We start from the raw sequence: 72,089 nt of genomic DNA, 5'->3' as shown, positions 1-72,089 counted from the left end.
TCAACACCTTGTGATTGTTTCTCTGTTGATATAATAGAAAAATGGTAACCTTGGCTTCAGATCATAAAGGCTTCTGAAGTTCCAAAAAGTAAAGCTGTGAATTCCACCCTCTCCAAAGCTATTACTGGTGATTTCATAATTTTCTGCTCCATTTTCAGCAGTGTTGGTCTCACAGTAACAAAGGCATTTTCTTTTAGGTTATTGAAAAAGAGCTGTGAGGGCACCACAGATCTTTCCTGTCCTCTGTATGCTCTTTAAAAGACCAGTATACACATACGGACATCTCCAACTCTCCCCCAAAATCACAGCTCAATATGAGGATTTTTAGGTAATTTTTTGTGTTCTTTCATGGTAGAGCTGGCTTTCCCTAAAGATGCTGAATGGTTAGCAATGCTGATAAGATGAATTCACAGTCACAGCACTTTCATGACAGCATCTTCTCTTTTGCAACTCCCAAACCTCTGAGGATTAATGAGCTGAACCACAGTCACTCCTGGGCACCTCTGTGATGCCAGTCAAGCTCATGGGTTTCCACTACTCCACCTGTGACATGGCCCTGTGGCATCCTGGAAACAGAACTGCCCTTAGCTGGGCACGCCTCTGCGTCTCCCTCCTGCTCTGTGCTGGTTCGAATTATCAGGCGTGTGATTCAGAATGACCTGCTTGCTCTTCTTGCAGTGCTCACGTGGCAGTGGAGAGCAGGCTCTGTGCATTGTTGTGACACAAAGAAAAGGGAAAGTGAGGCAGAGGTGAAAAGATATAATGAAGGAAAGCTGCTGTGGTACATGCACCAGCAAGTGAGATCCGTGAATTGGGAGGATTATGAAGCCCTTTCAAAGATGCACCATCTAATAGGAAAAAAATAAAGGGACGGTTTCTAACCTCTTCTGTGCTTTAATCAAATGGAAACTGAGAATCATTTCCTCAATCAACTGAGAATCATTTCCTCAATCAACTCCTCACAGGAGGAATGCCAAGCAAAGTGCAAAACCTGTGCATGCACAAGAGAGTGATAGAAAATTTCTGTCTGGTGCATGGTAAATGAATCAATATCTTGTGAAGAATGTTTTTTGAAGTGAGACAATAAGGAAGCAAAAATGAGAAACTTTTTGTGTCCATGATATTTTCCTGGAAGCAAGCTAAACTCCACTTGCAAGTGAAAACCTGCTCTCTGTTGTTTTTTTTCCCCCTCGGGTAATATAAACAGCTTAACTTGTCAGCAGTGACATCAGTTGTACACAGAAGTGCTTGTGTGGGTTTTGTGTAAAGCACATTTCTTTATTTGGAGTTATTTCAGCAAAACATTTCCCCCTTTCTCTATGTCACCAAAGGATGTTTTGAGACTACAGTGTTTTCTAATCAATTATATTTTCTAACCTGCTGTTCTTCTCTTTACCAATCCATGCAAGTGATTTTAGATGGGGAAGTTCAAGCTGGCCTGCCTGCTATGGGGCTTTTGCACATTGCAATAACCTGCAATGAACACAGCAGCAAACAGAAACACGGTGTAATATGGTCAGGGGGGAAAACTGCTGAAGGTCAGGGCTGCAGCAGCCTGTGGGGAGGGAGAGTGAGCTAAAATAGTGCCACAGGAAAAGTTATGGGGATGATCTCCTAGGGGCTTGAGGAGGGGTGAGGTCGCTCTTGGTCTATCTCAAAAGCTGGTGTTCTGTAATACCTTTTTTCTTCCTTTTTCTTTTTCTGCCTTGTGGGAATTTTCACTGCTTTAATTTATTATTCCCTCTTGATTCAGAACAAAAGGTTAGGTCTAAAAATAAACTGTGGACTGGAAACAGGAAAAAAGAAACCACCAGCCTACACACACGCACACACACACACACACACACACACACACACACACACTCTCACAAATTTCAAAGGAAGGGAGTTAAGTATTAAAGTAAAATTACAAATGGTTTTAAAACAAAGAAAATTATAAAGCTCGTCTTTTCTTGACAGTTTATGGGGACCATTGTGTTTACGGGCACAAAAAGGAGCTTTTGCAACCAGCTGCAGGCTGATGACCGTTTTGGGTTGTATTTATCCTTCTCTGGGACCCATTGTTCATTCCTGCACTTGTGTTTGTTTAACTGATCCCAAGGGACTTGCTCTGTAGTACTTATCCTTTGGGTAGTTGATGCAATTGTCCATTCATCTGCAACTGGTCTTCCTTGAGACTTTCACCAATTGGGAATTGAATCAGGATTTGAAGATATTGTCCCCACCCTCATCACCGGCAATGATTTGTTTTTTAGTTTTTCACTGAATTTTATGTTTTGGGTGGTTCTGCCTTTTGCCATGTGTGTGTGCAGATTGGGAAGGTACTGCCTTCTTTCTCAGCCGCCTCTTCCATGCTGTCTTGGGAACACACAACCTGTTTTATTTTCATTCATTTGCTTTTCATATCCAGGTTTGTTTTCTTAGAGAGCTTCCAGCCTCACCAAGACTCTTCTCATTTCTCACCACACAGACACAGTGGTGACTCCCAAAGGAGAATTTCAGTGGTGTTGGGATACTATAGTAGGAGTCTTAGTAAAATATCTGTATCGTATATTGAATATCTGTATATAGACCTTGCCCTGATAAGCCCTGGTTGTTTTTGCTAGGCTGCAGCTGCGATGTCCTTAATTGGGCTGCAGCTGTAGCTAGTGAAGATAACTAGGATAAAAGGGGCTGGGCTTGGCCAGTCGAGTTGAGCTGACAAGGAGCCCTGACAAAGAAGGAGCGACAAGCAGGAGAAGAAGTCAGAGCTGTGAAGAACTGCCCCCAAGAAGTATCACCGAGAAGGTTCAAGACTTTAGAATGGGACTTTAGAAATGCAACAACAAGATTACAAGAGGGTACCACGGTGAGCCAGAGTAAGTTGCACAGGAGAGGCGCATGGCCCTTTCTGTGGGGATTTCCAGGCTGTCTCCTGCCAACCGGCATCAAGCCTCCTCCTCTGCAGCTCACACCACAACAAAGCATTGTCTCCAGGAAGCTCTTTTTGATGCTGAAAGCTTTTCACTGTCATTAGCAGAGGCCCAGGACAATAAGTTTTCTCTGCAGTGCCCCCTCAAGTGGGCAGACGGCCCCGAGGTACAGTGCTTTGACAGAGCATTACACTCAGTTATGTGGTCCCTGTTTCCATATCTAGATTGTTGAGTGACCTTGCACTGGTGAGACAATTCCTGCCTCTATCAGCAAACTCTGTCCCTCTTGGCTCAACCCTTTTACAGCCAAGAACAAAGTGCAAGTGGTTCTTCCTGACCCCAAAATGTACATTCCTCTCTCACCTTTTTTTGAAACATTTTATCTGTTAGATGTAGCTGAAAGAAGACAGCACCTGTGAATACCTCCTCAGTCTTTCATCATGTATTACATACAAAAGAACATGAAGAGTTTGTACAAGGAATCTTAAAGGGTTGTCAGAGTTCTCCACAGGGAATTAATTATGAATTATTCTGGTAATATTTTATTCAGAGCCTCCAGGAATTTAGGGGTTAAAGGGAAGTTAGAACATGTGTAAAATTGTCCATTCTCATTCAACTCAAGTTCTGGAGCTTGGTACTTGGCAGAGAATATATGAAGGAGAATTTTCACAGCACCCCAGCAGGTCAAATTTTATGCAGGAGCAGAGTAAACAATATGGAATTTTCTAAATCCATTTTCTATGTGCTTGGTAAGAAATGTTACTTTTGTTTTGTAGTTTCTCTGTTAAAAAGCATTTGGAAAAAAATCTGTACCACCACAAATAGAACACTTTGATTCCTATAAGAAAGGGAACGGAAAATGGTGTTTTGTCTGCTTGTCCACACGTTGTTTTCTGAAATTCAGTAGTCTCAGCTGACTCCTTCTAGATGAGATTTGCTATAAACTGGAGGCTGCAACATTTTATGGACAGTCAGGGAAGATTTTGGCAAATTAGAGTACCTTAGTAAACATAATTTTACTGTCTGCTGCTTGTTATAGTATGTACCACAGCATTTAGTGTGCTTTAATGCTGATGTGTGTCTCTCAGTACTAGCTAATATTTAAACTTTGATTACCTCTTATGCAATCTAATTTATATTGCAGCAAAACTTCTGTCAGTGCTTGTGCTCATAACTCAACAGTTTGAAAGATGTAGCCCATTAATTTCCAAATAAAATGTAACAAATCTTGTCAGAATCAACACAGCTAACTAAAATGGTCATGAAGAGAGCATCTTCACAATGTGTAACATTTGCTCACTCTGGAAACTAAAGGAAGAAAATAATTACAAGTTACTAATGGCTTGGTATACTCTGTTCAAAGCCCTGCCCAGGTGTCTGTGTTTGTGCACTGTTATGAAGGATTCTGTTGTAAAAAGGAAAGTATTTTCTTTTTGAAAATGAAATTTTGACAGTCTGGAAGAAGCGATTTCTTTGTCTTCCTCCAGTTCAGTCTCCTGTGTTTGTGTGCCAAGTATCTTAGACAGCATTTGGTAGGTGTGGATAAGAGATGGAGTTGAGCTTGAATTCATAATAAGTTTGAATCTGAAAATAGATTTTTGAAGGGAACTGAATTTTTTTTCTAATCCAGAAATATGCCAAGGAAGAGTTGCTGGAAATTGTCAAGGCTTGCAGCAATAAAATGAGTGAAGATCAAAGTCTAAATCTATAATAGAAAATATTTTTTTAAGCAGTCAAATCTCTGAGAAAGGACAGTTCTAGTGTGGTACACAGTATGTAACCAGTATTTGCACCTCTAGCTCTCCTCCCCGTTGAGCAAAGTGGGTCCCAGTTCCTTACCTCTACAAATTAGTGCGGTCTTGTGAAGAACAGATTACCTTCTCAAAGTCGGACCCACCAGGTCCTCTGCTGATTACCAGGCTCAGCCTGCTAGTGAGTTTCTGCATGGCCTTTTGCACGGAGAAGCTGCAGGCGTGGATCCACACATCTACAAGTGCCTTGTGGAACAGGGCTCAAGCAGCCTCCAGGCTGCTGCAAAGGCCTGGCTTCTGCTTTGGGACAGAAATACACATATTTGTAATTCAACAGTTTAGAGTGCCTTGGTAAACAGAAGTACACAGTCCATTGCTTGGTCTATGAATATATTAAAACATTTCTCCTAAGGAAGATAACCTGATTCTGTTGTGAGGAGGAGCACCTCTCCAAGCAGAAAAATGCATTTTGCAGAATCAAGCAAACTGGGGGCAGGGGAGGAAGTATTCTCTGAGTTTTGCTGCATAGAAAGGAAGTTAAAAAACAGGTTCTACAACAACAGCAAAGTACAAAACTTTCCCTTGCTTCAACCAAGTCTTCAGTTTATCAGAGATTAAAGTGTATGTCGCTGCCGAGTACTCTGTCCTTGAATTTTTTTGCCCTCAGGCCAGTCTGACCTGTTCCCAGGAACGGCACAGACATCTTCAGGGGGTCGGGGAGCTGTGCTCATACATAAATAAGCTGATCTTTCCGATGTGAATCTCACAGCGACTACTGATTTCCTTTTATCTGCAAGTACACTGGAGAGAAAAAATAAAAACTTTTTCTTGTGGATTTGTTCTTCATTGGACTTTTATTATGTGTGAAGACACAGTTTCTATTTCAAAGGCATTAGAAGAGAATTTTTATTTAACCCAGCAGTCTCTGGAGTGCAAAGCCTTCTCTTTATTTCCTTTCTGAAGATTTCTGAGGCCAAATTTGAGGCAGTGAATAAGAAAATTGTAGATGTGTTGATTTAATAAAAGTCTTTATCATCTAATGATGCACTTCCAGATTTTTTAACTCTGGATTTAACAAAGCAATTCAAGGAAGTGTTCTGGATAAAAGTTCCTAACAGGAATAGAAACAGCAATTTTTAAAGGCTATCCTTCATTAGCTGGCATAAGCATTAGCATTCATAGCTGAGGTCTCATGGAGCCCTAAGTCCTCAGCTTTTCCCGTGTAAGCTCTGACCTTCCAGGGTATCCTATGGACCACAGGATCCACAGCCAGAGAGAGATGGAAGTGAAGGAGCAACTCAGACCTCAGTGTTTTCTTATTGTGTTGTCATTATTGAAGCCAATGTATGAAGACAGTGTATGAATAGCTACAGCTTAGCAAACTTTCTGTTCAGTCAATTGCACACTGTGAGAAGTATATTAATTATGTGAATTTCCTTTTTATGGTCCCGTTAGTGATCTCAGATTGGTTGAAAATATATAGGACAACTAAAAAGCTTGCATTTGAAACATGCTAAAAAGTGATATAGCTTGTATGGAAGCGGAATTTAGAAGCAGCTGTGAGCAGATTTCTTACCTCAGACCACCTTGGGAATGAAATGCGTCAGAAGATTTCAGCCCAAATAAATGTGAGACATTTAAAAATTCCAGTGAAAACAGCATGTGGTACTAGTAATTGAAATGTGGCATTGCCCCATCCCAAGTCCTGTGGCTAAATGCAAAGCAACTTGAATAACTCAAATTAAACAAATAACTCAAATTGACCAGTCCAGCAGGAGGGCTAGACTGCATGAACTCTTGCATTCACCTGTAACCATGCTTTTAAAGACCGTGAAGGGTTTAGTAGCCTCTTGTGTTATTTGTGCCGCAGAAAAATTTCCATAAATAGGACGCTTGCTAACAAGTAGGTAACTACTTGAAAGTAGAGCAGTGCCAAGGTCAGATTTGGAACTGTAGTTACTCAGTCCTTTGGGGGCTTTAAATCTTCACAAGTCTAGTAAGTCTGGGTTAAAAAGGTTATAATCCATGCTGATGAAGGAAGGCATCAAGTGTGAGCACAGCTGATTTTTTTCTAGAAGATGTGGTGGGGCATTTTTTGAGCTGCCACAACTCAGAAAATGTATGAAATCTTGCAGGAGGGAGATACAGGCTCAAATACAACTACCTCAATAGAACTAACTAGGCAATGTAGAGGATATTAAAACTTATTCAATCTATGCAAATAGAAAATAAAATCCTGCACCAATGTCCATCTAATGCTTAGGTTGACAGGAGTTCTATCTCTCATGAGGAGCCAAAATGCTACCAGGAAGAAGCTCAGGGTTTTGTCTCAGAGAATTTGCACTGACTATGCAGTAAGGAAATACAGACCTGCCCAGCAGATTTGCTTTTCTGACTGTTTTAACACCTGTGAAGTATTTTAAAGATAAAAGTCACAAATATTTGTTTTAGTTGTCATTTGTTGCCATGTCCAGCGCAACTAAAATTTCACAGTTGTGTTTTCTACCAGATGTGTCCGACCATGGGCAGAGGGTTTTGTAGTCTGCTGTAAGTCTTTGTTTTATTTCTGAATGATTTTTAGATTTTCTAGCACTTCTGAGCATTACATGTTTGCAAAAACTTTCTTCCAGTACACAGGGGAAGAGCAGAATTCAAAGGATTTAAAAGACCTACTGGCACTTAGATGTTGGTGGAGGCTGAGCGGGGTTGGCATGTGCTGTCATGGTACTTCTAACTCAGCAGATGGCAGTGCTGGGGACCGTATTTGTGCCTCCTAATGTCAGGCAGGACTCAATTGTTTCTCTGAGAGGTTATGTGCAGGTGTTGATGGGTGAGGCTAGCTGCTGCCTGAGGGGGGAGGACAAGGCACACATCTGGTTCGTCTCTGGTTTGCTTGAGAATGCAATGATGGCTCTGTAAAGGCAAGTTTGTCCTGAGCCACAGAAGATTAACAACTGCACCTGCAAGGCAAGGATGGAAGAACTTGGTAGTTGCTGGCTTTTACAATTTAGGGCATCAGATGTGCCTTCCTCAAAGCTGAGGCAGAGGAGTTAAAAACCACAGAGTTTAAAATCAGGTTTGTGCTTTCCTTATTCACAGTTTCCTCCAGGAGAAGCTGTGAGTGACACATATAGGTGACTCCCACCATTCTTTTTCAGTAGACTGAATGAGTGTGTATGTGTGCATTTGGGTTTTTTTAGCCATGCTGTCACAAGTGTTTCCTATGGTCCAGTCCCCTGCAATCACACCGTGGGTCCTGCGCTCAAACCCTGGCCAGACTCTCCCTGTGGGATCAGTACTGGTCGTGGTGGTGGGAAGGCTAAAAATGGTTACAAAACCAGTGAAAATTGTGGAGAAGGTTTTCATCTCTCTTTCAAGGCCAGGGAGGCTGAACAGGGCACTCACATTTCTTTGCATCCCTGAAAGCTAGAAAGGGAACTTTTCCCCAGCGGAAAGGATTTTGGTAGAATTTAATGTTCACTGGAGGTGTAGATTAACGTGCATGAGTCATAGATATTTTTGGCTCTGGATGCAAGCAGAAGTACTATACTCAAGTATACATCCATCTCTCTGTACAGTGCAGCAGCAAAATTAAGCACAGAGAAGACACTGAACTTCAAACATCTTGGCAAAATCACTTGTATTTTCTTGATTTTACCTTAAAGACTGTCTGCAATTTACAGTAGAGCCCTTTTCTATTCTAGACTGCAGCAGCAGGACTGATTTCTGGGTGTGAAAAGCGACAGTTTTTCTGAGTACCACTGTTGCAGAATGAGGAATATGTCGAACTTATCTTAAGTTGGGATGTTCTTTAAATACTTTAGCTTGGCTAATTAAGACTTTCTTATATCAGCAAGAAAGGGCTCCTAATCAGTGGAACAAACAGTTAGCATTCCTTAGTGAAGGGTATCTGGGAACCAAGCTGTAAGAATATAATAAATGAAGACGTTGTATGTCTATGAATGTTACTGAATAAACCTGGCAAATGCATCAAGGACCATGTATCCCTTAGAGGAGCTGCCTGTATTGTAACCCTGAAAGTCATGCCTCAAAGTCAGAATGGCACAAGCCTTCCCTTTGCGTAGAAATTAGGATTACCTTGTTTAAATGGAAACTACTAACCAAGCATAATGAGTGGGCTGTACTTGGGAAGTTACTAACTTTGAACTTTGTGTATAAATAAAGCTGCAGGTCCTAGCGATGTGCTTTTTTTGTGGAAAACCTCCCCACACACAGCACAGATCTGAAAAAAGTAATCAATGTCTCTGTCAATTTGCAATTAGTGGCTTGTTGCACACCAGGTAGCAAATCCAATTTTGTGGGCAATACCACCATGCTTTTCCCTCTGCTCAGAAGGGCTCATGCAGTGGTGGAGAATTAATTTCACAGTGGTGTGAAACAGGTGGTTCCAGCAAAATAGGGAAGCTCTTCAGGGACATCTTCTGTTGTTCATCTCTCACAATGCATGTTTTTGAAAACTGTTGAGAAATTATACAAGACTTAGAAATAATGAAACCATTTTCCTAGAATATTTTGAATCTTCTAGGAAAGCATGACATCTGCACGTGCTTCAGGCCTTTCACTATATAATGTTACTTAAAATGTAGGGAAACAGCTGGAAAACACTTTTATGAAATGCTGATGTGACATTAACAGAACTTTAGCAATACTGATTTTGCTACAATTTTTAAGCTGCGAATTTGTTGGGGAATTTAATGCTTCTAAAGGCCATTTACTATTTTTAAACACCATTAGTCACACTATTTTACCAGTAAAAGCCTTCCTTGCAGCTGATGATAATGTACTTTCTCTTCCCAACTTTAATGAGGGAAGGGTGAAGGGATCAGAGATAGGAGGCTGAACCATTATGTAATTCCTCTCCACAGCCTTGGCTATTGTACCTTGTGTGCACAGATGGGAAGATGAGCTATGCTTGTTTTGTCTGGAGTGGCATCAAGAGTACCAGAATGCTGACAAATTTCAGAGGTGAGCTGGTTAAAGCTGCAATTTCTCTCCTATAGGGAAATTGTGACATTTTCACATATTTTTCACACCTATGAAAAGGGGAAATGACACATTTCTCTTGCAGCTTATGAATTCACTTTTGAGTCAAGTTTCTCCTAGTTTCCAGCAGCCTGCCTGAAGAAAGCCCCAGAGCCCCCACCTGTCAGGCAGTTAGCTGAAAGGCTGTCTGGATGACTGGCATGTTCTCCCTAGCACCTGAAGGACCAGTTTTTCCTTGGAAAACTTGGGCTAAACCCTACCCTACACACTCAGAATTGGACACCATGGCCCAAAGGCTGTAAGGGAGTTCTGGAGTAACTGGCCCCATTGTCTCAAGCAGCCACAACACCAACTGAGCTGTTGGTGAGATGTTTGATGTGGGTGCCAAGCAGCTTTTTGCAATGAAGTTAAGGGCAGCAGTTCCTCAAAGAAAGCTTCAGACAGGGATTTCTGCTTCCCTCTTCTTATCGGGCTCAGACACCTCTTGCCACGATGGGAAGGAGGGCAGAGAGCTGGCATTTATAGGTCTTCTTTAAGAACCCTTTCATTGTACTGATTTGCTGCCCAGGAAAATGTGAAAATGCAGAGATTTTTGACATTTCTGTTGATGTTTCAGGGATGTAGTCACAGGCTGTCACTTAAAATGTGAGGTGTTGTTCCCAAGTTGCATCTTGTTTCTTTGATGCCCTTTCTGGGGCCAGACACTGATGTAGATTTGGGCAGAGCTTAACTGCTGTCCCTGGCATGGGAAACTCTGATAGAAACAGCCCATCCTTTTCCAGCCTCACTTTCACCAGTCCTGGCCCAACTGAAAAGAACTTGAATGTCTGCAGGCAGTAGCCAGAATCACTGAGAAATGCCATCCCTGCTGTTGCTTGTTGTACAGTCTTGTATTAGAGCTGTCTGTGACATTTATTTTGTTTACGGAGCAAAGACTCCTACACCCACTCCTGTTTTTGTTTGTTCATGTAAATTACAGCACTTTGCAACTTAATTGCTATGGGCTTTATGAAACTGCATTAAGGACCATGCTAATTGTGGGCTTGCTCCATTCCTATTTCTGAATAGATTTTGAAATTCTGTAATTGGATGCATTTAATTTTTTGTAACTTTATATAATGAAATTGTGGATTAATATGAAAGAAGCAGAAAAAATCTGGCTCTGCATCAATGCAGAGCTGTTTCTAGCAAAAGGTTTTGTGTTCTGGGAGTTTAGGCTGTTTTTCAGAACAGTGATTCTGGAAAATACTTAGGGGATTGGGATTTGATAATTGGAGAGAAGGGTTCTACAGAAATACTTGAACTAACCCTCCCATAGGTAGGAGCTCTGGAACCTAACGAACCTTCCCACCTGTCAGAACGACAGGTCAGGGGAAGTGGTTTTGCCATGAGGTACAAGAATTCGTGGGACATGAGCCATTTGGAAACATGAAGATTCAGATGGTGGGTCTGGATCACTGCAGGACAACATCCTAGGTAATGGGCAGCAGAGGGCTGAATCTTAAGTTAGGAAATATTCTTTCAGAAAACTTATGCCTCTGCATTGGGGGGAGATGGATGGATGGACACTTGGGATGGAGAACATCCATCAGTGATTGTTTTCTGTTTGTCTTTATGAGCCCAGATACTCATACAAAAACGATTAACAAATTTGGTGAAGACAGTCTTTCCACAGCTAGCTGGCCAAAGCTCCAGGCTGTGGATTTGACATTTATATCTCAGTTACCTATCAGGCCGCTTCACCCATTCTCTCACTGGCTCTATGAAGCTATGAAAATTGTATCATATTCAGCAGTTCAGTGAACCACTCCTGCTTTTTGCTGATCCAGTCTTTCATGGTGCAGTTAAATCCATGAACATGAAGAGCAGCAGATGGGCCCGACAATTTGCAAAATACTCCTTTTGTGTGGTAAAATGTCTTTGTTATTTTTAACCCCATTTCATAGTTTCTCTTCTTCTTTCTATTTTATCTAATTCACCGTGTAAATGAAATGCTGTATTTGGTTTTCAGTGCCAGGTTTTAGTAGAGAGGAGGGTAGAGGAGGCAGCTGCAGGGGTGGTTGCTGTAAGAAGCTGCTGGAAGCTTCTCCCATATTTGTCAGAGCTAATGCCAGATGGCTCCAAAACAGACCCACCACTGGCCAAGTGTGAGTCGATCAGAGATGGCAGTAATGACTCTGTGATAACATCTTTAAGAAGGGAAGAACTGGTGAAGACTGTGGTGGAGCATCTGTCCCCCCATAGCACATGGAGGTGCCTGGAGGTGCAGAGATACACCCTCAGCTGTGGCCAGGCCCCACGCTGCAGCAGCTGAATGCCTGAGAGGAGGCTGTGACCCCCTGCAAAGGAGGAGCCCATGCTGGAGCAGATTTTCTGGCAGGATTTGTGACCTTCTCTGGAGCAGTTAACAAAGAACTGTTGCCCATGGGAAGGACTCAGGCTGAAGAATTTAACGGAGAACTGTCTCCTGTGGAAGGGACTCCATGCTGGAGCAGGGGAAGGATTAGTCTCCCTGAGCAGCGGCAGGAACAGTGTGTGCTGAACTGACCATACCCCCCATTCCCATCTCCCTGTGAAGGCAGAGATGGGAAGAAGGGAGGGGTTGGGGCAGGTTTTGATATTAGATATTTCTTTTACTTCTCATTATCTTGCTCTCATTTTGATTGATAATAAATTCAATTAATTTCCTCAATTAAGTCAAGTCTGTTTTGCTGTGACTGGATTTGGAGAGTGATCTCTCCCTGTGCTTATCTCAACTCATGAACCTTTCATTCATTGTCCTTCCTCTCCCCTGTCCTGTGATAGAGTGGCTTTAGTGGGTGTCTGGCATCTGGCCAGGGTCAAACCACCACAAACACATGATCACAATAAACAACAAATCTAACCTATACAAGAAATCAAACTTACATCGTCCCCACTTGCCCCCCAGACAAAGAGAACTGGATGTTTGACTTAGAAAACAGGATTTTTATGTATATAAATTAAGCTCTATAAACTGAACATCAAAATGTTAGGTAAAGGCTTGTCAGCTAGGCTTTTACCTTAAAGCAAAAAAGATTTCCACCTTCCAAATGTTTGCAGGATTATCTGCATGACTCACATTACAGCAGCATTATCAGCTCACCATACTCCAACTAACATGTGTGGGATATAAGGGTCCCTGGTTTGTAGTGATATCTAGCTAAAGGCTATTCAGCAATAGAGACAAATTTAAGAGGTAAAAAAAGTAATAAGCAGATATATACACAAGCTTTAATAAGCTGACCAGAGCTGTTAGGTCAGGTCTTTGCAGGAACTAAGTGTAGCCTCAGAGATGTTTAACTGGAAATATTTCCAGTTAATGAAAAAGGGGAAAAAAGATTGTCTTGGGTCTCCTGGGAATAAGTAAATTTATTAGGAGATATTTGAATGGGCTTGTACAACTGCAGAAACTCTCCATGGGATTTCTTAAGGGGATGATGGAAATGTGTGGGAATTCTCCTCAACTTTTTCTCCAGGCATGTGGTCTTGTTACTCTTTTTTGGATGCATCACTGTCAGCGAGACAAAACCTCAGCATGCTCTGGGGTTTTCTACTGGCCTGTTATGCATTTGCAGATGTGTGAGGGACAGATGTGTGGTCCAGGTTGTGTCAGATCAGTAACAAATTATTCCTGCCTGACCAAAAGGATAAACCTGTTCATGGTATTACATTATCAGAGTGGTGAGCTGAATAAGTTTCTGTGTTCTTGTGGTTACAGATGACAACAGCTGACTGCTTAAGTATTTTTTCTTTGTAAGGTCATCTATGTTTTGAGGTTTGCCTCTGGCATTGGGACAACTGGTCTTCTTTTTCCAAGAATGGATATTTGCCCAGTGATGAATATAAACACAGGCAATGTTCTGTACTTCGCTCTAAAAGGATTTCATTTTGACTAGTTTGGTTTCCCCTGATTGTGAGGAAAGTTTCGTTCTTCCTTGATCATCAAGAACTGAGAACTTCTGAAAATTTGCTTTGATCTGATGTTGGAATTCATTCTTTTCCTAGTTTAGAATGGAAAGTCAGTTGGAAATTATGATTATGAGCCCGCTGTAAGCTGTGCATCAGCATGAGGTGAGATCTCTGTGTGTCTCATCCTTCTTCTCCTGTACTCAATTCTTAGGTGAAGTGGCTGTAAAACAACTGGCTTTTCTTTTGCTTTTGGAGGAGCACAGGTTTACCTGCCCACTGGATTGGTCCTGTGAACTTCAGTGAGAATGAGCCTAGAAGAAAATCACTCAGAATATTTTCTCAAGGTTTCCTGTTCTTTAGAAATGGATTTTAGTTTGGTTCAGTTGTGCACGCCTTTCCTGTGAGTCTCTTTTTGAGTTCTTATCTCTGACAATGCACATCACTAGTATATCCTTGCATCAGTGAAGGCCCACCCTCTGGTGGGCTGCATCACTGAAGCATAAGCTGCTGAATTTAATGTGCAACTGCAGGAGAAAAGATTCTAGCTATATCACTATTCAAAGGATTTTCTCTTCACCCTTCAGGACATGGATTTTGCAGCCAAATTGAGAACCCATTAAGAGATTTTTAAGCATGGCTTGAGATATTTCTGCCTGTCTGCAGTGGTCAGTTACTTTCAGCTTTCTGTCTAGATTGACTCTGAGAATTTCTCTTCTCTGCCTACCTTTACACCTTCCCTCAGTGTTCACTGCAGAGATGTGGACACAGATAAGCTCAGATTTGCAACCTAGCTGGCTGCATTAGTTCTGTGAGGGAAGAACAAAAATTAGTCTGAGTGATGAAGAAGTGTGGTTAGAAATGCTTTTGTGATGAAGTTTGAAAGCACAAGCAAAGGCCTTCATGGCAGGAGTAAGTCTGGTCACTGCAGGAGTCTTTAAAAAATTCAAATCTGAATTGTTATCTTTCCTAAATTTCAGTGGAGGTGTGTCCATAAGCCACGATCTATCTCCTGCTTAGAAGAACCAGGTTGTATCACTGGTAGTCAAAGAAGATGAGGAAATTCCTGAGCAACAGTCAAGCAGCAATAATGGAGTATTTTCCCAGTGAGTTCAATCCACAGTGTAAGTGCTCTCTCTCTCTTGAGGATAACTAATGTAAAAACTGAGCACTCTTCATAGGGAAGCTGCCCCTTTTTGGGTAAAGTCCTTTGTGGATGCTAAGACTGTATTCCAAGAGACAGGGAGTAAGTGTCGCTGTGGGACAAGGAGCTTTTGCAAAGCATGAGTAACGCTCCCAGATGAACAGGAGAGCAGGTCCATGAAGAGAAAACCTGCTCCACACACCGAGGGAGAAGTACTTGCCTCGGTGCACCGTGGTGAAGCTGGAGGGTTGCTGGGCTCTGGCAACACAAATGCACGCAGTGCCTGTTGTGTATCTAGCCTTGCTCCTGCCTGTGTCCTGGAGGCACAGAGAGCTGTGATGCTCTCAGCAAGCACTGGCCAGAGCAGGGCACTGAAGGCTCAGACACGCCTCAGTTAGTTCAGCCTGCTGTGCCCACCTGACTGTCCGGCTGACTGGCTCTGCAGTGGCAGTGGGTTTTAGTTTGCAAGAGTTAGTGACTGCACACTCTTCCTGAATGCTGTGTCTCTTTCTCAAGAAAGTTATTTTGCATTTGCCTCCGGATAGTTTTGTAGTAAGATCTAAACAGTAACTCTGGGTCTCTCCAGGATATAACCCTGTAGTTCTAATCAGTTTCAGACCACATGTCATGTCTCCCGTGATCATTGTGGTCTCCTTACTGCATAGGATGTTTTCCTCATACACAATTCCTGACTTTTGCAATTGCATGTAGCTAGGGCAATACCACTGCAGAACTGTGAAGGACAAATTGGGCAGGAAAAGGGAAAAGAGACAGTGACAAACTTTATTCCTGCATGTTAATTAAGTGTTGATACAGTTGTTGACTCATGTTAATAAAGTCAACAGTCTCATGTTAATAAAATAAGTAATTTAATATTTATGAAGTCAAGGGTAAGTTCCAAGAACAAGTAGTGTGTAAGACCTCTGGAAAAGCTGTACATTTGTAAAGAAGAAGGAAGGATTTGTTTTCACTTTACTGCCTGGTTGACTGACATATCCAAATCATCTTGTTATTAGCAAGGGCTGCCTGATTTGTTGAACTGAGACCTGAGGAGAAGCAGTTTATAAATAAAACAGTGGAAATGCACACCAGAAAATAAGACAGGACTGTAAATCTCTTGTCATTAAGTGAGATGAAAAATACGTTGGATTTGGAGGAATTTGCATACATATCTATTGTTGAAATAGATATTTGATCCAAATTACAGTATGACCTGCGGAAACCTCTGCACCAAATGACAGATCTACAGATGTAGCTCTTGGTTATGGCTATTTTGCATTCAGTGCCTGGACTCTGTTCACAGATAATGTGTTATTCTTGGCATTTCACCAGTTTTCTGACTTTATATTGCATTAGTTAGGCAACCTTAACAGTTATACAATATAATCAAGCACTAAAATTTAGCAGTTGAGTAATAATTTTAATATGAGGAACCCACCCTAATTTCTTATAGCTTTATTTTATTTGAATTCCTTTGAATAATAAAGAGATGAAACACAGGTCTCTAGGCTAGCTTTTTGATTTGAGAAGCCAGTCTGATAAATGACAGTGCATATTTAATTCTCACAATAATTTATTTTCAAATGCCTTTAAATAATTTTTGTTCTAGTGTTTGGAGGATTCTCTGTTTTGTTCACTGAGTCCGATTCTCAGTAAGAAAACAATTGTTTTGAATGGAAAAGCATCCAGAAAACTGGATTTCATTTATATAGTGAAAAAAACCCAAAAAAACCCCAGTGAATTAACTTCCTTTCATATTCCCACTCTTAGCCATCTGAGTGCCACAAAGTGATTGTTTTGCTTGTTCTTCTGTCAAAGTTCACATACAGGGGATGACTAGTGGTCGTCAGCAGCAGCTTCTCTCTAAAAGGTTTGGGGCTGCCAACAGAGATTTTTGAACTCAGTAAGACTTCTGGAGGACCTAAAAACCAGGGTTTGTCTGCGGTGGGCAAAAGTATCCCAGTGAGAAACCACAACCAGGCTTCAGAGGGACAGGCAGTTTTAAACAGAACACCCCGGGGGTGTCCATTCATAGTCTAGGCAAGGTGATACCTGTCAGAAAAAAACTGTGTCCCCAAGGTTTGTATGAGTTTTATTTCTAAGAGGTCAGAAAACATAACAATGCTAAGAGATGATGCTTGGGCTGATGCTGGAGAATAGATCTTTGCCACTTTCTGAACACCTTCAGACCAACATTGTTTGGCTGGGTGCTCTTGCCTACTGAGTCATTCTTATTTCCCCTTTGAGTACTTGTAATTTACATTTGCTGCTGCAGCCCTGTAACTTGGGAACGTTAGGAGTAATTTCAAGCCTGTCAGTATACCCAGGGCAATTTAGGTGACCTTAGTAAAATGTTTCTCGATCCAAAACAGTTATCCCTGATCAGGTACAGCAGCCTGTGGGAGAAAACTCTTCTAAAACCCAAGATGTTTTTTGTGCATGGTTGGAAACTCTTCTGCTTGACTCATTTAAATTACTCTAGTGCAGACAATCTGATTATCCAAGGATGAGGCCTGATCAGAATTTTATTAGCTTTACTTGCCCATATTAATTTTGATATCTGCATCTCACCCACGTCCAGACCCCTCCCTTCCAGCATTACAAATTTTACTTCTTCAGAAACAAATGAGATGGTAAAAAAGGTGAACTCAGGGAAGTTATTGAAGGGAGAGATGAGATAAGAATCAGATTATGCTTCCTTTGTTTAATTCAGTATTCTGAAAAATCTATTTATTTTTATTTAAATGCAGATTCCATTGAGCAGTTCTGCTACTGCAAGTATTTAGTCATATTTCCCCTTTGCTGTCTTCAGGTTGACCATGCAGTGAAACAAAGAGCACTCATCAGACTCTAAGGAGGACATTGTAAATCAGAAATCCACTATGACAGAAAATATAACAAGACTAATAACCCTTGGGCTGATTGTTTCCTTTCCTGAAATAAATGGTAGATTTTTTTCAGGGAGCTGTATGTGGGTTTAATAATGATGTGGATATTATGCTGAACTGGAAGTGAGACTGTGAAGTGGTCCTGACTGCAAACAAGTATGCAGAAATAAAGGCTCTGGAGGAACCATGAAAAAGAGAATACAGAGGAAAATGTGACTGCAGGTGAAAATCTCTCAATACTTTCAAGACACTGATGGGAAAACAAGAAAAACTTTAAAAAATGCAGAGCAACTCTGTACACTGTGAATCAAAATGAAGGTGGTCTGCATTAAACTACTGAGTGTGTGCAGCTGGACTCTGCACCCGCTTTGCACATTCATAATGAGCAAGGAGAGAGAGGGGCTGGGAATCAATTCTCATATGACCTCTTCTGAATTAGTGCTGACTTGGGCAACCCCTTTCTCTTAATGTAACTATTCCTTATCCTACACTTGGAGAAAATGGGGAATTTAACATTAGACAACTTGGGATGTGTGTGGGGGGTTCAGTCTCCTCAGGAAGATGACAGGCATGAGCACCTACTGAATAAGTCATGCAATAGACTGCTAATGGCAAGTGATAATTTTATACCTAGAGCACAAGGAATTTCAAAGCCTTGAACATGACTGGGCCCTGCTTTGGGTAGGAAAGAGAAGCCATAATATTGAACAGAGGAGATAAGCAAGAGCTGGGGAAGAGATAAATTTTGCCCTTTTATCTGAAATTAGTTTTGAGTCAGAAGAAAGCTCAGGGCTGAACTGAGTTGTGCTGTATTTGCATGTCAAGATTTTGGCAGTGTAGAGACGACACTGTGAGCAGATGCTGGAAGTTTCCTCCATGTCCAACAGAGTCAATGCCAGATGGCTCCAGGACAGACCTGCTGCTGGCCAGGGCCAAGCCAATCACAGATGGTAGCAATGACCTGGTAACATATTTTAGAAGGGGAAAAATATTGCGCAGATGTAATTGTGCTCAGAGAAGTGAGGAGTGCAAAGTGAGGGGAAGAGCTGTGCAGACCAAGGTCAGTGGAGAATGGCAGGGTGGGGGGAATGTACTCCAAGTGCCTGGGAAGACATTCTCCTTCTGCCTATTGTGAGGACCATGGTGAAGCATCTCTGCCCCGGCTTCCTGTGGAGATCCCTGGGGGATGCAGAGCTCCACCTGCAACCCATGGAACAACTCCACACTGGAGCAGGTGGATGCCCAAAAGGAGACTCTGACCCTGTGGGAAGCTCCTGGAGCAGGCTCCTGTCAGGGACCTGCAGACCCACCGAGAGAGGTGACCATGCTGAAGCAGTTTTCCTGGTCAGACTTGTGATCCTGTTGGGGAACTGTCCTGCTGTCAGCCAGGACTGAGTTAACTTTTTTGCAGTGTGTGTGGAGGGGCAAAGCCAGAAGCCATGTGGGCATGTGCTGATTGTTATGCTACACCACTTCAAGTCACAGCCAGAGGCAGAGGTGAGGGACTTTTGGGAAGGAGGGCGTGGCTTGCAATCCAAAAACCCAAAAAGGGTGGGAGGGTAGGGAACCTGGCTGCTGTTGCTTTTGAGTGTCTCATGCTTGGTGAGTATTTTTAATGTGTATCAGCTTCTATCTGTACAATATTAATAACTTTTGTTATTAATATTGTTACTGGTCCTATTTTTTTTCTTACCTCATTGCTGTTTCTAGGGAATTGTTTTTATCTCAACCAGTGACCTTTGCCTTTTGTACCTCCAATTCTCCTCCTCAGCCGCCCACATTGGGGGCAGAAGAAAGGGGAGGGGGAGTCAGTGGGCAGTTGTGTGGTTTGGAAAGTCTCAGTGGGAGACCTGAATTGGGGAGTACCACCCCTAAGCCACGACAGGCACCCCCACTGGAGCAGGCTGTGCCTGGAGGATTTCGCCTTGTGGAAAGGAACACAAGTTGGAGCAGTTAATGAAGAACCATTTCTCATGGTATGGATTGACCTTGGAGAAGTTCATGGGGAATGGTCTCCCGTGGGAGGGACCCTATGCTGGAGCGGGTGAATGGCTCCTCTTCCTGCCCAGCAAAATGTGTGATGGCCTGACCACAACCCCCATTCCCTGTCTCCCTGTGCCACTGGGAGAGGAAGCAGGGAAAAGGGAGGGGTAGGGGAGAGATGATTTTAAAGATTTGTTTTACTCATTATCCTGTTCTGATTTCATTGGTAATAAATTCAACTAATATCCCCAAGTTCAGTCTGTTTTGCCCATGGTAGTATTCAGTAGTGATCTCTCCCTGCCCTTATCTAAACTCATGAACCTTTCATTTTACTTTCTCTCCCCAGGCCACTAGGGGAAAGGAGTGATAGAGCGGCTTTGGTGATACCTGACATCCAACCAGGGTAAACCACCACATGAGTAATGGAAAACCTGCTCTAAAATTTAGCTTTTTTGCTCTCAGAATAAAGAACTGTCTCACTCTGTCCAAGCAGTGAATTTAATTCTCCAGGAGGACCTCTGCAAGTGGACTCCCTACTGACAGAAAGAAGGAAGCAGAGAGAATCTAGCGCAAGATTTTGCAGAGAGCGCTGCCTTAGCTGTGTGCTACCTGCACAATCTCTTTTTATCTCTTTCTTGGATCAACAGCATTTTTCAGTCAGGCCCATTTTGCAGTACATAGTTATATCATTGGTAGTTATAACAGGTACTTTCAGAGAACTGTTTGCTGGGCTGGCCGTTGAAAATCACGTCCACCAACACCCATGTATTCTGCTCCTACCTCTCCAGTCTTGGTATGAGTGCCCCCCTTCTACCTTCTCAGCTTTAGACTTGCAAATTTCTGCTTTGCACACCAATAGCAGATAATTCCACCACTTTTCCACCTGTCCCCAGTTCTTTTTCTTAGGCAGCCCACCTTGAGCATTGTGGCCCATTTGTACCCTCCAGCATGGCAGCTGTGTGGCTGGAGGGAGGTTGGCCTCTGACTGATTGCACTTCATTTCTCTTGAGAGAGTGAAACAACTTTACTTGTCCCAAGTATCATCCTTCCATAAAGAAGCTACAACATCTTTGCAGGGACTGAGATTTTTGCTGCTGCAGATCAGTACAAATTAAAAACATGCATGTTTGCGTTACTGACCTCCTTGGCAAGACAGTAATCTTGTCCTAATTGTAAGGTTTCATGCCTGTGAGCATGGCTGCAGGAAATAAAGTATCATTGTATGTTCTAAAACAAAAGTACCCTGGTAAACTTAGTCTGGAGAAAACACAAGACACTAGTTTATAATTAGCAGGTAAAATAAATATGGAAAATATGTCTGTTACACTGCAAAGGTTTGTGAAGACAAACATTTGAGTACCAGAAAGTTGATGTTTGGACTTGCTTTGCTTTTAGAGAATCAATCTGTAAATTACAGACTACAAACTGACCCCTAGTGTTCTGAGAGGCTTCACTCAGAGGGAGGTGCTGGGCACAGATCATTGTGGTCCAGATCCAAGGGTCTCACCTAGGATCACTATTTGTGGGGAAGCAAGAGAGTGGGCTTGAGTCAAAGTAATTTTCCTTCCTGTCTGAAATTCAGATTGATAGCTTTCTTTGAAATTTTGATGATGACGAAATTATTATTCCACTTTGGTTGTTATTCAAGCAGGAGATGAAAGTTTCCAATGGTATTTGTTAAAAAACAGGTGTTCATTAAATAGCATCAGTTCCTGGGGGCAGACTGGGCTTCTGATAAGCTCAAGAGGAGCTGAGTCCAGGTGCTGTTCATCAAGGCTGGGGCCTTACCAGCATTTCTGAGATCGCAGTGTGACTCCAGTTTGAGATGGGGAGAGAGGATGCATCACCACGACTATAAAACTGCTTGAGGCTGAGTAGAGGAGCATCTGGCTCTTCTGTTTCACTTGACAAATATACGTATCACCTTCTTACAGCCTGAGTAAAATGCAGAAAGTTTCCTTGCTGCAGTGACTGCTTCTCTGTCTGCATTCATGTGCAGTGTGCTTTTGGCGCTTGCTCTGCTGGGTGGGCAGGCAGAGGATTGCTCCTGTTGCTGGCTGACAAGCCTGAATGGTCATGAACTGTAAGTGAGCTAAAATGTTTGCTTACAACAGATCTGTGAACCTGTGCCCAGCAAGAGAGATATATTCTGTTTCTTGGCATAGTGAATGGGAGTTTCTGTGAATGGTGTTTTAGCAGATGTCCATTGTTGTGGCACTTGCTGTTCAGAGTTATTTCAGTGCTGATTCAGTACTATCAGGGTCCCAGTTTAGATGCTGAAAATTACTTTAAAATGCTAAATGTAGCTCTGACTACCACAACAACTTCTCTGACCCACTGTTGTAACATAATTAATGTCCTCTTGATGTGACAGCAACTGAGTCACTACTTCCCAGGTGGAACTTTGATTATTTTGGCTATTGCTAATACACCCTAGGCAATCCCCACAAGTTCAAGTGTCTTGCTTCGTGTAGCATGTGCATGCTGTTGAGCGCATGCCGTGTTTCTGCTGTGGTTGTACAGCCTGAGAGTGAACTTACTGCCTAGGCAGGAGCGACATATGGGAGGTGGCATTGGGATGAGTGAAGTGCCAAGGGAAGGAATAAAGCAGGCAGACTTGGAGAAGAAATAACCAGGAGGAGGAGGGCAGAGCAGCAGAGGCAGTTGGAGTAGCTGGGAGATTTGGTACAAAAGAGTTCCTTCCTCCCTTCTCCCTGAGAAAAGGAAGGGGTTGATGGAGCCTTCCTGAAAACTGCTTGGAGGCAAAGCCAGACTCTGTAAGGGTACTGGAGGGCAAGCCAAGTTGTGGAGAAGCCTGATATTCAGAAAATGTGTATAAATAGCTTGGGGATAGTCCTGTGGAACACAGTAGAACTGTCTTTAGGACTTGAGAACAGACCTGAATGCCAAAGCAGGAAGAGAAGTGTATTTCTTATGCAGTCAGTGGAAGAAGAAATGAAGGCAGAGTGAGAGAATAGGGGTCCTACATCAAGAAAGGTCAAGAGAGAGAGAGCAAGACCTGTGCGAAGCGTGTGGACAACGTTGCCCTGCCCTTGGGAAGCACTGGCTGAAGATCAAAGAAAGCTGGTGAGGTTGCAGAAGGACAGGGACTGGTGAGGAATCCTTGTGTGAAGTAACAAGTCTGAAGATCCTGAAGGCAAATCTCTGGTGAAAGGGGCTAACACGGTCCTACCTATCTAAGAGTACTTGCAACAATCTTGAAAAGGAAATGTGTCACCAAACACTGTGACTTGTACCAAAGTTTGCCATTAGCCCTGTGAGCTGGGCTGCCGTCATGAAGGACAGGCAAAGGGTGCTGTGTCCATAATGGCTCTGCTGTGTTTTGATGAAGCATCAGATACTTGAGGGATGTCCTTTTGGATGACATGATGACAAATCTGCTCTGCAGCAATTCCCCAGATAATTCCTGGAGAGCAGGCCAGGGGCCTCAAGAGGACTTCAAGAGGTAACAAAGGGTTACTGCCACCTGATTCCTTTCATTTTGCTTATGCTTTGAAGAATGGCCCTGGTAACTGTTGACAACACAAGCAAAGGCTGCTCTAGCTGATTCCTGGCCAGGCCATTCAGCTTACATGGATGTGTGAGCCACAGCAGTGCAGGACTTATGGCTCCAAGTGCCAGGGGAAAGTGTCAGGTGAGGAATCACTCCAGGGCAGCATACCTGTCCAACCAAAATGCTGAGGGTGAGTCCAGGCAAGATGGAAAATCAATATTGAGTGGAAGGAAAAAAGCTCATCTGTTTTCATTTTCAGATTTTTTGTGCAAGAGGGGCCTTATGGTACATCTGAGTTTTTATTTAGTAAGTTGTGTTTAGTAGGTCATGAAAGCTACCACAGAGATGATAGGGGGTCCAAGTGCTTATAATAACACAAAATTGAAAATTTGAATCTGGGTTTTTTCCCCCCTATTTGTGTCTCCTTGTCAGTTTAAAGAATAATTCATTAAGCTCTGGATTGTTCTTCCTCTAAAGAGAAAATGACCTAAATTTTGGCTGTTGCAAAAAAAGTTAGTTACAGCTTTGGAAGCAAAATAAAAAATAAAACCAAAAAACTTCAACACTACATATACATAAAATCTGTCATGGTTTAACCCCAGGTGGCAACTAAGCACCACATGGCCACTGGCTCACTGTCACCACAGTGGGGATGGGGAAAATAATCGAAAGAGTGGAAGTAAGAAAACTCCTGGGTTGAGATAAAGACAGTTTAATAGGGAAAGCAAAAGCCACACACACACAAGAAAACCAAAAGAATGAATTCATTCACCACTTCCCACCGTCAGGCAGGTGTTCAACCATCTCCAAGAAAGCAGGTCTCTATCATGTGCAATGGTTATTTGGGAAGAAAAATGCCATCACTTTGAATGCCCCCTCTTCTCCCAGCTTTATATGTTGAGCATGATGTTCCATGGTATGGAATACCACTTTGGTAAGTTCAGATCAGGTGTCCTGGCTGTCTTCCCTCCCAGCCTCTTGTGCACCTGCTCACTTTTGGGAGAGCACAGGAGGGAAGTGTCCTTGACTTAGAGTAAGCCCTACTTACTGACTTACTGCTAAGGTATCTGTGCGTTATCAACATTGTTCTCATAGAAAACCCAAAATACAGCACTGTACCAGCTACTGAGAAAACCAACTCTATCCCAGTTGAAATAATGTCTAAATTTTTCTTAAGGTGCAAAATAAGTATAGTAGTGAAGTTCAAACCCCACCAAAGCTCATTTTGTAGGGAGGACTAAGCATTACTTGTTAGTTACACACCCCCAAGAAAATTTTATTTGTCCACAAAAGAACTGGATCTTTTTTTCTGAGATGCAGGAATGTGGCAATTTTCAAGTGAACCACGCATTTCTTTTTCCTGTCTGTTTTTCATACCACTTCTGATATCCCAGAGATGGTGTTAACACTTCCCAGTTCAATGCTTCTGTGAATTTAAATAGCACACAGCTGACCCTGATCTTCTAGCTCATTAATAAAATGCTAGAAGATACCTGACCTACAATCTAGTTCTTTTGAGAAATATTACTGCTTGACTTAATTCACTGCTGTTCAACACTGCCCTTTGTACGCTAAATCCCTTCATGCTGCTGAAATTTATGCAACAGCATTGACAGCTGAGAGGATCTGAGTTAACATTCTTGGGTAAGAGTGTTACAGTTTTTGTTTTCAAAACCAGGAAGAAGCTTCATCACTGAAGTCCATCTATAGAGAGAATACATGAGAACTGATGTAGTAGCTGTATAGCTGTTACTGGATTACCTGTTTGTATTGAACTATAGAGGTCCTACACTGTAAGTTATAGCTAACTGTTAGCAAAAGAGTGATCAGCATCATTGTTTCTTAAAAATTTCTGCGTGTTTGCAAGTCATTAAAAAAAATCCATCTGACTTATGTGAGCTTGGTGTTGGATTCTTTGCAGTTCAGGCCTCTTGTACTGTGTTTGCACAATTAATGGTTGTGGTGGTCTGTGATTGTTTCCCAGCGAGGCCCTAAATACCATGTAAGTAATCAATACAAGCCCATAAGTGTTCATGTATCTTTTGCCAGCTTATTACAGAACTCCTATACCCATCTGGATGGTGGAAATAATGTTGGATCTTTTTTACTCCCTTGCATCCCCATGGAGCTTCAGAGAAGTAGATGATGCATAACTCGATCCACATTCAATCTCTGAGTCCCCCTCAAGTGTGGTTGTTGGCTAGCTCTTTCTGCCAGGGTACCAAGAGAAGCTGTTATCCCAGTGCTCTGGAAGGAGTTCTGTCATCCATTTGTTTACAGATGCTAGTCTGTTTTTAATTTGGCAGCCTCAAATCAGTCTGGAGCCATAGAAATACTGCTCATAATTTTTGGCTTGAGATAGGTGTAGATGCACTGTGCAACATGCCACAGTCAGCAGTCACACTGGCATCTTTGCCAGTGCAGAGAAGAAAAGAAATCAGCCCATGAGTCTGAATTTAGATATTCAGGGGAAAAAAAGGCAGGAAATTATGAATATTTGCTTCTAATTTGAAGACTGATTTAGAGAAGAACAGATGTAGGAAATTAATCAGAGGCCCAAGGATGAACGCTGTTTAATATTCACTCTGTTGTCCTCAGGACTAGCTACATGCATTCTGAAGCTGGAGTCTGAAGAGCTTTTATGGAGCAGCTTCTGGAGAAGGGTAGCATGCCAGGACAGAACAGGACTTCAGAGTAGAATGGCATTGATGAAAGAAGATCCCCTCTATTCTCTCAGAGCTTGTGTAGTTATGGCTTACTAAATGAAGCCATTATATTATAGATTTGATCTCTAGCCCCCTGGAAGGGGATGAAACTGTCTGGTGCCAGGTGACCACTAATGTTTCTAGCTGAGTGACCCTGTGGTTCTGTCCTAGCCCTGAGCCAGAACCTCTCAGCTGGCCTGCTGCTCCAGCAGCTGTGTGGCACATGGTGGTCCCAGCTCATTTCCTTTCATGTCTTCAGATGAGGGATTTTTGTCATTGCCTTGCCCAGCAGTCAAGCACTGAGGACATTTTCCGCCTTCATGTTATTTTTCCTGAGGTTTCCTGGATGTGATATAAAGACTGGGAAGGGGAGCAGAAACTGGCTTTGTCCTTCAGTTGGCCAGCATGGGGTGAGGTGATGTATGGATGCCAGGCTCTTCTTCATCCATTTGTCTTCAGCAGATGGCTGAGGCTATGAGAAAGGACTGGATGAAAGTGTAGGGGATGACACAATTTTCTCTGTTGAGCAGAGTAAGAGGAGAGAGACCTTTTTCATGAGTCTCTAGTAAAGCCATCTCTCACATATTGCTTCCCGGGAGTAAGGGAAACAGTGGAGATGTTGACTGGATTAGTAGGAAGCTTATTAGTTTGTGCTAGAGAATCTCTTGCTGCTACTTTTTTGCCACTTTTACTTGTGTCAGCTGAAATATACCATCCTGGTCTTGTTTATTTCACAGTGCACAGGGATTTAGAAACTCTGCTTCCCATTTAGGCATTATAAAGTTTTCATTATCATGAATCATCAAGCGTCCCAAATGTATAGGACATTAGCCAGCATCTCCTCTGTGCATAACTATTTCCCATGCCAGTCTAGCTTTCTTATATTTTTTTTTGTGTTCAGCCAAGAACTTTTCACTGAAGGGCTTATATTTATTTATTTATATTTATTTCTGTTGGAACTAGAACTTCAAACACTCTTGGTTTTGTTTTAATCTCAAAAAAGCAATTGTGCTTGCCTGATACTGCACCTGCATTATTTCTATTAATAATAAATATATGCCATTTAAACAGGAGCTTTTTACGTGCTAAGTGCTTCATAAACAATTTTAAAAACCAGTGTTAAAAGTGTATAAATGTTGCATGGCTGGGCACTTTAAAGCTGGGGAATGCTAATGTGAACCTGGCTACCATGGTTATGTGCTTTGTGCATAATTATTATTTATTAATTCTTGGCTTATTCAAGTCCCCAGAAGTTCCTGTTGTAGGAGGAGGATTTCAATGAGCTAGAAATACACAGAGAGTGGAACCAGGGACATGTGGCCTAGGAAGAGTACAGGGACACCCAGCATAGCTTTCTTTACTCAGGGCAAATCATGCCTGACCAATCTGGAGACATTTTGTGATGGAATAATGGCAATGGTCAACAAGAAAACACTGATGGATGTCACCTACCTTGACTTCTGTAGGGTTTCTGATATGGTCCCACATCACATCCTGATGTCCAGACTGGAGAGACATGGATTTAACAGATGGACTCTTCAGGGGATAAGGAATTGGCAGGATGGATGCCACCAGAGCGTTGTGCTCTCTGTCCAGGTGGAAGCCGTGGCAAGTGATGTCCGTCAGGGCTGGGACTGGTGCTCTGCAGTGTCCTCACCAATGGCACAGACAGTGGGATTGAGGGCATCCCCAGCAGGTTTGGAGATGACACAAAGCTGAGCAGTGCAGCTGACACAACACAAGGATGGGATGTGTTCCAGAGGGGCCTGGATAAACTTGAGAATTTGGCCAATGAACTTCATGAAGTCAACAAGTCCCAGTGCCAGGTGCTGCACCTGGGTTGGGGCAATCCCAGATGTAAATACAGACTGGGAGATGGGCTCACAGAGCACAGCCCTGCAGAGAAGGCCTTGGGGGTTCTTGTGGCTGAGGGGTTGGATATGACCTGGCCATGAGCTCTTGCAGCCCACAAGCTCAACCTTATCTGGGCTGCACCAAGCAGTGTGGCTAGCAGGGCGAGGGAGGGGATTCTACCACGCTCTGTTCTGGTGTCATGAGACCCCACCTTGGGACTGCATCCAGCTCTGGGGTTAGGATAGGAAAAACATGGGCTTCTTGGAGCAGAGGAGTCCCTGAAGATGATTACAGGGATAGAGCATCTCTTCAATGAAGACAGGCTGAGAGAGTTGGCATTGTTTCAGCCTGGAGAAGATTTGGGGAGGGTTGACCTCATTGTGGCCTTCCAAAATTTAAATGGGGCTAAAAAAAGTGGATTAATCTTTCGTAAGGTAGTGACAGGACAAGGGGCAATGGCTTTAACTGAAAAGAGAACCTTTAAACTAAAAGGTTTAAATCAGATATTAGGAGGAAATTCTGTACAAGAGGCTGGTGAGATACAGCAACAGGCTGCCCAGAGAAGTTGTGGAAGTGGAAGCCTCCTCCCTTGCAGTGCTCAAGACCAGGTTGGATGAGGTCCTGGCCGGCTTGAGTGGTGGATATGGCAACCCTGCCCATGACAGGAGAATTATCTTTAAAGTCCCTGACCACACAAACCACTGATTCTATTGATTCTGTAACTCTAAGGTTAACACTTAACCATGGTTCTTCTTTTGAAAAGGAACAGAACAGGAGAGGGATTGTGTTGGAACACAGGAAATTCCTCTGGCTGCCCTGGAGGGCTCAGCCCCTGCCCAGGGGGCTCAGAGACCTTGGCACAGAGCCCAAGACCCCTGTGCCTTTGATTTAGCCCTTGGAAAAAACAGTTACCAACTGTATATGAAGAATTACAAGCCAAAAAAGTTTAAGTAGAATGATAGTGAATTTATCATGGGGTGAAAAAATATATTTTTGGGGTTTTTAGAATGGAGGTTCAGGGGGCAAGATGCAGGGATCTGGGCGTGTCCAGCCTTTCTCCTTCTTCTTCTTGGCCTCCATCTTCGGCTGTGATGTTGGCACTTTTAGATTGGTTTAGAGTAGAAGCTCACTGTCTCACATAGGTCATAGGTATTGGAAAGTTATTGTAAATATTGTGTACATTTGCAATCGTAAATAATGTAGTTTTTAGTATAAAAACACAACACCACCCCAGGGGAGGCAGAATGCCTCTGTCTGTCCTGCTGGAAGGACCTCAGCAGGTCGGAGAAAGAATATTCTAGATAAGAAACAATAAACAACCTTGAGACTGAGAACTGAAGAGCTCTGACTTTGAACACTGGGCTGGGAAAAGAGACTTTCTAATGTATCTCAGGGTCACTCTGACCAGCAAGACATCCCAAAAGGATTGCAGGGTAAGAGAGAATAGACCCAGGAAGCAGAGGAGTATACCAGGAAAAGAAATAAAAAGAGAGAATAGACCCAGGAAGCAGAGGAGCACACCAGGAAAAGAAATAAAGTCAGTAGGTGTAGCTGAAAGCCCTACAGTATGCCTAATTTTCCTGTGTCTGATCATGTCACTTGTTTCAAAAGCAACACAGGTACCTTCTGCAACATTTTGTTCCTACGATATAGATCAATGTCATTCTTGTGAAAATATTTTACCCAGATGATGACACATTTTATTTGAGTAGTGTTCCCTTGACCTTAGCTGGACAGTGAGGTCTTCTGATTATCTTGCTGAATGAGGGAAACAGCAGAATGTCCCAGTTACAGAATTTGTTTTTAGGAGTCTGATCTTTCAGCAAAGAAAAAAAGACAGCCAGGTTTTAAACTGTTTTAAACTTGCCCTGAATAATGATTTCTAACTAGAGAGGATGTAGTAGAGTAGGTATCCTGGCTAGTAACCTGGGAAAGAGAGGAATTATTTTGGCTGCCTGCCTTCAATGCCTTTCCCACTACCTTGATTTCCCCCTCTTTGTTCTCAGTTGTGCCTAAGCTGTAGTTGATGCACCCTGCTGTAGATAACATTGATTTGGGCCCAGGTTTGTGGGGCTTAGACACTTCTTGAAGAAAAGCTTTTGTGCATCTTGCCACAGTGTAGAGATACGGAGGACTTGCTTCAGGTAGCAAAGCACAGTTTAATATCCGTCCTCTGCCTGCAGAGGCTGTGGGGTCAACACAGCTTGTGTGCAGCTGGGTGTGTAGTTTAGTTATTTTTAATGCTGTGCCTGAGGACAGCAATCTTATGCAAAGCCTGAGACAATCAGCACAGGTGCTGGCTGCACCCTCCAGCAGCACAAGGGTTCTGCAAAGTTGGTTGCTCGGCCACAGAAGCTGTATTTTGGATGGTACTCAGGCTTTCCTCTGCCCGTCATGTCATGTCATGTCATGTCATGCCATGTCATGTCATGTCCATCTTGTCATCAAGGAACACAGAGTCAATCTTGCAAGAAGCAACAGCAGAGAAGATATCCAGGCCAACTCACCTAATCTTATTTTCCATTGTCCTTCAGCAAAGAGAGTTCCTAAATTTAGTATCAAACAAAAGGCTTCCAAGCAGAGAGCTTCCAAGTGCATGATAGCTCTTAATGTTCAGTAGCAGCACAGAATGTTGTTTTGTGGCAGTCTTTTAGAGCTTTATATGCTATTTTCAATGTGCTTCTTTTTTTAACATTATATTAATATTTAATTGTAATTAAATACATTGCATGCTACATTAGAAATAATTTAGTACATCATTTATATATACATGAATATTTTAAACCAGGCTTTCTAGAGGAGAAAGGTGATGAAATAATGTGTGGAAATGTGCAGAAAAACGATACTAATTTTTCTGTTCCCTTTGAAAATTTTGAACTTGTCAGCTGATTTCAGCAAACTTGATCAAAGAACAGAGGTTTCAAAGAAGAATTGCTTTAAACTTTTAATAAAATGTTTCTCTCTGTTAGATGAAAGCAAAACACTCAAATCTGAGTCACTGTGAGTAGAGAAAAAGTGTTTACACTCAGGCCCTTGACTGGACACCAGAAATCAAGGTTATCATCCCCTCACCATCTTTTCCCAAATACGGAACAAACTTGTTTATATTGGAAACCTTCTGCCACACAACAGCACTGGTGTGGTGTACATAATTTCCCTGAAATTTCTTCAGGCCTTACATATTCTTCAAGCTCAATTCTCTCCGGAAAGTTCTTTGGGTAATTCTCGTTGTCTCTGTCCTAAGTGAAAGTTTCATATCTGCTCAATGCTTTGTTGAAATCCAGACAAAGGAACCCTAGCGCATTTCCTCTGTCTGGAAAATGAGTGATTAGAGAAAGACACCAATTCAGCCAGCCATGAGGTATATATGATAAAGGCACAAACTGTGCATGGTTTCTTCTTCCCCTTTAAAAGTGCTCCTCTGTTCACTGTGCTCTGCCATCGGCTTGAGTACAGGCCAGGTGAAAGCTTGAGTGTTTTCTTGTCCTTCAAGCCCTGCTGCTATATTGGATTTTCTTGGTAGAGCTCCTGATTTGATAGGTTTATATCAGATATCCTGATTTGATAGATTTATAGAAAAGTTTCAGAAGTCTGGAAAAGAGGCAGCAGGGTTCCCATCTATCATCAGACACAACAGCCTTAACAAATCTGGAAAAAGCACTGCATCTGGAATACAAGCATTCTAATAAGGAGTCCATTCCAGGTTAGACTGGAGTTTTATTATGTGGTTATGTAATTTTAGACTGTGGCTGCAGACACTTACGCAAAGAAATAGAAATATATAAAGATCTTTGTCCAAGATGCCTTTCACTTTGTGCCAAACGTCTCTACTTTGGAGATGTTTCTTTCACAGAGAAGTTTTGGTAGAAATGACAGCCTCCATTTACAGTGATGGATTTGTGCAGCATAGCTTGCCTGTCTGACCTCATTCCAGAGTTGTCAATATGTTTATCTGCACCTGAAGCTCTCCCTTACATTGTGCAAATTTGCTTAATTTCCCCTTATTATCATTACCCCTTACTAATAGAGCTCATCAGTGTTATATTTCTGCATCATCCCTTTTCAGCTGTTTTGATCTACACAGTTATTGAAAAATACAGACTAGTTTGAGAACAGCCCAAATCTTCTCCTCTTCTCTTCTCAAGCCTGAAAGCAGCCATACCATTGCTCTTCAATGCAGGACTATAGGTCAGTCATTACTGCTGTATGTAGATAGTGTCTTGTCAGAAATATAAGACTTAATTCTCAGAATTCTCAGAACTGTTGTTCCCATTAAAATCAGATTCCTTCCATGTCCATTATGGTGAGTTATGCAAACTTGTTTGGCTGGATGTATGTGTCTCCATCCAGCCTTCTAGTGGGCACTGTAAGCAAGGAATTATTACTGTTCTTAGGTGGATATCTGAAAACTGGCCATGTGATTTGGGCTCTATATATATTAAGTTCTCTCTGCAAGTGGAATGATGAATGACTCTGTCTGAAGTGGAATACAGGTTACATCAGATGGACCCAATTACATTTAAAACTATGTTGGCAGAATTAGTTTTTAATCTGTTCAGTGCTTCACCTGTGTGTGAAACCCTGGGATGTTGGTCTGTGTTTGCATCATAGTCTTTGAGCTTTGTCCTTACTAGTTTCTGATTACCTGACCTGATATGAACCAGAGGACCTCGAGTGGGAGAGAAAATACTGATCTAAGTCAAACAGCACCGCATTTCACCCAAACACTCTAGTGGGGCTTCCAAGATTTTGGTTCTGCCAAGGACTTCTCTGTATCTCCAGTTTCAGATAAGCTTCTGCCACCCACCCCTATTTTGTCTTCCTACTCCAGAATGCAGGGTCTCTGGCTTGAAGACTGTGCAACACCAGCCGTAGGGGGACCCTGTTTATTGTTACTTAGCAAATGAACACTCTCCTTTAGTGATAAATTTTGGGCAGCCAGTGTTCCTACTTTTATCTGTGTTATCTCAGTCTCAGTCCTTTTTCTTCTGTGGTACATTCACCTATCAGAAAAACTGTTGAACTCAAATTTTCCACAGAAGCCTGAATATTTGTATCTTAGTTATACGTATCAAAAATTACAATACTATAGGAAACCTGAGTGAAGGATCGCATGATACCCTTTTGAACTTGGTGATCTTAAGGATGCTTTCCAGCCTAAAAGGTGGTATAATTTTACATTGTTTGGTTAGGAGGCAGTGTCTCAAACTCAATTCTTCATGATAAATAAGCTCAGTGGATGCCAGCCAGTTCAATTCCTAGGCATCTATTTACAAAAACCAAGGTACTCAGCCATTAGAAATAATATACGCTTACATGTGTATTTTATGTATATTTAAATAGGTGAATACTTCTTGGGTCTTCTGGAAGGAAATTCGACTTAAATTGTATTCATAAATAGTTTCTCAGACATTTGAATAATATTAAGCCACATTTTAATTGTTAATATGTAACTTTTATAAAGCACAAGACTATTTTAACTCTTTATGAGTCAGTGCTTTAACAAAACAACTGCCAGGCAAGGCCTGAAATCACTATTTCTTGACTAGGATGTGACTGCATTGTAGAAGGAGATCTGAAGACGGCTTGAAATATGAGCAAGGCTGATTTAGCCTTAGAGATGAGGCAGTCTTTCCTGAAAAAATAGGTTTGCTGCAATGTTACCAGTTTAGTCTCGTGCCTTGTAATGTTTTACGGTGTAATGGCAGTTCAGGACAGAGACCATTCATACACTTTTCGATCTGACCCATCTTGTCTGGGAAGCAATATGTGATTGGTACAAGAATAAGAGAAGTGCTGTGTTGTGCTGCTGTTTCTCCCTCTCTGTGTTACAGTTCAGGACTGCAGTAACAGCGTGGCTCTGCTCCTGCTTGGACATGGAGCCCAATATTTTCAGGTGTGCCCTGACAATCACAGGGAAAGCTTTAATTTGTTCTGCAGTGAAGGCACCAATCACTTACAGAAGCTGTTCACAGCTAAGTTTTCTTTATTGAATGCTTGATTGCAAAGTTTCACTCTGGTGCTTCTGGGGGAGCGTTGTAAATTGTTTGTAGAACTTGCCAGTATTGGCCTTTGTGGGTGAATTGAATTAAACTCTCTCCGGCATGTCCCTGAGGCACAGCCATGTCAGGACTGATCTGGAGAGAAATGGGGATGCATTTGTTGATGGCAGCTGAGTTAATTGGTCTTGTGATATTTTAACAGAGGAAAGGCCTGATAGAGGAGTGCCAGGCTTCTCCCCTTGCTCTCAGAAAAGTCAAGGGAAATTAGTATCTGCCAGGAGATTTGGTTTTTCAAAGTGAGTAGTTTGTAGGTGAGCTTGTACATTCCAGAGACCCAAATCACACAATCCTTGGAGGCTGTTTTTTCAGTGATCATGGGTTGGAAAGGTTGGGAAATGCCTCTCTGATCTTCAATGTTAGATTTAAAATTGGGATGACCTCTGGAAGGAATAGGAATGATGTGTGCAAGCAGCTCAGTTTCCAGCACGTGGCCACTGCATATGCACTATTGTCCTGTAACATGATCAGAGCCTAATTTTCCTATTTTACTGTGGCATGGAGATTATATGATCCAGTGTAGTACCAATATAAATAAATAGACTCAGCTAGTGTTAGAACAAACAAGACACAGATGAGAGAAGTGACCTTGCCAAAAGTTCCGCTTTGGCTGCATGGTGAGGGAGTATGTGCTGACTTCTGCATCTCTAGTCAAAAGCAAATCTCCTTTTTGTGTGCATCCTTTTGGATCAACTTTTTCTCTTCTCTGCTCTGTTGCACCTCTGCCTTGATTTTCCTAGTGACTGTAAGTTTGGCAAATACTGCAGGTTTTGGATTACAGCACCACTTGAAAACTGTGGAGCAAAACCATAAGGAAAGTCTGAAGAGTCCCATATTTGCACATGGAGTGTCAAGTTATGGGAGGGTGTTCTGGATTCTTGGAGCAAGCAACTTTGAACTATTTTATTCTTTACTAAAAGGCAAAGTGAAATGTAATAAATATGCATACAGGAATTCAGTGTGTACTACTGATTCTGTAACTACCCCGCTCGGGAATAAATAGGTGCTTTTTGACTGTAGGCACACAGCTGTAGCTCTGTCACAGAAATCAACATTTTATTTCATAGGAGATAGAGAGGCCGGCGGTGGGGGTAATATCAGACTGAATGGTAACAATAGATTTAAAAAAGATATTTGCTGCAATCTTTTTACTAGAGGAAAGCGAGGACAATCAATGTTAAGCAACGTAGTTTGACGCAGCAACTTGCTAATGTCAGCACGGTCCCCATCTCTTCCTGTTTGTTTCAAGACCATAGGTGGCTGGAGTGTTAGGATCTGTCCTTTTTCCTTTCATTTGTGTGGCTTGGCTGCCTTAGTGCCCTCCAAGAAACTGAGAAAATACTCAGTTTTTTCCTCTTACTGCCTTGTACTTTTAGGACAGTTGTTGGTTCTACATGCTGTGCATTTCCTACTAGGGTTCTGAGGGCCGCTGTATCCTCTCTCCTATCCATAGCTGCTGCTTTTCATTGGTGTATTGGGATACTCATTAGTGTATTCCATTAGTGTATTAGGAAGGGGACACATGGAAGAATCTGGATAGAGAAACAGAAGCAGCTATGAAGGGTGGCACTGCAGTTGTGACCAGGCTGCACGTGTTGGAAAGATTTATCTGTGAACAGATAGCCAAATCACAAAGAATAAACTTCGACTTTTAGATAATCCCTCAAGTTTTCCAAACAGTTTCCAAACCAGATTGGTACTGATATGTGGAAGATATTAAAAAAAACCCAAACAACAATCTCCTGGAAAAGCACAAATGTGACTGTGTTTTTTATCTGTGGTTTTCAAAATCACTCATCTTGAAATGCTCAAAGGGATACCTGAGGGACAGATCACCTCCACAGTGAAAGTTTCTTCATTTTTTCAATTCCTCTGTTCTTACCCACTCTCATAGGCAGAGCTTTTGCTCTGACACAGGCATTGCCTGAGGCTTTGTTCTGGATTTGTCTGAACAAGAGTTAATTTTCCTCACATGTCCAGTATGGGCTGTGTTTTGGACTTGTGTTTAACTCAGGGCTGATAACATAGAGATGTTTTTGTTATTGATGAGCAGAGCTTACACAGAGCCAAGGCCTTTCCTGCTTTTTGTACTGCCAGGCTGGTGAGGAAGTTGGTGGTGTATGTGAGGGTGAGGGGAGACACAGCCAGGACAGGTGACCCAAATTGACCAAAGAGATGTTCCATACCATCTGACATCCTGCTCAGTGTTTCAATATGAGAGGAAGAAGGAGGAAAGAGGGGGTGTTTGGAGTGATGGTGTTTGTGTTGCCAAATCGCTGTGAACTGGGATGAGGCCCTGCTGTCCTGGAGATGGATAAACAGCTACCTGCCCCTGGGAAGCACTGAATTAATTTCTTGTTTTGCTTTGCTGGTGTTTGTGGCTTTTACTTCCCCTGTAAATTGCCTTTATGAAAAAACCATGAGTTTTCTCACTTTTATTCTCCCACAGCCCACTGTCTGAGCAAGTGGCAGTGTGGTTCTTTGGTGTCTGGGCTTAAACCACAAGTGACATACAGGTATTTCTGCATTGAAGAAACACAGTATTTCAGCTTGGAGCAATGAGAAATGGCAGGAATATCTTGTCCTGGTAAGTGTTTCCATGTTTTTTTTTCAAATTAGCTTCTAGAAAATGGTATAATCAAGAGAAGTAAACTTCTTGTTTATGCCTAGCATAACATGAAATATACTGCTGCACATGTTTGTATTTGCCCTGCAGGGTATCTGTTGTGTCCCTTTCAGCACTCTGCATTAGCAGTGATAGAGGAAGAGCAGTTCGATAAAGCCCGGAAAGCTTAAAAGTTAATCCTGTCACATAAACAATGAGTGTGCAAGGATACATCATTGCTATTTATTGCATTTTTAATCATTTTTTCTTAAGTACAAATAGAAATATATATATATATATTTATACATACACACACTCAACACATATTTATATGGATTTAAAGTACTTTGTTTGAAGCAGCTCTGCTGATCAAACTCACTGCCGGACTAGTAATGCTCTTTAGCATAGGGCGAAGAGAGCAGGATGAGTAAGCAATAAAGTGAGTACCTCACTGCCATTTCAGAGCCTGCTTCTGGCATGGGGTGCTGTACTTGGAGAGCTGGGCCCTACTATCACTTTCCTACTTGTGATTTGCCCTGTGCTTCTCTGCAGGTTGGAGAAAAGAAGCCTATTCATGGTTCCAAAAAACTGGCATTATCGCATGGGCCCTGTGCTGAGCAGCCAACCTGACACTGTTTTCCCTCATCCCACAGCCTCAGGGGCACATGGGCATAGCTCACCACATCAGCAGTGCTGTGTGTGAGAACATGGATGGTCACCCCAGAATGGCTTTTTACTTCTGTTTGTAAACAACAGGGTTTGGAGTGCGATGACACGGGAGAGTTTGTGCATGGTTACTTCAGGCAAACAAATCTCATGAGTGATATGAGTTCTATGGTCATTTGAGGAATGCTGTCTGCTGCAGGCAATTCTGAGGCTGCTATTGCTTCTCCAGTGCTTTGCTATTTGTCACTTCCACAGTGTCCACCTTACTGTGCTGCAGCAATGCTTCCAAAGGACCTTGAGCGAGGTTCTGCACAACAAAATTTAAATCAGAAAAAGTTTCAACTTAAGCATGTCTACATTTAAATGCAAAGTAAACAACAAACTAGAGATGGGATGGCTGACATATACACACACATACACATATATAGAGAGAGGAAGAAAGAACTGCCTGAATATTGCAGAATTTTTCGATATAACAGCATTTATGGAACTTGTCTGGTGATTAAGGTACCTAGAAACAGCCAAATACATATCCCTGGGAATATTTACTTTCAAACATGACCCATCACATTTGCTTGTTTGCCTGATTGTACGACTGCTGGGATGCTGTCAATTCTGATAAAAAATGGCGCTGCCCAGCCATTTGGTGTGAAGCCCAGGATGGGCTGCTGGAATGTTTCCTTTTTTTAAAAAATTCTCATGACCCAAAGTGCCCTCTGTTTTGCCTAGATTTTAGCTGTGATAAATCCTCTTTTGGGCCCTTGTGAATGTCACAGAGCTGTGCAGAGAGTGGATTTTCTTACAGAAATCGCACCATGATCTACTAGATCTATAGAAAGAACACATATACAAATGCATGTATATACACATGTAGACACACACACATACACATACATATATTGGCAGAAGGAAGGTAGCATCAGACAGATGTGAATACAAGGACTGAAGGGCAGAGCAACTTTATGCCATGGCAATCTCTTCCATAGATCATTTGTGCTACATGGGAAGTCTGTGTCATTACCCAGACAAAATGACATGTCTGTCAGATGTGTCTGCAGCAATGGACTGCCTGCTATCATTGCTTCCCAGATAGCAGCTCGATTTATTATCAACAACATCACCACTGCCATAACTCTGCTTCATGCTGCAGCCTGAGTGGCTGTGATTCTATAAGATGTGACACTAATGTTATGTAACAACACTGCACACCACAAACAGCCTAGTGGGACTTGATATAAGTGTAATCCATGGAGATTTACTGAGGGATTCATGAACAATCCCTCAGAACAATCCCTCAGTAAAGGCATGTCAGCATTTTCCTGTGTTTTCTTGGAGGAAGAGCTAAATGGACAAATTGGTGCCAAAGTATGTCTTTATCCCATGACATTGAAATCCCCAGGGGGAAGTTTTGTTTGTATCCAAAAAGTTGTCAATACCACTTTGAAAAGAATTTCTTTCTATTGCCTCCTTTTGTTCCCTTTTGTTGTATTTTAGCTGTGCTGTGTCAGCATTGGTTTGTTGTCTGACTATGCAGGAAAAGGGAAGGCTAATTCCATCAGCCAATAAACAGTGTGATCCTTATGTAAATTTATTCTTATCATGCTTTTGACCAAGCTCAAAAACCTCTTATATTCTCTGCTGACAGTCAGAAGGCTAGCAGTGCAGAGCAAAGAGCCAGGCAAAACAAAAGTATCTCAGCTGTGGGTTTGAGGTGAAATTATCTTTTTAATTTTTTGGCAGTTGTGTTATTATCAGCTTTGTGTGTGCTATCCCTTACGGAGATCCTGATATTTGGTGTCCTGTGGGAGAAGGTGGAATTTCTGCAATTGATAACTGTGCAGTAAGTTCTCACTCCTCTCCTCCTCCTTACATCACTTCTGCACCCTGGGCTGATGACCTACCACTGAGGATGTGAGCAGCACAGCCTTTCTTGGGCTATTATCTTACTGATTCTTTCCCAGAGACAATTCATTTTCTTATGGGGAAGATCTATCCGATTTAGATCTAGGAAAGGACAAAGTCTTCCTTCTTCTGCTAGAGGGACTATTGAGCTTACTTCAATCTCATGCTTTGCTTGGAAGTTTCCTGGAGGCATGGTGCAAACCTTCTAAACCCTGATGGATAGTGAGGAAAGACTGGGGAAATGTAAATAGCTGCACTAGGTTGAGGGAGGCTCACACAGTTGGTAGGAAGTCCTTTGGCATTCTGGTTCCACTGTTTTTGGCTCCCTCCTGGCAGAAACACAAATGGCAAGTTGAAGAACATTTCACAGTGTGCTTTGGATTCATGTAGGCAGTACTCTTCTGAACTAAATGTGGGAGGGAGGGAAGGAAGATGGAAAACTCAGCCATCTGTCAACATTTTTAAAGTCACATTGAGAAGGGACATTTTTATTCTCAGGGCTTTCAGAAAACTTTCCCTGACAGCACATTTCACAGAGGACTCTTTCTGACAGGGACTGCTATCTATTTAGTGACACATCTGGGGAAGCAGATTGCACTGTGCAGAGCTGAAGTTCACTGCAGGGCTATGAGCAGTTCAGGGAAGTGGAAGATTGGAGGGAAAAGAAGCTTGAAGCCATTCTTTTCGCTTGACTCTCACACTAAAGTGCATTTTTAGCTGGTGTTTATTCTCTGGGAATATCCACTGTCACTCAACAAAGTTCTGAAAACCTATGGACAGATTTTCTAATGCATTTACTGATAATAATTAACAAACTGAAAAAAAAAAACCAACTGCCATGAAGAAAACTAAGCACTTACTTCCCTGGTATTACAACTAACCCTCCCAACCTGCTCTGTCTCCCAGCTTTTTGTGTTTTTCTAAAAGCATGCAGAAGAAAAAATAGTTAACAGAATCATCTGGATGTATTTTGCTCTTCAGGGGCAAAGAATGCATTAATAGCAATGATAGAACTAGGACACAAAAACCAGACCTTCTGTATTTCTTCCTATATTTACTGTGATGGAGCACACAGTTTCTTGTAATGCATTGTGCATGGATGTGAAAAAAAACTTTCTGAATTTCCTGTTGTCCAATACTAAAAAATATTGTTTATGTCAAGAAGGAAGCATATCAAGGAAGTAAAGTAAGAATTTTATTGTTAGTATCATTAAAATATTGAGAGATTATTCAGTTTTATTTCATCTCTAATTGTTGCAAAAATGAAGGACCAGTAATGTAGCTGGAGTACCGCACTGAAATTGTCACAGACACGAAGATACACACACAGAGTCTCTGCTTCATTTAACTCCTTTCCTTGATTCTGTGCTCACCCTTCTACTGGTCCCTGGTATTCTAGAAATTCCATACTGGTGGAGGTCACAGGGGGATGTTTTTGGGAGCTTTCAGCATCCAGAGTCCTTTGCCAGGAAGAATGTTCATGTTATGAATTCTTCTTTGTCCGTCTAGGATCACTAGGGATAATCTGTATATGTTGATGAGATACCAAAATACAGTACAAATTAAATACACCCTGGGCCACCTCTGTTCTGTTCATGACCCCTGAACCCAGCTTGTCCAGCTCCAGGTTCACACTTCAGCTGACCCTGGGCAATGTGTTTGCAGCTGTGTTCCTCTGTGCCCCATGCTGTGTCCTTCCCAAGGCCTCTGCTGTCCTGCCAGGCCTGGGTGTGTCAGCACTTTGTCACCAAGTTGCTGTTGTACAAACCTCATTGCACTTGGAGCAGCAGCTTGTCATTGCTGTCTGTGCAAAGCCACGGCCGTACCACACCAGGAGGAGCAAAAGTAGAAGAGAACAGGCACAGGCACCTGATCAGCCAAGAGAAGCAACATAAAGCCACTGACAGGTCAAGGAAAGTTCAGAGAGGGCAAACCTGAGAGGTCTCAGTTCACAGGTCTTGCACATTGCTTGTCATGCTTACAGTCTAATTTACTAGCGATGCCAATGTTCTGAAAGGGGGTCACACATAGAAGAGAGAGACCAAGCAGCAATACTTGGTCAGTTTTGTGCTGGAAATATCCTGGCTTTGACAGCACTGGGTGTGAAGTTCTAGAGAGCCTGGAGGCAGGTTCAGCTCTCAATTCCATGTTAACCTGCATGCCTGCTTTCCAAGCTGAAAATGCAAGTAAACAGCCAGAAGAGGAAGCTAATTTTCTTAAACTCTACTTAGAAATATCTGGTCCTGAAGGTATATTGAGAATGTATGGTGCTCTACATGGGGACAGGGGAACAGCAACCTGTGTTCAGGCCATTGTCTCACCACAGGCTCCCCATGCACCCTCAGCTCAGTCACCTGCTCTGTCCATGGTACACTACCCACACTGTAGGCATCTTGCAGCAGGCATTGGACGGGTGGGAATGGAAAGCTGGGTCACCAGGGGCTCACTGCAGCTGCTGGAATCAGGTAAGTGCAAAGGAGAATGGACAGGCATGCTGGAAACGTAGCATGCACATACACACAAGCACAGAATCCTTGTTTACACAGAACTGTGTCCATCTGTCTCTATGTACATGGACCTTCAAATGGCATTTCCAGCTTTTGGAAACTCTTAATATTATAATGTTACCTCTGTTCTTTATGACAAAGATAAGAATAAAATTAGTTGCAAAATCCAAGCATTTCTGGGTAGACTGTTCTTGAAATGTTTCTGCCTTTCTTCTTAGGTGGGATTTCCACTGAATTGCTACAGCCTAGGCACTACAGAATTTTGTGTCTTTGAACTCCTCTTTCACCTTCCTTCCCTCATTCCCTCTTGAGTAAACAGGCTGTTTAAAGCCCTGCAGAAGATATAGTCACATTCACAGAGCTATACACAGGATGGCTCAGCTGTGCTGCAACATTATTCTGGTGAAGATCATGGACCAGGGAGAAGCGCATAAGGTGCTGTAAGGTCTGCAAATGTGACATACCGGCATATGTATGCGTTCTGATAGCCAGCCGTGACCTGCCAGGAAGACAGAAACACGAAAAATGGCAGAAATAAGAAACAGCAAAAAGGAGAGCACTTGCTTAAAGAAGATGCTAATAAATGATGGGTTGCTGGGAAGGCAATGACACCATATGGTAAAGAAAACCTGCAGACTCCCAAGGGAGTACTTCTGCTCCTAGCCCAGCCTTCTCTAGCAGCCCTGCTGGATACAGAAGAGTTGAGCTCCCCATCATCTCAGCTGCTGTCCTTAGTGTGGGTCCTGACAGTCTACTCTCCACACCCAATCTCATCTGTGGGCAAGAAGAGCCACAGGAGGACCAAGAAGATACCATGCCTTGGGTCTCCGTTCTCAACCAGATCCAGGTAGACTCATTTGTCCTGAAAACCAGTTACTGGGAGGCCACTGTGACTGAAGGGCTGAGTACCAGTGACTCGAGTGGGATTGCAGGTCACAGCACGTGTATCTACTGCCGGCTGCTGGCAGAGAGTGTTGTACCTTCCCCAGGGGAGTGAATGAGTGTGCACGTGTGTGGGGGGTGTCTGTGTGGTGTGATTAATTGACAATCTTCAATCTCAACCAGCTGGAAAGTAGAGGTCCTGGCTTCCATGTGGGGAGACCTATGATTTTGGGATGGGAGAAGCCCATGAGGAGGAGGGGGCTTGTCTGTCTGTGCCTCTGTCTGTGTGAGTCCCGTGTGCAGGTGCTGTGAAGGCAGCTTGTCAGTGTCAGTGTGTACGACTGCCCGTCCTCTGCGTGTCCGTCTGTGTTATGCTGGAGTACATGCTCTGATTTGATACCGGCCGAGCCTGAAAAGGAGAAAGAAACTGCCCCGTTCCTCAGCCTAGGCGTGGCCCAGGGCACTGGGCTGGGCTCTGGTAGTTGCTCCTGACTGAGTCAATTTTCTTTCGGCTGTGCACTGTCTCCAAATAAAGCAGTACTTCTGTAGTTACCTGTGAACTACTCATGGGAGATAACTCCATGCTTTTGGATGAGAAGTGACAGCAAGTCAGCTGCACTCCTGCTCTCTTGGGCAATTGGGTCTCCATCAGGTGGGCCCTGAGACCCAATTGCCCAAGAGTCCAGAGGATCCTAAACTGTAAAGAGAGAGGCTCAGAGAACGTTGTATCTGAAAATAAAACATTTTTAAATGAAATTGCTCTATTTGCCAAAGCAGGAGGTTTCAGGACCTCTTCCTGATATGCATAAATTTTAGTGAAGTTAGCCAATGTGTTTATCATTGGAACCTCATCTCTGTTCATGCATGGGATTAACTGCAGTCAGTCTAGAGTTTGATGGACTGAAAACAGAGTACTTGGGAGATGCAGAGGGTTTAAATTTACCTGTTTTACTGGTCCTTCAGGGTAAGAAGATGACTGCCTGCTTCCCAATGGCTGATGTGAGAGAATGAGCACTTGAGGTGTAGAAGATGCACTGCCATTCCTGCCTGCTGCTCTCGCTTCCCTTTTTTTGTACAGCAAAGCGATATCATGTGGACACTTTAATGAAATTAGTCTGTTTATTTGTCCATTCATCTTCACCCAGACATTGCACAAACATCAGAAATCTGGAAAGCAGTTTTCAGGCCATGGAGGGCCAGGAAGAGATCAACAGAGTCTGAGAACATGCAGAAATTTTCTGGTGTTGTCATCTTCCTGAAACATCTGCTGTGAAGTGCTTCTCCTCCAGTTTTATTCTTGATTAGCCCTTTTTCTGTGTCAGCTTTATTCTATTTTTATTGGTTAGAGTACAACTAAGAGCTTAAATAATTTCTCAGATTAATAGAAGAAGAGTATTTCTATCCTTCAAAACAGGAATGAAAGAAAGGAAATGTCAGCACTTTTAATATAAGGTTGTGGATTTCATGGGGGCATCTGCTTAATTAAAGAATTTTTAAAGTTGTGACATCATTCTAGTACTCTCTTTGGTCTCTATGCGGTAGAAGGAAAAATAAAAACATAATAGTTTTTCATGCCTTCCTGTGCTAAATGTCAGTGTGAATAGGCTTAAATGTGCTCTCATTTCTTGGTGGGCATTTTATTTCCAGGCCATTTGAGCAAGTAGTTACTTAGATTTGTCTACTGTCACACAGTGTGGCGGAGAGGAGCGGAGTGTTGCTTCTGCAGTATCATAAAGAAGTGGAGCACTCATTCATATTCATAATTAACGGCACAAACAGCTGCACATGCTCTGTCTGGCTCCTCTCAATTCGTGTTAGCTTCCTTGTTGACATACACCCAGTGATCACTTAGCTACTGCTGAGGAACAGGGAATGTTTCCAGGTGACTCTGTGGAGATTCCCTGCCGGACATTGCACTCCTTTCCAACACAAGCGCTTCTTTCTTTGCAACAAACCAGCACTGAGGCCAAGCACATCCAGAAACTATGCTCTCAAGTGTTCACTGTTCAAGTCTGACTTATTAAACAATAAATCATGAAGAAATAAAGATAGAAATTCAAAAGCTGTGTTTTCCTAGTGCATCTGAAAAACAACCCAAATTCCCAGATTCTCATCACTAGGGCAGAAATGTCCCTCTTATGCTTTGCCACTGTGCAGGAGGGAAGTGCAGAGCTGTCTGCTTCCATGGCAAACAGGATTCTGGGCATGACACTGGGCCCAGGGCATCTCTGGTAGCTGCAGCCTGGCACTCCTGCCTATGAAAGGGGCTGCCAGCCCTATACTCACATTTCAAGCCTATTTCCTCAGGTCCTCCTGCCAGTAGTGACTGTTTGTGGCTGTTTTTCTGTTTTCTGCTGAACTGCTTGTCTTTATCTGCTCATCTACCAATATGCTGCCATTCAGCACTTCCTCTCCCATTTCTAGGGTATAGTGGTGCCTGCAAGAAAATGAGAGAATCCCTGTGTCAGTAATTCTTTAGCAAAAGGAGTGGCAAGGCATTGCTCTTACTGGTGCTACAGTTCAGAGACAGTGAGAGAGCCATGGATTATAGGAGCCACTGGCTCCTATAATCCCAGCTGCTAGTATCTGTAACACTTAAGTCTGTCTTTGGAGTCCTTTCCCTGAGAGAGCACTCCTGACCTCTATCTGACATAGTCTGGTGAAAAATTAGGGGAGAAGGGAACTGCGAAAATTGTGTTGCCCATTTCCCACCCTAGGCAACATGGATCTGCATTCTACTTCATCTGCTTGTGAGGTTAAGGTTGAAAAGCCTGGTCTAAATGGTCCCTATCTGGCAGTGAGACAAACATTTGTGCTGTTCCTCTAGCTTTACTCTTGTGTTAGCTTTTGTTCTACCTTTCACATCTCTTTTGGCTGCATTTCTTTAATAGTTATGAAAAATTGCATTCCCTTCTCCTAGTTTCCTTCTGCAAAGCCCTCAGCTATATTTGGTAGTTTTCCATATTTCAGTCCCAGATCTCAAGGTTATGCTATTTCACTCTTTGAAGAGTTGCATGCCTCATATTTACTGGCTGAACAGCTACGGATGCCGCTGTAGCTTTTAAATTCATGCAGAAGCATTCCCTCTGCTTTTCATGGCACTGAAATTGTGGAATTTTTAAGTTTCTTCCATGTTTTTGTTCACATGATTAAATCAAGGAGGCAGAATGCAATCTTTTGTTGGGATGTCCATGCTATATGGTTCACTATCCAGCCAGTCATGGAAAATGGCTCTCTAAAATGAATTCTGAACACTGTAAATGAAATCTGTAAAAGCTTTTTTCTTCTCTGCCTTTCCCTTGTAAATTCTTTCCTAGTACTAAGTAAACAGTTCATGTAGACTAGCGTTTTAAGTAACTTCTTGCCTAGCAAGGAAGAGCAGTAATCTCCACTAAAAAAACTTCATAAAAATCTGAAAGATACAAGAGCACATTCTTCCATTTGCCATCTGTCATTTTCTTTGTTTGTTTCTCAGCAAACAGATAACTAAAAGTGCCTTTTTTTTTTTTTGCTTTTTACTTTACTATCTTGTTTGCTTTTTAAAAATCTTGAGAAAATGGCTTTTTTTTTTTCCTTTCCAGTGTTCCATCATTTACATCTGGACTCTGAGGTCTCTGGATACATGGATACGAGTTACATGAGTGTGGCTATACAGTATGGACAGGTTCTTCTAGACAGTCCATGCATGGAGAATGTAATGTTTAACACAAAATTTGTTTATTTGGACATACCTGATGTTACCCTGGAGTTTTCATTTACCCCAAAATGTAGGTTCCAATTAGCAATAATACACTTGTTCAATACACAGCTCTATGAAAAATGCCAATGTGGTTCAGTTAGTATTCTCTGTAATATGCTGCCTGTTCCCAGTCTCACCAAGATGAGACACACACATGGGCTGGAGCGAGCTCTAGTCTATTGCTGTCTATGTTTTGTGCCTTAACTACCTTGACCAGGGTAAGTTGTTCAGTGTTCATGTCACAATATTTTAAAGGTTTTCAAGTGGAGTCAAAATCATGTTGTCATGTTAGCAGTTTTCTATAATGTATCTAAATCCATGCCTTGGTAGCAGGCCATAATTTTATCAGCAAATTGCAAAAACAGTGGTATTTTCAGCTGTATTTAATTTCTTCCCCTTATTAGAGAAACTACTCTTTAGAGAACCCAAACAAATTTCTGCCATTTTTGATAATTTTGAACAAATGGCCAAAGACAGTACAGTGAATTTCATTATTAAATTTGAGCTGGCTTGTCTGAAAAGGCTTAAGACGCACACCTAAATCAATCCAGTCTGAAAGCAGCAGAAGTAATTACATTAGTTCCTTTCCTTGGCTATTCAGCCTCCTGTTCAACTATAAAATTGTTGAAACTAATTAATATGGCACAACCATTGATTATAAAAATACCATATTTCTGAAATATGAGCTATAAATGTATTTTAATGAAAAATGACATGCCAGTTCCTAGGTCTTAAATGAAATATGATTCCTTATCGCGCAAATAGCCTGGAGTCAGGGAATGTTGTGAATTAAGAAAGCTCTATGATAATCTATGACAAAAGGGAATAAATCATAATTAATAATCTCTAGATTCCATAGAGCTTTTTTTTAAAGCATCATTAGAAAAAGAAACAAGATGGGAGACTCAAAAGAAAACTCAGAGGACTTGTAAGAGGAAAAGAAAGTGAATTGAAAATTAATATTGTCAATTAAAAACAAAAAGTAGGATAGATAATTATTGCAGGCATCTACCACTAAAGGTAAAGTCTAATCTCTAAGACTGACAATTTAAAAGGTCACAAGAGAGCTGTGGTCCTACAGTTATGGTATCATTTTCTCTTAAATTCAAAAGAGCTATGAAATTTACTAAGGAATACATGTAGTACCCAGTTCAGTTTGTTGAAATAGAGTAAGATCTGCTGGGGAGCAACACACAGGGTATCTGAGAACAAACCCTATTTCTCTTGAGGAAGGCCATGGTAAAACTTTTCTGTTCCAAATAGGAAGATATTGCACTCTACTGCCTGGCAGAAACAAGCTCAAACTTCCATTGTAAGCTTTTGGATAGTTTGCAATCATGAATTAAGAGGATGACTTAATCAGCTTATGACTGACACTTGTTATACCCTGGAAATTAATGAGTGGCTTACCTCAAAGTCTATGGAAAAACATACATTTTCAGTGACTTCAGTGAAGTGTGACTGTTTCAGAGGTGAACCGTGGTTTGTAACACATGATATTTTGTGGTATTGTTGGCCTTTCTAAAACACTTCTGTTTAGAAACAAGAAAGACAAGAGGGGACAATTGTGCTATGACAGGTGTATATGCACTAGGTCTGACTAATACAAATAGCTTAAGGGTCCTCAAGGGCCTCAAAAGCACTGCCAGATTCACCAACAGATCTTTTCAATTACATATCACACTGTGACTTGACCGTAATGCCATTAGCTATACGATTTTAATCCAATTTGCTGTCACTGAAGACTTCATGCATTGTCCTTCAGGTCTATGTTCTGAAAGCTCTGACAGCCTGGGTGAAGCCAGCTCTCCCAACCTATTTTTAACACAGTTGCTTCTCTTGCTGAGCTTATAAATTTATTAATAGAGTTCAATTCTTTCAGGCTTTACGTGTTAATGCAAAATGAGACTTACGCATCAAAAATCTCAGTTGTCAAGTGGCTGAACTTCAGGCAGTGACATGGAGTGGCCTGGTTACTGTGTGATAGCTGTCATAGCTACATTAAACTAGTAGTACCTGCAATTAAGTTGTGAAATCCATCTCCCTATTTTAACACTTTAACAGGCACACTCTGTCAGTATTGAATGTAGCAGGAGAAAATGAAAGGCAGATAATGGTCTGAGTACTATAGAAGTATTTTGGAGATTTTCTTAGGAAATATTGCAGATGCTTGATTCTGCTGTTGATCCCATGCTTTGGTTATGTCATATCTCTATGCATCATGGAATAACGAGTCCAGCTTGTCTGCAGTCTGTATATTATTTACACATTCTTCCACGCCTATCAAAGCATATCCCTATTTATTAAATGTCCAAAGGTTAACGTGAGCCTCCATTTCATCAACAGCGCCATCCTCCATAAATAAGTTTTCAGTCTAGCCAGCAGCTTTATCCTGGCTGCTTTTGTAACAGGTTGGAGAAGACATACCTTGATGGTGTCTACAGATCTTTCTCAATTTTCCTGTGAGCAGCTCTACTTGAACATTCACCTTTGTTATGTTGCACCTAAATCTTGATATCTGGAATAAGCTGCAGCTGTTTTGTAAGGTATTTGCCATGGAAATTTGTCATTTTTTCTCTGCAATATTTGACTGCTGCTATCTATATCTGGTTTGAATCAACTTATAAAAAGATTTGGGGGATAAGATCTAATTCTTTCATTTTGTGGGATCATAGTTCATAAATTAAATTTTCTGCAAGCCAAAGCAGTAGGAATTTTATCAGCAATGACTGAGAAAATGAAAAGATGCAGTTGTTTGGTTTCAACTTTAAAATTGCAACCAATTTAATTCTGATGTGGGAAATACATCTCTTTTTCTAGTTTCATTTTGGTTTTCAGTATACTATTTGTAGTGGCTAAGCATTCTCAGCAGCGATGGGGCCTCAGAGTATAGAGAGATGCCCTGTCTGTTAGAGTGAAAGATAGACACAGCCAAACAAGGACCATTGCTTAGTGATGGTGGTGCTCTTGAGTCTGACACAAATGGTTTAAGGTCTCTTCCAGCTTGTTGTAGTTGGTGTATGGACTTCATTTAAGTAACTGTTATTTATAAGAAAACACTCATAGCCACCAAATTATGTGTTCGGAATGTTTTGAGCTTTTTTAACTTGGTGTTTCCTGTTGGTTTTCAGTTTTCTTTTTTTTTTTTTACTGCGAAGGAAAATAGATCAATTATGATTTAAGCATTTTAGAAATTGCTATTTTATTCTTGGGTCTCTCTGAACTTCTGTCACTGACAGCACTTGGGCTGGAGTTGGTGTGCAAGCACTCCTAGTGTTTTGATCTCTAATCCCTGCTCTCTTTCCTTTGGAGCAGAAAAAAATAATGCTTTAAATTCATATATGAGTTAGGTTCTGTTCCACCACCATGGGTAAAGCAGAAAAGTGACCCTAAAAACATTGCTTAATCTGTTGGGAAGATAAACTTGCATAATGGCAGGAAGCTGTTCAGCAAAGAGATGAAATTGGAGAGAAATTTTTTAATTTAGTTTTCCCATCATCTTAATATAATAAGCAAAGCAATTTTGTACAGCAGGTCAAACAGTCTGCAAATGCAATTTATCAGTACCAGAGGGATATGACAAGAAATTGTAGCATAGCGGCCCTTTTGCATTTAAGGAAAGGCAATGCTGCAAAGTCCCTCTTCCTTTTGCTCTTTGGTCTTGCCTGAGCACTCAATTTAGGATTGAAGGTGGAACTAAATTCTCATTTTGTATGCTTGTTGAGAAAATCATGTTATTCTCATTATTCTTTAATCTGTGTCTCCTTTAAAAGGGTGGATGAACTCTTCATGTCAATCTAACATGTTTAGATACTCAGTGTTGCTAGCAGCATTATTCCAGGAATCCTCCATGGTGAGAAACTGTTAAAGTCCTAGGACTTCTGTACTGGGTCAAAAAGGCATTAAGAAAGTCACTTTTAATGTCCTAATTTATGCACACTCGTTCCAGAATTATCTGGTTGCCTCTGACTGTAGTTTCTGCACAATATGAGATAATTAACCACAGCAATGACAAAATCGTATTAAATACCATCTAGCAGTCCATAACCGTGTTACTTGTGGAATTACAACCCCCAAAAATTTCTTTCCAAGTGTTTTCTGCCCAGGTGCTCTGCTGCTAACAATAATGCTAAACATCACTTGACATGATTCACTTTAATGGTCTGTGCCAGCAACCAGGCAAATCCTGTGTCTGCTTTGGCAAAAGGTGCCACTCAGACCTGCTCTGGGGTAAAGAACATGGGTGTTGCAGGCAGATGGTCTCCAAATGATCTCTCTTTAGCCTCTGAAAACCTTCTCAGCAGATTTATTACTGTGGCACACAAAAGGGATTTAGAGCTGAACAGAGTCAAGTGCTGCAGTAGATGAAGATATAAGATGAAGATCTAAGGAGACGAAGAGCCAGAGTTTTTTCACAGATGTGTAAATGTGTGGGCAGGGCTCAGCTTTGCTGGCTCTTAGCTGCTGGGGAGGAGCAGCAGGTGAAGGAAATGATGTGTACTGACAGCTTTATACTTTCTTCCCTCAGACCATGCCTCTCAGGAGGGACACTGGCCAGGTCCATGCCATCCCCCATCCTGGTGCTCCTCATGCATGGTCCCAGCTCTGCAATCAGTGTGGGGCAACTCAGTGTCCTTGCCTTGGGGCTGACTTCTAGGTATGGTTTTTTTCCCCTTCCAGTTCTGTCCAAACTGTTTACACTACATGTGCAGCAATGTGGTATGAAATGTTTCACTACTAAGTTGCAGGCATGGAAAGCAAACAGTGAAGTCAATAATTTTGATCTTGAAGGTAAGATTGAAAAATCACCAGTGGAACACCTTCCAATATAACACACTTCTTTTTCTCTGGTATTATCTGTGTACCAAATTGACCAGAAAGATACACTGTAGGGAAGGAATTACCTTCCCCCTGCTTTTCAGCTAGACCAAGTGAAAAGTGGACTGCTTCAAGAATTTCAATTTTGCCAACAATAATTTTGCTATCTCCAAAGAGCTCCACACAGGTGTCTGCCAAACATTTATATCTGTCCTGGGAAACTATTTGTTGAAGTGTTTTTATGTGGAACTTGTAACACATTGAAGAGTGCAAGTGCATGCTTGCTGCAAAGTGAAAACCACTGGTTCAGCAGATGCAAGCACTCTTTCCCAAGCATTGTGAGCATGCAGAATTTCAGGCTGCATGGGAAATGGTCAGAGTCCCAATACTTGGCAGTGCTAATCTGGTCGTGATGAGTCATTGCTTGTTGGTAATGGAATTCTTTAAAGAAAAGAGTGAGTCATCTTGTGCAGTAACAAGCAGGAATTGAATTGCCTCTGGGCATAGAATTACAGGAAAGCAAAGCCAGGGAAATCCTTTTAGTGCTGCAGTAAAAGCACACAGATTACAGGTGCTGATGCTAAATTGGTCAGTCCAAGAGAACAGGACAAACATGTGACTTTTAGGGATAGCCAGCAGAAGAATTTTAGCTAGAATGTCCTAGATGACCTCTCAGAAAATTATGTATGCTTTGTTGCTATCCTGGTTTCTGACATGGGAATCTTGTCCAAGTCTGCCAGAATGATCTGAAAGCAGTCTTTGTGATAGCACGAAATCTTATCTCAAAGCATTTTTAAACTGGTCCTAAATTCAGTATTTAATGAAGGTGCACAGAGTGGAGAATTTTGTGACAGGGAATCACCACCCAGGGTCTGGAACACGGGGAAGAACATCTGAGCAGCCTAAAAGCTACCTTTCTGTCTTGATCTGGAGTTGCTATGAGAACTGCACTGTCTCCTTGTGTAAATTAACACCTGCGTACTGCCTTAATGACTTCAGGGCTGCCTGGAATTTGTAAAATGCTGCAGATTGAAAGTTGTGTCTTATACCCTCAGTGCTTTGTCTCATGACAGTAAAATGTGCTTATTTCATAGAATCACAGAAGGGTTGAGGTTGGAAAACCATGTAGAGATTCTGAATCCAGGCTTACTACTAAAATGAGGACCAGCTAGAGCAGGTTGCTCAGAGACATGTCCAGCTCAGTCACGATCATCTTCAGGATGAAGATTTCACAACTTCTCTGGCCAGCCTTTTCCAGTATTTGATCACATTCCAAGTAACCAAGTTTTTCTTTAGGTTTTTTTAGTGACTTTTTTTCTCAGACTTGCTGCATATAATTCATCTATAGCTAGACTGGAGTCTCAAAATGGTTGCAGACACATTACTCACCAGCAATAAAGGTTCTTCTGTGCCTTCCTCAACCATTCCACCTGTATAGGATGTACACCTGCTTAGGGTATAATTCATCAGAGGGATCAGAGGGGCTTTGCAGGTTGCTGCTGTAAGAGTTGTACACACTGGGCACTATCTATCAGGCAGCCTGACCTGTGCCACAATGCATTTCTGTAACTGCAGCAGTGACATTGCTGCTGCTAAAAGTAACCACCTGATAATATGGAATGAGCTGATTTGCCTGTGGGAGGGTTCATGTAAATTCTTGCAGTCTGCTCAGCACAGTGTCTCAAGTGTACCTGGTTTCTCAGTTCATCTCTGACTCCTGCAGTTCAGAGATTTATTTGGTACTTAGTTTTATTTCATGGGAGTACCCATGAAATAAAACTCATGCCGCTTTTCCCAGGCTTGGCCTTTCTCTAGAGTAAGCTAAGGGCTAAGGGCAGGTGTGCCTTTTTTTTCTAAATCTCTGTCACAGTGACAAAGTGTGAATATACTTTCATTTTTAGGCCTCTTTCTGAGGCCTGTACTTCATTCTAACCAATCATGTCTCCATGTGCTCTCACTTCTGGCTTTGGCAGCCTGTTGGTTCAGATTGGTAACACATCCCAGGTCTGGCCAGGAGGACCTCAAATCCTCATAAGAGCAGAGGACTCTTACCTATCCCTGACATCAGATGCTGGAATGACAGATGCCCAAACATGGGTCATATGAGCACCATCTTTTAATGCGGTATTCTTTCTTTTGGCAAGAGTGGCAAATCATCAAAATTTTAGAAGGAGACATAGTACACAGGCAATTTGGAAAAAAAGCAAGTTTTTGTTTTGCTTTTGTTTTTTTCCCCCAAAGTTTTGGTAGCTGTTGTAACCAGCACATTCAATGCCCAGTTTATACCACCAAACTGCAATAGCAAATGTTGCCCAGCAATTTGTATCACTGTGCTCACAGCATTTTTCATTCTCTCTTCCAGGTTTTTCATTTCTGTGATGGCCTCAGGAGAAGTTAGTGGTGCTGAGACACACAAACAAACTGAACCTTCCCTGGTCCCCTCCAAGTCTGAGATAAGGAAAATGAGTGTCAATAGAGTAATAAACTTGGGACTCATTAGACAATCCTTGACCAGCTGGCCTGGCTGCTTTCTGAACTGAGAGAAACACAGGTTTCAAAGTAGGACATGATGACATCTAGGCCATGTATCTGAAATGGTGTGGAATATTTTCCTAGAGGGTAAATTTGTAGGTGTGGGTAAATTTGTAGGTTAGACGTTTTGAGATACATTTACAGTGACTTCTCTAGTTTATATAATCTAATGCTATACCTTAGTCCCTTTGGATTATGAGGACTCTTTTAGAGTCTGTAGGAGAATACCAGTTGAATAGACTTAGGAAAGTACTTGTTTGACTATGATTTTCTGATTATATTAATCATCTGAGTACTCGACCCAAAATCCAAACTTCTGGTTTCCATATGTGTGCATGCATATGTGTATGATCTGCTTTCATCCAATATCAGGTTTTTCAGATTCCTGTGGAGAATTTCCTGCAACACTGATAACAAGGTAGAATATGAAAACTATTCCTAAAAAGTGCTAATGCTAAGTTTGAGAATACAAGAATATTTGTGTCGTTGTGTGAACACAGTAAAGAATATTGGAGTAGCTTCTGCATTTGCTGCAGCAGAAGGGAAAAAGCACCTGGACAACACCAGTACTTGATGGTACTTTAGGTATCAGTTTAGAAGAAGCCACACTGATGGTGCTAGATGTTTGTTGCCTATGTTGTTGCACAGCAGGTGTATAAGCATAAAAATATTAGTGGGTTGTGTGCAAAGGGAATCCTTATTTCCAGCATTAGAAATATATAAGACTCATAATACTTCTCATTTCCCATCAGCTTTTTGAAAGCACTGGTGAGGAGGACTGAGGTGTGGGGTGTTCTGAACCCCACAGGCTGTGGGGTTCCAAACATGGGACTTCAGGGCCAGCTTTTTGACTGCTAAATGGGAACAGTGACTTTTCTTTTCTCTCATAATATTTGAAAGTTTGTGCTGAAAGACAAATCTGTTTCATATTACATACATCATGTGCAAGCTGGTGGAAAGATGCTACTTCTGAAATTATTCTTCAGTAGCTTCTGCATTGGCTATCTTTTTGCCATTATTTGGGAAAGGGCAGGAGGACAGAGGGAAGAGGAGCATAGGCAATCTCTCTCTGATGAGAGATGAATTTCATCATTCACAACATGATGATCAATCTGAACAACCGGGAACATGGTTGCCAGTGTCAAATACTGAGTATGTGGCATTTTGTTTTCCTTTGCTTTGCCTACTGGACAGTTTTGTTTCTACATGCATGCCATCTTCTTTTGATTCACTTTCCAAGTAGGCATTGGAGCTGAATGTTTGTTTTCTGCTTCTGGAAGTTTACAAAGCATTAGCCTTTAATTTTTTTTTTTTTCATTTTAACAGCTATTTGCCTCGTTTTTTTTCTCGTCTTTCAGTGTCCCTGGGCTTGTCTTGATTCCCACTGGAATTTCAAAGGCATGGAGCAGCAGCAGCAGGAGCAGCACTGATTTGCTGACTAACAGGTTCATGAGAACATTGTAAATTCCTGTTGGTCTCGTTTGGCTTTGCTTTTTAAGTAGAGGAGTCTATGCTGGTGTCATAAGTACATCTGAAGTTTCTGTCCTCTGCTATGCTTCTGCAAAGAGCTGCATGTCCCAGCAGATGGAGTAAGATAAACAGCAAATTCACAGCCACTGTTATGTGCTGGTTTCCATCACAATTTGAATGCAAACTGGATGTCAGTTATATATATAGATATATATACTGGATGTCAGCAGTATATAAACTACTAACTAAATATATATATATATATATATATATATATATATATATATATATATATATAGGCTGTAGTCAGCTGACTGGAAGGGCTGGATATTTGCCCCTGCTTTGCAGTTCTGTGAGTTAGTGTTAACTGGGATGGCAGATGTCTCAGAAGTAAATTACCAGTAATAGTCAACTGGAAATCATATACTTCCCCAAGCACCCTATTGTTTACAAAGAGAGATAAATCCAGGAAGGATGTCAGTAGTTCTTAAGGAATTAGTTATTCAGTCTTTTATTAAAGAAAAAAAAAAGGATTTTTCCCATAATTCAACATCTTTTCATATAAAACAAAAACAATGTCACAAGGAGAAACCCTGTATTATTCAAAAGCCCATCATTCTGCAGAGCATTTTGCAAACATAAACATCAAACCTTGGGTGGCCTACACAATCAAAAATACATGTCTTTTCAGTTGCCAGCAGCAGGAGTATGCCAAGAACTGAGTCAGAAATCACCTCCAGGAAGTTTGTTTTTGAAAATAGGCAGGTTGTATTAGGATGCATGGTGAGCCTGTGGGAGTAAGAGGCTATCCACGTGCCATGAGTTTGAATGTCATTGTTGCACTTGCTTGCACTTGTATTGTGATAGGACCCTTGAAAATGCCAGAGAAATAATAATTTTTAAAAAGATATCTAGGGATTTAATCCATGTTTATTTTTGTTCAGGTTTTCTTTTCCTTTGTAAATACAGTTCCTGCTTCTATGAGTAAACAAGGAAAACTGGTAGCTTTCCTGCTTGAAAACGCCCCTATCTTCTGCTATATTGATATTCATGTTCCCAGGGCTGTGTTTCATTACCTTTGCAGAAGATTATGCTGCTTTCTTTCCTTTGACAAACTACTGCTTTTTTTCTCCTGTCTTTTTTGCTACAGTTTGGGCTTTATTCAGCAACTGAGATCATAAATGTATGTGCTTGTATTTTAACTGTTAGCAGCCATCTTGCAAGTACTGTGAGTTAAAAACACTTTCAGGTGTTTTTTAGGATTTCTGATATGAAACAGTAATGCAATGCTGTTGAATAAACAGCACATGCATAATGCTAGAAGGTGAAACTTTTACTGGAACTATGATATTGTACGTCAGCTTCTGATAAAACTGCATAAAAATTATAATTTTCAAGATATGTTTATCCTACAGAGTAATGCACAATTCTATCCCTGAAGAACAAGCAATAAAACAAAAAAATCCCTCTCCAAAAACCCTCTCATATTAAAAAATGTATATTGCTTAATCTGCATACATATATATGTGTGTGTGTGTGTGTGTGTGTGTGTGTGTGTGTGTGGTAAGATTATCTAACTGCTCTTTCTTTCCTTTTCTATTTTAGTTTCTCAGCTTGACTGCAGTTGTCTACAGAGATAATTGGGATATTTTTGCTCCTGTTGCCCTAAAGAAGGAGGGCAGGAGTGTTGTTGCTGCTTCACAGACAAAGAGAAAAGAGGTCAAGTGGATTTTCTCAAGGTCACACAATGACATCTGCAGCAGAGCTGTGATTTGAAGCCAAATCTCCTGAACCACAGAATTTAGACTATTAAAAGATCAGAATATATTGGATGTAACAACCATGAAGACACCCAAATCAAATGCATAGTTTTCATATCCTTCCCACTCCTCCCTCCCCTCCCCTGCCAACGTAACAGCAAATTGTGGGCTTTTTTAAACATTGCTCCAGCAATATAATAGCTCTTTATCATTATATTTTGCAAAGCTTGATTAGACTGCTCACCTAGTCCCAAATTTGTTGGCATGGGAATACTGCAGGGGAACCACAATTTTCAAAAGAATATTTATTTTGAAGCAAATATGTGCCTCATAGTTTCTTTCTTTAAATCAACTGGATAAGAAAAGCTGAGACATTCACCTCCCAGTCCTGAAATGAAGGATTCCAGCTCTTTCTCAATTTCTATCTTTAAAATGTACCTTTGGTGAACTACTTTTGGAAAAGTTTAATTTATCATGCCCACAACCTGCCATTATGTGCAGTAGTGATCTATTTTTCGTATGTGCTCCACTGTCTCCCTGCTCTTGTTTGGCTTTTTTCCTTCAAGCAGTCAGCATATTTGGACAGAACAACTTTTCCTGCTATCCTACGCAGTCTTTAGGCTTTGGGGGCCTATAGAAATACAAACCAGAAATAGGCAGTTTCATCCTAAACACCCCTTGCCTTTCCTCAGTCAGTGGAGTTGTCTCCACTGGCTTAACCCAGCACATAAGCCTGAGAGGCTGCCAGCATTCTGCAGAGACTGAGTGGTTCTGCTTACCATGTTTTGGGGTAGTTCTCTTCTGATACCATAAATAACCTGATTTTCTGACAGCTTGGTCTATCTACTTTAGCACTCAGCTCTTGCATTTTAACTTGTCAGGGTTATCCTCTATCTCTTGTGTGTTGATTAGTTGAGAAACTGGAGCTAGGTTAGTTCTGGTGTGCAGAACTGTAACAGCTTTCCCCCGCACCTGGCAGTTTCTGTTCTCATTGACAAATCTCAGCTCCAGAAACACTCTGCATTTTTTCTTTTTCATTGCTTTTCTTTTTGTCCTTTTCAGTTTTGGCAGCTTGGTCTGCTTCTGAACAGTTTTCATTTAGGGTCACATATCTGCTGACTGCAAAGATTCTGCTGATTTCTGCTGCTTCCCTGACTCATTTTGTCCCTTCCAAACAGCTGGTGCTAGGCTCTCTTAGAAAACTTCACCACAGTGGATGGCTTCGGCTAAAGATAGAAGTATGTATAACTTTGAACCCTGGAGGCCATAGTACTCAGTGAGGCTTTCTGGACTCAGTAGCTTCCTGTCTTCACTCACAGAAGGAAAATCAGAAGGAAATGATACATATTGTAGATTAATTACATATTAGGGACCAAGTTCCCTTGGTTCCTAAGCATTTTTTTTTTTCTGTGGAGAAGAAAATTGTTCTGAGATGGGAGGATTTGCAGTCCTGAGTTGATGTGAAGTAAGGCAGTCTACCAGTGCAGTGCCAGGATATTAGTCATTTATTTCACCTGAACTGGCCTCGTTGGTCTGTTTTGAGAAAGTCACTGTGTTGCACTATTATACTTTTGTTGATATGGCACTGGAATGCACTGTGAGGTGTATGTCCATCAGCACTTTATCCTCCACTGGTTTTGAAGACATGGGACATGGCTCGCTCAGGTTTGGATGTGCATCTATAGGCAGCAAGGTATGTTGCTGTTTTTCAAGAAAAGAGGCATATTGTCAGATTTTAGTGAGAAAAAATTTCTCACTAAAATTTTTTCTTTTAGTGACCAAAGAGAAAATTGAATAATACTCAGACCCAATAGTTTAGTTCTGTTTAGTTTAGGTGATCCCATTCATCTCCAGACTTTTCTAGAAGAAGGATGTCATTTAAAACTCTCTTGGTGGCAGGTCAGAGAGGGAGGTCTGGGACTGGCAAACTCCTCTCACTACAAAGTCCCTTTGCCCTAGTACACAAGTGTTCAAAGTAGAGGTTTAAAAAGGGCGTCTGTAAATAAGCAGTTCAGCACAACCAAGCCAGGTTTTAGTGGTTTCTGCAAAAACACATGCTAAGTTCCCTTAACCATCATTTTTGTGCTGATTTGTCTTGATTTCATCTGCTGTTTAGAATATTTCTGTAAAAGCACCTGATTGTTAGCCTTATCTTCTCTGCTCACAACTCTCATTGGATAATTGTGAGTGACTTTAACACCTTTTTCCCACCCAAGCTCTGGACAGAACAGTATATGAGATTTAGCTCAGCCTTTCCACTAAGCAGGTACATAAGAGACCTCCCTACTCAGTAAAAGGTGCTGAGTTTTCAGTCGTGGTCTGTGGGAGCAGTAGGGGTGGCAATGTGTTCTTCAAATGTACTTCTGACAGGAGAGAAAATGGCCTCAAGTGGCAGCAAGGGAGGTTTAAGTTAGATACTAGAAAAAATTTCTTCTGTGAAGAGTGATCAGGCATTGGAACATGCTCCTCAGAGAAGTGGTGGAATCACCATGCCTGCAGGTATGTAAAAACATGCAGATGTGGTGCCTAGGGACGTCGTTTAGCAGTGGACATGGCAGTGCTAGGTTAATTGTTGGACTAAGTGGAAGTTTCTAGCCCTAATGATACTACAATTCTATGGTGCTATGATTCCAAATGTTTGCAAACTCTGTATGCATGCGGAGGAAGTTTGTGACTCTGGCCTTGTGGACAAATAAAAACTATTTCTGAACCAAAAAGAAAAATCCCTCAAGAGCAAAACATGGTGGCTTGAATGGATGCCTGGAAAATTGTGAGAACATGCCAAGATATATATTTTTCCAAAGAAGATACTTGCTTGCATCTGCTCAGGGGATTTTCTGAATAAATTGTTTCTTTCTGTTTAAGAGAATCTCTTCTTAGGGTTTCTGTGTTATTCTTCAGGTTCTAGCAAACTTCAAGAATTTAAATCTTTTGACAAGAAGTACTACCAGCATAATGATGATACCTTAAGTTTTAGCTTTTATATTTTCCAGATTCTGTACTGCATTATTATATAACTCTGAACTTCATATAAAGTGTTAGCAAGTTCCCTTCACAGCTTAGTTAGACAAAACAATTCTTTTCCAGCCTGAGAACCAAGGACACCGCTGCAGCTTCAGGCCCAAAATGTGTAAACAACAGTGAATGGAGGACTGCAATCTGGGACAATGGGACTTCGTAACCTGCAACTGTAATTGGACAATTAACCCCAATATGTAAATGGACCAAAACTTATAAAAGTGAAAATGCATGATCCAGTGTCCATTTTGCGTGTAGCCCTGGCCAGGCTCTTTCACTGCCCAAGGTGTATCCTTTGGAGACCTTTTAATAAATACCTACTTTATTCCTTTATCTATCCTCTGTTCTAGGCAAGGAGACATTGCTTGAGGAGGTAGCCTCTCTAGGCATCAATGAGACATTGCTTGAGGAGCTACCTCTCCATGATTATTTTGATCCTGGTCTCTCATTTTTTGTGTAATAATTCTTGAAAGTCATGGTGATCACTGCAGAAGATCTTACTTCTGCAGTTTCCATGTGACCTCACATGTCACTTCTACCATTCCCAGTCTTTTCTATGCTTTAGATATTTGAGGTTTTTTGAACAGTTCAACAGAACAGAGACATTTTTCCTATTTCTGTCTTAGGCCCTGCTTTTGCGCTATGGTCTCTGGCCAAAAAAGGCATTTAATTCTAAAGAAGATGACAGAAACTTACTGCTTTGCAAAGGTGATTTTCTGTGTGAGTGAGTGTTTTAGGTTGCTCGCAGAATCGCCAGCAAGAGTAATGGCAAAACCAGGTTTAATATAAAAGTGAAATCTTAATGAAGCACATTGCTCAGTTCACTCACTTACTACATGGTTAAAGCACAAAGATGGAAAATTGGACTGAAACATAAAATCAATTAATCTGAAACTAAAATCAACCAAAAATTATCTGTGTGGAGACTGGGGATGGAAAAGTATAAATGTGGGAAAGGGTAAGGATGAAGATAAAAAGGCAAGCCCTCCCACTGAGACATAAGTCTCAACATAGACTCCTGTGCAAAACTTAGCTCTGGACTTGCACGGAAGTTTGTGCCTGAAGAGTTTAACACCATTAAAACAATAATCTAATTTAAACCATTTTCAAAAGATTTTATAGAATTTACTTCCACCCCTATTTATAAGCCTAAATCACCAATCTAAAGTACTCAAGAAATTCCAGGTACATTTTCTGTGGCGTTTTCACACAGTACATACAAGGTACCTGTGCAAATTCTCCCTCGAGCTCAGTGAAGTGCTCATGTCAGATGTCTGCATCTTCTCAGCAGGCAAAGGGCCTAGTCTCAAGGAGTGGGGGCATGGGCCCAGGCTTTGTCATTATTGTTTGGCAGTGGTGCTCCAAGTACAGCACACCTGAGAGTTCTCTGGCTCTGAGAGGCCCCACTCAGAGGGAGATGCTGGAGGTGGAAGGGTCTCCCTTGGGCCCACTCTTTATAGGTTCACAAGAGCCTTGGCTTTTAACACATTGACGTCCCGGCCGCAATTCGAGTTGGTAACTTTCTTTTAATGTTCAACAACAAAAATGTTGTTACTCTTGGCTTGTTTTTCAGGTGAAAAAATTAAGTTTCCAATGGTGTTTGTTAAAAGCAGGAGGTTTTTAGACAGCACCAGTTCCTGGGAGCAGACAGTGTGTTTCATAAACCCAAGAGAAGCTGAGCTGAGGTGCTGTTCATCAAGACTAAGGTCTAATGAACATTTCTGAGATTATAGTGTAGCCCAGCATTGAGGACAGGGAGAAATGCACTACCAGGCTTTCTAATGTTTCTGGGATGGGTTTTTTCAATGTGTTTTGAGCATTTTTTGGTTTGAGTGGGTTTTAAGTTGCTGTTGCTTCCACTCTAATGAACCAAAACAAACTTCTGACTTCTAATGGAAGGAAATTTGTGTAAAGAAAAACTTTTTTCAGTTCTCAGTTTCCTTATTTTGACAGAAAAAAAGATACTATGGGCTAAATATTGTATTTTCACTTACAGCGAAATAACTATTTTAAATGCTTTTTTCAACTTCAGAAGAAATTTTGAAAATGCCAGTTGAGGAACCTCCAAATACAGATTGAACTTGATGTCACATAAGCATCTGTTTTATGTCAAATATTCCTTCACACACCTTCTGTCCATAATTAATCTCATGAATAGAGCAAACACTAAAAAAGTGTTCTGCCTACTAGAAAAGAGTCAGAAGTCCTGCACTGGTATAAATAGTCTTCAAATGCAATTCAAACAACCACTATCATTAATCATAATTTAAATTTATAATGCAATAATAGAATAAAATGCAAAGTATCAAATACTATTATTCTATTCACTTAATTGAAATGGAAAATTACAAGGGGAAATGAAATATTATTCTTTCTTTTTTGTGCTGTCACGTCTAAAAGATTTTGTCCCTAATCACTGCAGAAAATATATTTGGAGAATACTCTTCTGATGTCCTAAGCATCTTCACCTATGTATAAGGTTGATTCCTTTGCCAGAATTTTAGTCAGTTTTATTTCCCCACTCTGAAGTTCTCCTTTGTGAAGTCCTCATTTTCCCAGCCTGTCTGTAATGTCCTTATTACTGCCCTATGAGTTTTCACCAAAAGTGCTCCACACATTTCAGAAGGACTGTGCTCCAAACAAATGCAGTTCTTTTAGTATTTCTGCTAAGGCTTGCTGAAACAGAAGATTACTCTTTTCTCTGAGCAAGTCCATCCCCGTGCAATGCTGGTTTCCCCCAAGCATTCCAACACTACTTACAAAGCTTCATAGCTCCCAGGCTGCTCCAGACTTTGCAGAGTCTGGAATGGCACTCTGGTATTGTCCACACTGTTATTTCCACCAGATGATTGTTTTGGGCCCTAGCCCGTGTTCAGAGTCTTCCTTTGCTCATCCTCATCTGCTGGAATAAGTAGCATGCTGCCATAGATAGCTATCCTGAGGACAATAAACTTTGGTACTTAGTGGCAGCTGTTAATATGGGCCCTATTAGTAATTTTGGTGCCCCTGAAGACCCCTTCTGTTCCCAGTCAAGCCAGCTGGAAGCTTTGGGGATGCTCAGAGTGCCATGGTCCAATGCAATGAAAATGCCATTTTTGATCCCTGACTCCTGCTCTTTGTGTTTACTGCAGCTGAGCCCATAGGAACTGCAGGGGTGAATGCGAATAGTTTAACAGATCCTCCTGAAGATGTGTGTGACTATTTGAAAGTAGACAGTTGTCTGGACATGCTTGGCATTGCTAATTGCTGTTTTATGCGCCTAGAATGGATGTTATGCCTCAGAGCAGCAGCCTGTAGAAATAGAAATAATTAATCCACCTGCAGTATCCCAAAAATTGCCTGCAGGGTGTCCACAGAGCCCCAGGGCTCCATGCTGCTCCCATCAATATCTGGCTGTGAGGATAACATGCTTATAAATTGCAACCAATTTGAGGCACCCACGCTGAAATGCAGTGCTTAAGTGAAGAGAGAAGAGGGCATAAAGGGCAGTGAGGAAAGGCAATTTAAAAGGATGAAGTTGCTCTTGAGCTGCTTGATTTGCTTCTTTCTTTAGGGGTGAATTAGATTGAAGGACAGACCCTAGAAGCCTGGTGTGAGCATACGTCAGCAGAAACTCTGACCCTGAGCATCTACAGTTCAACAGCTTTTAAGCGGTCTGACTCCTCTGCCCTTCCTGTGCTGTGGTGTAGCTGTGTGAGGTATGCACAGGACCAGCTGTCTGCTCAGGATTGTTCATCTGCTGGGGTGTGTGTGTCCTGTGGCACAGGCAGGTCTCCCCATGGATTTGCATTTTCAGCGTGTCATCTGGCACTGCTCTGTTGGCCTCCGCCAGGTCCTGCCACCGCAGTACAGCATCAAAGCGTTTTCTCCTGCAAGGCCACTCCTTTGTTTTCCCTCAGCCAAAAGAGGGTTCTCCCCCTAGTCACAGTCCTGAGGGAGTAGCACCAGGCTCTTCTACATTTGCAGGATCAGCCCTGCATTTATTTCACCTGTTCTGTGCAGTCATATCCATTTTTGTCCCATCTGTACAGGTTTAGGTATAACCTTCATACATGGACCATGGATAGATTTCACCAACTATGGAGGACAAATTATGAGATGGTTAACTAATGTATGTGTTAAGATTGAAGCTTGTGCCTTACCAATAACGTTAAAACCGTTGTTTTATTACTATTTCTTGAATATTCTGATTTCGTACAGCTAGTATGAGAGGATCTGTTTTCTAAAAGCATACAAGAAGAGGAGGCAGGGGTCTCTCTTGAGTCTCTGAGCTGACATGGAAATATCAACTGAAATAATGGTTTTTATGGATATGTAACAGACAGTGCTAGACAAAGCAACACACTGATTCTAGCATTACATGTTGTTGTTTGGGGTTTTTGTAAATATAAGAATTAAATCTCAGATTTCACCTACAAAAAGATAGTCCTTGTCAAAAAGCCCTGAAAAAAAGGGAAATCATGCTGGTTTAATTTTTGCTAGTTGACCATTCCTTTTATTTATATAGGCTAGAGAAGCTAGAGGTCGGGGAAATAAATGGGAATCATTATTTGTATAAAGCTAGTGAGCTGGAATTCCCAGTGACTCTATTTCAGTTACATTTTTTCCCCTCTTTTATTGCCCATTGTTTCTAGACTCAAAGAAGAGGCAATGTAGAATGAAATGCTGCTAGTTCTGTAAGAAATACATCATCCAGACCAAAATGGATTAGAAGGACTATTAAGCAATGAATGCTGGAAAAAGCAATTAATCTGCTGAGAAGTAATTTTCCAAGTCCAACATTTTTCACTGAGTACATATTTTAAGAGGTATCTCATTATTTAGGTCTCCTATAGGTTAGTAACCTTCTCTCCTTTAGAGAAGATTCAAACTGTACATATTCCTCTTCCTGGAACTTTAGCAAAACTTTGATGTCTTGGAAGCCCTTCCATTAACTGATTTTTGCCTCAGAGTTTCTGCTGCTGTCTCTGTGTCCCTTTTTCCACGGAAATTCAAGTCAGAGGTCCAGTTTGTCATGCTGTTAGTCTGTGTCCTGACCTACATGTCATCTCACTGCTTCCTTAGGTCCTCTAGGAGAGGCAGTCGCAAAGCTGTTCTTTTGTTCTCCTTCTGTGTGCTGATTTGTCGCTAATGAAGGTGTGTGGTGGCGTGCTAAATTCCAAGCCAAGTGTTTTCCCCTGATTACTGTCCTGCCAGCCCAGCTGCGTGCCTGCACCTGCTCTGTGCTCAGGCTGCCTGTGTTCCTCCTGCTGAAGCTTCCATTAACTGCACTTTGTGAGAAGCTTTTTGCATCCATGGTTTGGAGCAAAATTGCTAAAATGTATTTGGGGGTGGAGAATGAAAAGAAGGTGAAGGGTACCTCATCAGTCTTAATCAACCTGCTTTGGTCTGAGCCAGCTCCAATCAGCCAGAAGTGGTAGCTTTGCCACTCTCTCATTCAGCATAACTCACAGCAGGCATGCTGGACAGTCAGTGTACAACTCATTAACAGTGACTAGGCCAGGCTGTGACCTTTCCCTGCCTGCATAAATGATACAGCCAGGTCTCCAGATGCAACAAAAAAGGGAAGGGGATTCTCTGCTTCAAGCTTCCACACTGTGTTAGAATTGGCTTTAGACAATCAGTTCAGGGAGATCACGATAAGAAAGCTTAAGGGCCCCTACTGAGAGAATGGGCAGTAATTTTGCTGTGCCTGTGATGTTATTCTTGTGAAAACAGTCTAGTGACAGTAGCACTGTCACTTTCCAGTACAGTCAGCTGTGCAGCACAAAAGTGTTCTGCTAGACAAATATGTGTGCCCAGAGTGTTCCCTCCCTCTGCATGAATTTTCTCAGTCCTTTCCTCCATCATCTTTAGAGACAGACAAGGCAACTGCCTTATTCCTGCTGTGACCCTATGCATTTGATCATGTCCTTCCCAAAACAAATCTCATATCAAAATATGGGAGGTGTAAGCAGGAAGGGCAGGCTTTAAAACCAACTCACAGTTACATCAGAAGCACTGGGCTATCTCAGCATTGTACACAGCAGACTGTTTTTAACAAAAATGAAACAAAAAGGTCTGGGAATTCCTAGGTGTAAAGGAATCACAGTGAAGGATCTCACACAGAAGTTTCTGTGCTACCTCACCTGTGTACTGTCTGATGTTTCTCACTGTAGAATCATAAGGAGTCACCATGTGGTGTGGGGAAATACAATCTTGTTCTAACCTTCTGCAGCACAGCAGCCTTCTGGAAAATTCAAGCCATGACACCTGTATCTGTTATCAGTCTGTTAGTTTTTAAAAGTATGAAATAAGTAAAAAATTCTGAAATAACTGTTCAGCCATGATAGCCCTCCAGGTGGGCTCCTTTCCTGTCTGTGAGACTCAGCACTGCTTTTAATGAGCATAATCAAGAAGGAAACAACACAATGGATGAAGATCCACCCCTGCCCAATAAACAAGGGGTTGAGCAAAGTCATTACTAATGGTGTATTAAACCAGTGCATATGTAAAACTGTTTATCTGTGGAAAATCAACCACTGATCTCTGTGTTGCTGTAACTGGTGAGAGTTAACTACACAGAAATAAAGAATTTACTTGAGTTGTAGGATTACTTGGACCCAAAGTGTTTTCTACCTATCAGGCACCCAGCTGCAAACATTCTTCATTACTAACAGTGAAACAAAAAAAACATTGCATAAAAAGCTTAAAAGTAGTATCATATTACTTCACTTGCTTTAAACTGGGGATTTTTTTTCATTATTTTAAATTTGCTGGGTGAGAAAGAACTATTTGCATCCATGTTGCTGCCAGATTCAGTGACAATGAGTCTCTTTCTGCTTTCTCTTCCTTCTCACCTTTCACACCACTCTGCAGCAACATCAAGAGAAGGATTGAGTGAACATTGAATACAAATTGATAGAGAGAAAGTGAGAATGGCACTGCCCCTCAAAGCCAGAAGGTGCAAAAGCATCTCAGGCACAAAGAGGTGATGAAACAGCTATAAAGAATTCTATTATTTGCTATGTGTAAAATGAAGTTGCAGTCACTGGTCCTGCTGTGTCCATGCGAAGTTCCATTAAGGCTGATTTTGAAGCTGGTCTCTAGTATGTTTATGGAAATGAAAAGCAAGAGTTTCTTGGTTAAAGAGTCAAACTAGTGCATAAAGAGTTCTATATAGGTAAAATAATAGTTGAAGCTGTTGTATGTTATCTATCTTTGTGGAGTTGTTTTTTTTTTTTTCCCATTTTAAACATCGAGGCTGTGTCTAAAAAGAGTTTTATCAACCAAGCTCTTTCTCCTCTGAAGCAACTCTTCAGTGTCTGGAGTAGTGGCAAGAGTAGAGAGGTAAAAATTCTGAGTAATAAACACAAAAATTGCAGATGAGGATCTTCACATGGCTTTCAGGTATGCAAGATGTAGCTGGTGAAGCTTTCTGTTATGTGAAAGACAAACAGCATTTCCTTTCCTTTCATGTGCGGTTGTACAGAGTGAATCTGCTGTATTGTAAAGAAGTCCTGATTTCATGCCATCTTCCCAACCTTAGAGATTTTCGACCTAGAAACCCCAGACATCCTCAGAGATTTCTTGAGCTGTATGCCACCCTCCCCTGCCAGGGCTGTGCACAAGACCGCAGGGTCTGTTGAGCTCCATTTCTTTTTGATAACTTCATATGCCAAACAGCTGGGGAAAAAACCCCACATATTTGCTGATTTTTGCTGAACTGTGGTAATTCATGCTGCGTATTCCTTCAGTGGCTGTTTGGCACTGTGATGCCAAATTTAATTTGGTGTTGCTGATATTTTCAAAGTCGAAAAAGCTTTCATTGCTTCAATAAGTCTTTCAATGTACCTCACAGAAGAGCAATTTAAACAGACTGCAATGTTGAAGTCAAACCAACTCTTCCCACCAAGCACTACCACAAAGAATAGATAACAGTTCATGACTTTCTGCTACGCACTTCCAGCTCTGTGCCTCAGCTAGACAAAAAGGAATCTTCTTCCTCTTTCAGAGAACTGGTTTTGCCCTGTTAGACAACTCCAGGACATCATCCTTAGCAACAACAACAACACACCTGTCCCTGGGATACAAATCACTTCAACCAGTTGTTGCCTGTGTTTCATGCTATGCTGGGTTTGATTTATAACACCTGCATGGCACAATTCTCCCAAGTCATGAAAAAGGTACAGTGAGTGCACACCATACAATTGAACATGCCCATCATTCACTCTTCTGAAAAAGACAGCGCAAAACCTTCTGAAGGATCTGACTGACCTTATGTGGAAAGAGGTTAAAAGTGGAATAGTGCATTCATTGATGTGTGTGGGGAGACTGAAAAGGAAACTCAGATGAGTCTATGCACTTTTCCCAGATTTTTTGAGATTTATTTAAGGCAATACTTAACTTTAAAAAAGGGAGTATAAAAATCAATAGTATTTCTGGTAAACTCTATAGAGCAAATAAAACTCCGCAGAAACACAGAGAAATGTTCCTGTCTTTAACCTTAATAATGGTAGCAAAAAGTCCCACACTTATCCTCAGGTCTCATCCATGTAATAGGCATGTGGTAGATTTTTCTCTGAGTGATGCAGCTGCTGTCTGCATCTCCCTTGGAGACCCCTTTAGGCTACATAAAAGTGGAGGGGAATTACACTGAATAAAAGGTGATGTTCTTCTGCTAAACACCAGATTTACAGGGCCTTTTGGTACTTTATCAAATCTAGTTTAAACCTGTAGTTTTCCTTAGTTGGAAGCATTCTCTTTGATGACTGCAAGAGAAGCAGCCTTCAGATTGCTTGCTCATAAAATGAATCTGTGTTTCAGTGCTGCAGAGGTACATTGGGTGGAAAGCCACAAAACTGAAGTGCTGCCATTGACTGCAGTTCCATAGCCTAGGAGTGACTGCAGAAGGGTGTGCAGGAAAAGGCACTGAGCTTTGCCATGCTCCCTGCCCATGTTAAAGGACAAATTGTAACCGAAAAATTCTTACAAATCAGAAAAATTCAAAACAAAAAAAAACACCCAAACCCCTCACAGTGTTACAATTGCAGCAATCATACCTGCTGGCTCTGGTCCTGTTGCTGAGCACCACTGAAAGAGTCTGGCACTTGTTTTCAGCTTCCCTTCAGGTTTCTGCATATTGATGGAGACCCTGCTGAGTCTTCTCTTTTGCAGGCTGAACAGTCCCAGCTCTCGCAGCCTTTCGTTGTAGGACAGGTGCTCCAGTCAAGCATCTTTGTGGCATTTTTCTGACTCTCTCCAATATGCCCATATCTCTCTTATACTGGGGAGTCCACAGCGGGTGTGCCCTCACCAGTGTTGGGAAAAGGGGAAGGATCCTCTCTGCTGACCTGCTCACAGTACCCTTCCCAGTGAAGCCCAGGACAACATTTTCCTTCTTTGTGCAAGAAGTGCAAGGGTGCAGAGCTGGCTCATGTAATGCTTGCTGTCCACCAGGACCCCCAGGTCCTTTTCTGCCCAGATGCTTCCCAAATTGTGCAGCTCTCAGCCTCTTCTGGTTGTTCACCCCCAGATGCAGAGCTTTGCACCTGTCCTTGTTGACATTTATAAGGTTTCTGTCAGCCCACTTTTCCAACCTGCTATCATGTCTTAGGATGCCAATACAATCCTGTGGCATATCATTACTGCTCTGTTTTCTATCAATTGCAAACTTTCTGGGGATATACTCTGGGCCATCATTCAGATGACTAATGAAGATGTTGACTAGGATTGAACCTTGTATTGACACCTGGCGTACAATCCTATTTACTGACCTCCAAATACACCTTGTTCCATGGATCTCCCTGTTCATGACCATATCTTCATTTGTTTTTCAGTCCATCTCATTGCCTTTCCATCCAGCCTATACTTTAGCATCTTGTCTAAGAAGATCCTATGGGAGATAGTATTAAAAGCTTTTCTGAAGTTCAGGTAGACAATATCCATTTCCTTCCTTCCTTTTACTGAGCAGGTAATCATCCCATACCATTCCTCAGTCCTGAACTAAAATTTCTCCCTTACTTCACTGATATCTCATACTAACAGCTGACTTCACATGAAAGATATTTTCTTATTCATATCAGGTGAGTGTAAAATGGTGTTTCACCACTAGGAGAGTAAGGCATCTCTGTTTACAAGAGGAGTTTTTATCTGAAGTCATTCAGATAAATAACACTGAATAACAGGCTAGTGTTGACCTGATTCCTCCTTGGGTTTGTTATGCCTGTTAATTACTGGAAGGACTGTCTGGGAAAGACACCACCAGCAGGAATTAGCCTGTCTGTCCCTCTTTAATTCTGGTGACCAAAGCTTCCTTATTAGGGAATGCCATGCTTCCATGTACCTCTGGAGCTCATAGCAACAGAGAAGCTGAAGGAGGAGGAAGCCAGGCAGACCTCGACAGATTGTTAGCAGGAAGCTGTGATGAGTAAAGTGCAGATCAGAACAGGAGGGACACGGTTTTCAGAAAGAGGCCTGGGTGCAGTCTAGCTATCCTTCATCCTGTCCTGCTCCTTCTGAGGTAAGGGATTTGGCTGATAAAAAAAAATTCTTTTCTGCCCGCTTAGTGTGATGAGGAATCAAGAATGCATATGTTTCCTACTCAAAATGACATTCCAGGGAAGAAAGGAAGCTGGATGCCTTGTAGTTGCCTTGTCTCCATCTTTCATGAAGTCTTCATCTTTCAGAAAATTTCCCCATTGAAGGTGAAAAGTTTTCTAGCTGAAGAAATATATGGAAGTACATTTTATTTTATTTTATGAAGTACTGCCACTGTATTTGAACGCTCTCCCTCCTCAATATAATTTCTTGAGATAATATCACAGCTTTCATGAGACTTATTTTTGACTGGTTTCTTTACAACATCAAGTACAGTCACAAGGATAACTGGATGCCTAGTTGATGGCCTCAGCTCAGTTCAGTAAGTATTCTCTTAATATGCAGTGTGTGGCTGCCTATAGTCATAACATTTAGATTCTGATCAAATTATCTTTTACAGTTGTAATATATTCAGAGGAGGGCATTTAAATATAAACTCCCTGGAGAGTCTTTGGGTTAATGTTATAAATAAAAAGGACTCATTCTAACAATATTGTACATTGTGCTTTCATTACTTACATAAATCTTTTTCTTCCCCCACTGCTTTTAGAGAACATTTTGTCTACACAAAACACTGAATTTATTTGGTGGTTTTACATACTTCATTAAGGGTGAAATTTTTAAAATATTACTTTTAATATGATATTATAAAATTGTGGATTGATATTACTGTGTGTTGCTTGGCTATTTACATCTTGTGCTTGATCTCAGGCACCCCTCAGAAGGACAAGATATTGATCTCATAATCAAAATAGCTCTTGGGAGTATGGGTAAGAAACTATCAGAGAAGTGCCATAGGATTTTCAGTGTCTTCCCATGTAGCCTGTGAAAACTAGAGTAATTTTGCTCATCCTCATCTATTTCAGTGGATTGGCCAATGAGGCACCAATATGTGTAGTGACAGCTCTTGTAGGTGTGATCCAGTTCTTGTAAAAATGTATGTCAGTGGAGACAGGAAAAAAATGAACATACACTCAAGTTCCCTGTTAGACTGCAAGGGAACCATCCTGGTTATTCCTTCTCCCTACAGTGAGTTTCTTGGTGGCTTGGATTACATATTTTTCTAATGTCAGATGATCAGAAAATTTTGGATCTTTTTGTACTCCCATGGCTGAGAGAATGATACAATGGATGAGGTAATATTGAGATCAGAAATCTTACAACACCTGAGAACTTAGTCCATAATGAGGAAGTAAAAAGATCCCAAATCTCTGTTACCCTAATAGAATTATGATAGGATATTTACCTTCTCTCCTTCCCTTCCTGCTCTTATCTGTACTGAACTCTCCAGAATTGCTGAGAATGTTTTCCACTTACTCTCTCCAAAGAACACTGAAAAAAACTGCTGTATACTTTGACACAGTTATAAATGTAAAAAAATTGGCTGTAGAAATGTCATGTTTGTCTATAAATGTCCTTTACTTCTGGGAGTATTTATTCTTGGGAAAACACCCAAAAATAAAGAAAAAGGAAACCAAATTATATTTTAAAAATAGTCCAGTTTCATATGAGGTACAAGCTCAATCTTCTTTTATATGGAATTTGCATGTTAATTCATTAATTCTTCCTAGAGCCTGATTCAGCCAAGTTAATTTCTTCTGATTGTACATGCTTTAGTAGTCTTGCTAAAGTCTAAAGGAATCCGTTATTTCTTTGTAGGTAAACTCTGCCTAATGAATTGTTAAGCTGAGATAGAAAGTGCCGAATCAGACAGAAAAGGTCTGTAAAAGGGACATGTAGCCTACCTCCATGTCTCACTGAAGGACTAGCTCTACTTAAAACATCCTGACATATAATTGCCTAGGCTGTCTTTAAAAGCTTCCAAAGGTGAAGATTGCAATTCTCTCTACAGCCCACTTTGCCTGATTTCC

Source organism: Melozone crissalis, unplaced genomic scaffold, assembly GCF_028551555.1.
Source record: "Melozone crissalis strain CALT ecotype California unplaced genomic scaffold, PUWL_Pcris_2 ptg000005l_1, whole genome shotgun sequence".
Classification (NCBI taxonomy): Eukaryota; Metazoa; Chordata; class Aves; order Passeriformes; family Passerellidae; genus Melozone; species Melozone crissalis.
Note: the sequence above shows the minus strand (reverse complement) of the source record.